Genomic DNA, 70,949 nt, shown 5'->3' on the forward strand with positions numbered 1-70,949 from the left:
AGTAACATCCACCCTTCATCAAAAGATCAAGATCCCACTAAATGGCAAAGTTGTGACAATCACTTCGTCACCCATTAAGGCCATAATCGAGAAGCAATCAAATAATCAAGTCCTTGCGGATCCCATATACGAACTTGGGGGCTTCCAAAGTGTAAATGTCATAGAAAGTGAGTTGGCACCCTTATACTATAATCCCTACTCTAACTTGGTGGTCAACCACATACTCAAAAACCAGGGATACTTCCCTGGAATGCCTTTGAACCCAGTTCGGAAGAACACCTTCGCACCATACAAGAAAGGCAACTCATCAAGAATACCACTTGGACTAGGGTACAAGCCCACAAATGAAGAAGTTCTCGAAATGCTCGCCCAAGTCCAAAATCGCAAGTATGTAGGAATCCAAATGAGACCATATCTCCCTACCTTGAATGGATACTTCGTTCAAGAAGGAAGTTCGGAACTCTTTCATGGATTTCCCGAACCTTGGCATTACCTCGAGAAGAAGTTAGCCGGAATCGAGATCTTTCACGATTGCTACTTCATCCCTCCAGAAACGGTTCCTACCGTCAAAACCCGTCAAGCACCTTGCTTAGACGAGCAAGCTGTTAGCCTCCTGTTTGGAGAGGACCGATTTGTTAGGGCGCGCGCAGATGAGATCATTACTACGATACTTCAAGACGATCGCTTCAACCCCACCGCCTTGATCACGGAAATCGACACAAAACAGCAGAAAGGGTGGAGAAAATCAATCAAATGGACCAACAAACAAGGAAGACTCTTCAAGCTCACCACTGGAGAAGGAGAGATGTTCAAAGAAGAACCAGAAGACGACGAGTTCGAATCAGAGTCGGAGTCGGAGTCAGAGTCAAAGTCTAGAGAAGTCATTAGAGAGTCTACTCCTGTCGTCATCCCCACTCCCCTCGTTCCTCCTAGCTTATTTTCAAGTAGTCACGTAGTTCGGAAATGCCCCACCATTCGTCCCTTTGCCGCCACTATCCATCGATCGGTTGGCTCATTTGTTTCAACTTTACTCAAATCTTAATATGAATAAATCGGGTTCTGCTTACTCTTTGCGTTATTTTGAGTGCATTCTGTTTATGATGATATCGAAGATGACCAAAACCCGGACTTGACCGAAATACCTCCTACGTAGCCAAAGAAATACTACAGGAAGGGGAAGGGGGACCTGTAATTGAGGACACCGAACCCATCAACGTGGGAACTGAACTAGAACCCAGAGAACTTAGGATAGGGACTACCTTGAGCTCTACCGAACGGGCCTACTTCATAGACCTCCTAAACGAATTCAAAGACGTTTTCGCTTGGTCCTACAAAGACATGCCGGGATCGACAGAGGATATCGCCGAACATAGGATTCCGATTAAGCCTGGTTTCAAACACGTGAAACGAAGCTTCGACGAATGAGAACAGAGTGGGCTCTAAAGATTAAGGAAGAAGTTGACAAGCAATTCAAAGCCGGGTTCATCAAAGTTTCCGAGTATTCTGACTGGGTAGCTAACATAGTACCCGTACCCAAAAAGGATGGGAGAATCCGAGTTTGTGTTGACTTTAGGGACTTGAACAAAGCAAGCCCAAAGGACGACTTCCCTCTACCTCACATTGACATATTGGTAGACAATACTGCAGACCACGCATTACTATCCTTCATGGATGGATATGCGGGTTACAACCAAATCAAAATGGCCATGGAAGACATGCATAAGACCGCGTTCGTCACCCAATGGGGAACCTATTGTTATATAGTAATGCCGTTCGGATTGATCAACGCCGGAGCTACATACCAACGCACCGCGACTACACTCCTACACGACATGATGCATAAAGAAGTCGAGGTATATGTGGATGACATGATCGTCAAATCCAAGGAAAGAGAGGGACATATTGCGAACCTTCACAAGTTCTTCGCAAGACTACGGAAGTACAACATGAGACTCAACCCTCAAAAATGCACATTTGGGGTAACATCTGGCAAACTCCTAGGATACGTCGTTAGCCAACGAGGCATAGAAATAGATCCGTCCAAAATCAAAGCTCTGATCGAAATGCCACAACCTCAAACGAGAAAAAGAAGTCGAGGATTCTGGGAAAAGTGCAATACATAAGTCGATTCATATCGAAACTTACGATGATTTGCGAGCCTATCTTCAAGAAGCTCAAGAAAAAAGACCACACCATGTGGGACGACGACCGCCAAAAGGCGTTCGACGAATCAAGGAGATATTGGCTAAACCACCAGTGCTCATGCCACCACAACGAGATCAACCTCTTGGTTTATATCTCACAGTAACTGAAACTGCCATGGGTGCTATGCTAGCTCAAACCGTAGGAAGTGAAGAAAGAGCTATTTACTATCTAAGTAAGAAGTTCTTGGAATACGAGTGCAAATACTCACAACTCGAAAAGACATGCCTCGCTCTTGTGTGGGCAACAAAGAAGCTACGTCACTACATGCTTAGCTACTCTGTCAAGATATTCTCCAAAATGGATCCAGTCAAATACCTCTTCGAGAAACCCGTTCTCAACGGACGTCTGGCAAGATGGACCATGATGCTCTCAGAATTTGACCTCAAATATGTGCCATTGAAAGTTATAAAGGGTCGCGCCGTCGCCGAACTCTTCGCAGAAAATCCCATCAACGACGCACAAACCATAGATACTTGGTCATTTCCCGACGAGGATATACTTCAAACTGATGTAGACTCTTGGGATCTATACTTTGATGGAGCATCAAACCTAAGAGGATTTGGGATAGGAGTGTTGCTCATTTCTCCTGAAGGTGAGCATACACCAATTCTTTGTCAAACTCGACTTTGAGGTGACAAACAACGCCGAGAATATGAGGCTTGTCTAATTGGACTACAAGCGGCAGTAAGCTTAGGCATCAAAAACCTCCGAGTGCACGGGGATTTGTCACTGATCATCAACCAAGTTACGGGATCCTGGAAAATCCGAAGTGAAAGTCTAGCACCCTATCAGGCTAGAATAGACCAAGTCGCTCAATTCTTTGATCACGTAACCTACTTACACCTACCTCGAGAAGAAAATCAATTTGCAGACGCTCTTGCGAAACTTGCATCTTTGATAAACATGCCAGATTACATGATGGAAATGCCTTTGTGTATCGAACGACGGTCGGAGCCGGCTTACGTCCATCAAATTACCAATGAAGAAGAAATCGCGCAGGAGCCCTGGTTCCAAGCAATCCTGAATTTCAAGCTCAATGGTACCTATCCGCCGGATATGGACAAAAGGGGGCAACGCGCTATACGCCTACTAGCTTCTCAATACATCCTGATGCAAGGAGAGTTGTACAAAAGAACACCTCTTGGTGTAGTCCTACGTTGCCTTGATCATTCACAGGCACGAAAAGTAATGGAAGAAGTCCACGACGGAGAATGCGGTCCTCACATGAGCGGGCCTATGATGGCAAAGAAAATCACACGTCTAGGGTACTATTGGACCACAATGGAATCCGATTGCATCAAATATGTGAGGCATTGCCACAACTGTCAAATCTTCGGGAACGTACAACATGTCCCTCCTTCGTTGTTTCTATACGATGACATCTCCTTGGCCATTCTCCGCATGGGGAATCGACATAATCGGGAAAATAACCCCGGTAGGAACAGGAGGTCACCTGTTTCATCCTAGTAGCGATTGACTACTTCACCAAGTGGGTAGAAGCGGCTTCCTACACCGCTCTTCTGACTAAAAACGTGGCAAAGTTCATACAAAACAACATCATCTGTCGATATGGTTGCCCGCATGAGATCATCAGCGATAATGGGTCACACTTCCAAGCCGAAACCGAACAATTGCTAGCCAAATACAAGATCAAGCATCACCACTCCTCGCCCTATAGACCACAGACTAACGGCGCGGTAGAGGTCGCTAACAAGAATGTCGTCACAATTCTCAAGAAAATGACCGACAATTACGAGAGATTGGCCAAGCAAAATACCCTTCGCTTTGTGGGGGTATCGTACATCGATTAGGACGCCCATCGGGGCTACTCCTTTCTATTTGACCTACGGCATGGAAGCCGTACAACCAATTGAGCTAGAAATACCATCTCGCGCATTCTCCGCTAGAAAGTCAAATCCCGGAAGCCGATTGGAAGAAAGATAGATACGAAGAACTCATCCTCCTGGATGAGCGTAGGCTACGTGCCTTACATAATGTCCAAACATATCAAGCACGTATCAAACGAGCTTTCAACAAAAGAGTTAGGCCAAGAAACATCAAAGAAGGAGATTTAGTTCTCAAATCGGTTAGAGCTCTTTTACCTGTCGACCCAAGGGGAAAATTCAAACCTAACTGGGTCGGACCATATCTAGTCAAATCAATACTCCCAGGGGGTGCGGTTAGAATCACGGACCTAGATGGGAATGAGTTCTCAAACCCCACAAATCTCGACCAATTGAAACGATACTATGCCTAGGATAGAACAAACGCGCCTCGCGTAAACCCACGTGTCGCTCTTGTGGCACTAAATAAACGGCCCCTGGCCTATTTGAATGTCACTATGCTCTTGCATCTTGGCAAACTTGTCATCCTCATATCATCAAACAAACTAAATTCGCACCTCCAGAGTAAGCAAAAGCTCATGCTTATTTTCTATATTCATTACAAGCTCTTGCTTCGAACAATTATTCTTTTACATTTACTCGAACTACGCGCAAGGGTTTGATTTCGCTTTTTAAGTGAATACGTAGGCAATCCTTCACGGGATTCAACCCACCGTTATATTTAAAATGTAAATAGAAGGACATTTGCATTGCATTTGAAATTCGACAAGGATAATTAAAGAAAATACCAACGGTTTCATAACCATTTAACCTTTTTTATTTCATTCATCCATTTTTTTCTAATAAAAATAGTACGACAAATAATAAAAATAGATAGGCTAGGATTCTAAAAATCCCTCCTTTTCATTACAACAATAATAATAATAATCAAATAATAATAATAAATGAGACTTGGGCTATTCCTCCATCTTTCCCTTGCCTTTGTCGTTCTTGTCATATTTCTTGTCACGACCTCGAGCCGGGCGCTCCTGCACCACTTCAGACCTAATCACCAACGGTCTTTCTCGAGGCCTGACTCTTCCGTTCTTGCCAACCACCATCTCCGCGACAGAGTAGTCTTCGATTTCTTTGAAGGATGAATGACTTGAAAGCCGGCTTCTTCTTCTCCTTGATCGGATGCTTCTCTTTCTCTTTCTCTCCTCGCGCACTTTGTAGTCAACGGGCTCGCGCTTCCTCGATCTCTCGCGCTCTTCCGAAGTTGCGGCCTTTCTCCACCTCGAGATAGGAATCCGACACCCACAAAGCATTGGCGGAGAAACTCGGGAACCACATGTTTCTTTGGGCCCATTTCATAGCCCACTCTCTCTTGGCTCTCGGTAGTCAGCGCCATAGCGATAGCAACGGGACAAAGTGTCAAGCCTAGGGATCATCTGCTTCAACCCGACTTGCCTCATCAACCTCTCAGGAAAGAGGCATACCATAAACTCCAATCCAGGAATGCGCAAGGACCTAGTGGGATCCAAAGAAGACACTCCAGTGACAGACTTGAGGTGCCACCACGGTACAACCCACCTGATCAAAGGGCCATCATCAGTCTGCAGCTTGTTCTTCCAATAGTCACAGACCCGAGTGAAATCCACCATGTACAACCTCGTCCTCATCGAAATCATACGGGCATGATAGGAAAGTGCATGAACAGGGGGCTCGAGCAATCGGAGCCGTTCCATAAGCCAAACCTACCAAAACAGGTATTAGACACCAAAAAAAAAAAAAAAAAAAAAAAAAAAAAAAAAAAAAAAAAAAAAAAAAAAAAAAAAAAAAAAAAAAAAAAAAAAAAAGAAGGTGTCTTTACCTGTAGGATGACGGGACTCCCCAAAAATGGAAGATCGCGGTTGGATTTCCTATTATCCAAGCCCAAGATAATCTCCCTTAAGCATAGGCAAGTGGGCTCTGCGTTGACTCCATTTGCTCAATAAGACCCAATAGACGGGGATCACCTCGCAATTCTTCGTCAACATGTCCCTGGAAGACATATACATGAAGCAAACAGAAGCCAAATGCTCTCCTTCTAGCAACATAAGAGACAGTAGGGTCGGCCTTGTTGATGAATCGATCTATAAAATCCAACATCCGCACGCCTTTCGCAGTAACAAGACGATCCACCTCGAGTCTGGTAAGTCCAAGCAAATCTCTAAACTTGCTCTTATACCCTTGAGCAGTAGAAGGGATGGCAGGTAAATGTTCAGGGTCCCACCCGCCACTAGCGACAATTTCCTCAGGAAAAGGACAAATATCACCTCCTGGGAACGCAAAAACATGATAATTTGGATCCCAATAATCAAGGCAAGCATCCAAGAACGGTTTTACAACCTTAATGAGTTTCAAACTCAACAAAGACCCAAGGTTATAAGCACCCATATCGTGCTTCTCCGTGTTCGAAAACTCATTGGTCCATTCCTTCAAGCGGACCTCCAAAGTATTCATGATGATAATTTTCTCTTGAGAATTTGTTTTGAGAATTTTATGTGAGGCGACGAAGAAGAGACGGAAGAATTATATAATTTAAAGCTTCGTCGACGCTTCTATTTATACCAATTGCTGTTTCCAAAAATCCGTCAGGAACCGACTGCTTGGGAACAAAGCGCGGCACCTTTGCGCCTCTTCAAAGGACGCAGCTCATGCTGCGCTCTTTGACCTCACTTCGTGATTTCCGTGTTTGGATCTTTCCTAATCCTATAACGAATAATTTCCTATTCCTACGGGATTTTATTTCGGTAAATCCGAGAAATTTACCATGCGCAGGTTTCCTAATTCGCGGGCACGCATTTCGAGGCGACATCGACACTTCCGCCATTTCAGCACACTTTAAATCATTTCTTTTTGACATATTTTTTATTTTCATTTTAATAAAATTCAATATTTATATTTCTCCATTTTCTAACTTATAGATTTCTCTTTTTTTTTTTTTTAGGGGGTAACCCTCCCTACCGTCCGGTCATTTCGACAAATTTTTTGCATTTTGGTCCTTTTGAGTCTCGTTTTGCACTAATTAAAGGCCTTATGTATATATAAAATGTATGTGTTGCGTGATTTTTTCTATGTAAATTCCTAAGCAAAGATGACGGCGTAGACCGTTGTCTACCAAACCTGTTCAAGAACTAACCTGCAGATACAAACAACACAACCCAAAGACAAAGGCACTCGGTAAAGTCGTATATACAACAAAAAGCAAATGTACGAGCAAGCGGGGCTTGCGCCCCGAACAAGGTACAAATGTACAAGCAATCGGGGCTTCGCCCCAAACAAGTCAAAAGACCAAGTAAACGGGGGCTCGCGCCCAAACCGAGTCCAAAAATGTTTCAAAATCGGTTGTACAAAACTACACAAGCTACGCATTGGCGCCCTCCGGCTCGGCAACCCTCGCCATAAGAGCGGCGATCTCGGCATCCCGAAACTCGAGCTCCCTCGACAGGCGAGCCGTCTCCTCCCGAGCCTGGGCCAACTCTCGTCCTGACTCGCGGTCACCCTGCAAACAGCAACGAATTGGCTCATGTCAATCAACTCAATTGGAAAACCAAAAATCAAAAAAAAGAAGATCGAAAAATGGGTATAAAGGTTCATACCTGACGACCTCGACCGCCGACGAGTGCCTCAATGGCCGTAGCTCGTAGCCGGTTGGCCACCCTCCATAGTGCCACGAACCGAGATGGCGCAACCTGCATTTCAAAAGGAGACTCTCAGCAAATTAAACAAATTCAGTCAAATGTGTTCTTACACGAAAACTATGCAAAATGGGAACTCACCCTCCGAATCAGATGCTGCCAGTCATCTAGGCCAGCATCCGTCACAGCTACGTCAAAGTCACGTAACTCGGAGATCGTCGTCCTCCCTGTAGCGTCTGTGTACTCGAGAGTCTCGGGGTACTCTGGGGGCTCGATGCCCGCTGCCTCAACCTCCTACAAAGACAAAACGACTCTCATTAATCGATGATCCTTCGTCGTAATTTTCAAAATCAAATCAACAAGAAAACAAAGGATACTCACCACTACCGGCCAATAGGCCAACCTCCCGTAAAGGAACGCCGAGTAATCCTCCTCAGGGAGAAGAAGGTCGTCGCCACCGACACCGGCCAAGTCCGCCTCCCTCTCAGCCTCGGAAGGCTCCCTGAACATCGTCCTCTGGGAGGAGGATCGACGGAACCGTCAACGCACCGAAAGCACCGACGAGCTAACCGCCGCCCGGATACCATCGGGACCCATCGACGTCCACAACAGCAGCCGACTCGAGCTCCTAGGACGAAGGGTCTCAGCAACGAAAGGAGGCGCTCTAGCGTACTCCGCCCAAGGTCGGGGCACCCACTGCGACAATATGAAGGCAGAGGTCATTCCTATGATCAAATTAAAGCAAAGGACAAAAATATGAATGAATACAAATGGGATACTCACGCTGCTCAGCTGAAGGGCGTTCACATCCCGCCGGTAGACGTTGTGAGAAGAACGCTTGCTCTTCGTCCGCACATGACCCAATCCTCACCACGGGATAGGCCCTCTCCAACGGCTCCGTCCTCTTGGGCGCGAGGCCAGGAAAGTAGGAGTACACCCACGCCTATAAAACAAAATAGTCAATGACGATCTTTGATAAAAGAAAGGAATTTACGTTGATCTGAAGGAAGGTTCATACCTCCAACAAGTAGTCCAGTCCGACAGCGGCGCCAGGAGAAGTCCCCTTCTCCATCAACTCCGGACGAACCATGGCCCTCATAAAGCGGATGAGGACCGCAAAACCAAGATGACCCGGGTCCAGCGCCCTAGGGAACTCAAGTCGAAAGAAAGGGAAGAAGCTTCGCCGACCCTCTCACCCTTGTCCCCGAGGTAGATCGAAGACAAGAACCACCAAAGCCACAGACGAGCCCTCGCCTTCGTCTGACAAGGAGGAGGAGCGTCTCCCTCCCATCGATCACCACCGATGTCGGGGTCTTCCCCGCAAAGTAATCTCGAACATAGGTACTGGGTACCAAACCCAGCACCGCAACAGCCTTCGGCGACGGGTTCCACCGATCAACCTCCTCGCCTCGGCCGAATCCGCCCTCATGCCACCCCTCCGCCACACCATCTCCTCGGTCCCGCACGGCAGACCAGAAATCATGCCGTAGTCCTCCAAGGTGACTCCCACCTCACCAAAAGGCAGGTGAAATGTGGAAGTCGTATCCCAAAATCGATCCAAGAAAGCGCGGACCAGGCTAAGGTTGGCCCGCAACTTCCTCTTCACGATATCCCTCCAAACTCGAACCGGAGGACCAACGCTCCGCGCTCGATCATGGCCCTCTCCTCCTCCGAACCGCTCGTAATGCTCCATCGCCGTCGTGTACCCCGAGAACGACCGGATGTTCCCGGCCTCCTATTATGATTTGAAACAAAGCTATCTTTAGTTTTAGAATAAATTTAGAAGAGATTTGAACAAAAATGGAAAAGGATAGGTAATGAGTTAGGGAATTCCTATTTACCAAGCTCTTCACCGTCCTGTAGGACAAGTGACCCTCTGCAGCCCACACAAGATGCCTACTCTCCCAGGTCTCAGCCCACGCGGGAGCACCTCTCAGCTGGCGACCTCCTCGTCCGAGATGAGCCCGTCTCGGAATCTCCTCTTCATCAGCGATCTCCTCCTCGGGAACCTCTTCTCGCAGCAGGCCATCACCGCGGCGGTGAAGGCCTGCTCTAAAGCCTCCTCAACAACAGCGGCGTCTATGTCCATAGGATCTCTCCCGGAAGTAGAAGCATCGTCACCTGCAACGATTAAAGCAAATCCAGGCCGCATCACATGATGACAAGCCTTTGTTAAGTAGTATTTCGAGCCTTCAAGGCCCAGAAATCGCCCCTTTCTGGCCATCCTCGGCCATATTCCCGCCGAATCAATCACTCACATGAGGGACAGGGTCAAGTCAAGTCCAAGTCAAAGCCTAGTTCCGAGTTCGAGTCGAAAATTCTAAAGCAAACATTTCGCTATAACGGCGATTATGCCCTAAAAAGGTGCCCTGCAAAAGTTGTCACCAACCAAAATTCCGAGATGACAGGAAGTTTACCCATCATCCAAGGGTCCCTAATATCAAATTTCATCACAAATGGGCAATCCTAAGGCCATTTTCGAAGCAATTTTCGATCTAGTCGTGAAACTGTCTCAAAATTCGCTCAAGGGCTCAAAACTTGATGAAAATTCGAAGTAAATACATGGTTATGTTCCTAACATTGCCTACTACTCATTTCTAGTATCAATTTGGCATGAAAAATCCATTTGGGGGAAAAGCCCCAAATTTTCGATCAAAAGGGTCGAAAACCCTAATGTTCGCGGCTCAAAATTCGACAAATATGGAAGATTAATGCAAGATTAAAACACATACCTCGATTAGTCATATTTTAAGCAAGCTTTTGAATCCAACCTTGATAGAAATGGTGAAGATTTGAGAGAGAAATTGAAGGATTTGTGTTTCGAAATAATGAAATAAAACCCTTCTGATTTCGCGTTTTTACGCAGAATTGCTGAATTGGGGAACAGACGCAGCGGGTGCTGCGCCTCTTCCAAGAGACGCAGCTCTTGCTGCGCCTCTTCCTTTGTTTCCCTCCTGGTGGATTTTCAAAAATCCGTTATGAGTTCGTTATTCGTGGGCCCATCTTTGGTGCGCCTCTTCCTCGATGACATTTTATCACTTTGGTCCGTTTCGACGATTTCCTTTCGTTCCGACCCGCATTTTATCCAAAGGCGACAAGTATTTTGTAGTATTGTCCGAATTCATTTTATCCGCAGCAGCAAAGATTTCGCAAAGATTGCTCAATCATTTTATCCGGCGCAGATAGTATTTTGCGATCGCTCATTCAAAGTTTCCCCTACGACGATCAAGATGTTCCTCGTCGTCGATATGTCCCCAACAAGAGTTCGCTTGAGACCAACGCAAGCGGATTCCCCCGGCAGTTTCTACTGACGTCCTGCTATTTTCAATATCTCTTATTCCCCGCGAAGTTCGATTAAGTCTCGGTATGATCTCTTCTTATGGTGGCGAGCCTCCTTACGTAGTCTAATGGACTTTAAACGACCCTCCCCGATAGTCGACAGACTCTAAAATGTTCCCGACGACAGGTCCTTGGCTCAGACCCCTTGAGCCGCCTCGCGTCGCCATAGTCGTCAGGTTGTAATCTTCGATTGACTGATGGCTATACTTTGACTTTCGCCTTGTCCAAGCCTCGGTCAAAGTGGGGGCTCAGAGACACCTCGTTTCGCACCCTCGCAAACCACCCGGTGATGATTGGGCCGCATGTTTGATTCGCGGAACGATTAGTGACATTTCGTAAGATTATCGTCAAGTGATTGCTCAAACATTTATGTCAACCTCTTAGTTGTCATCTACGTGCCGATACGGTCGTTTTGGCAATAATTAGAGTACATTGAGTCCGGTCAAAACCGTCTCCATTTTCGATGGCCGTTAAATCCCGAGTCGAATGTTCTCGGAATGTTCGGATATTTCTATTCCATATTCATCAAATTTTATCTTTTGGCAAACAATATCCCGTAATATTCAAAAGATAATCGAATTAAATCCGTCCTACCATAACTTAAACACGGAAATCTTTCTTAAGCAGGAGGAAACCTCCTGGGGAAAGACGCAAAGCCAGTCTTTGCGCCTCTTCCAAGAGACGCAATGGTCGCCGCGCTCTTCCCAGGCCCTTCTTTGCATGATTTACGTATCTTTTTTATATCTTTCCGAGATTCACTTCCAAAGAGTCTCCAAAACCCTATTCCTTCACGTGATTAGTATAAATAGGAGCTTTCGTTCCTCATATTTCTCACGCGAGTGTCCGCCCTTCTCTTCTCCCTTTGCATTCTAGACTTCGTTCTTACTAATTGGCGCCTACGTGCTTGGACTTCCGACCACGTAAGCTCGGATCTTTCCGGGTACCAGCCTCTCCGTTGCATGACCGACCAATTTGACCACTACACTCAATCAATCTAATTAATCAACTTGTTAAATCGTTTTCCTCTTAAGAGGGCACTCTTTCCTTGCATTCGCGTCGAGCATCACTAATCGATCTTCTTAGTTCTTCTCGTTCCGTCAACATGTAAGTCTGAGGGTGTATAATTCCTTTTATTTATTGTATTTTTAATTATTGCATAACAATTGTAAGGTTTATGTCGAAAGTACCTCATTAAAATCGATTTCTAAAACCCTTTGTTAAAATGCTTTTTGCGGATTTCCGATGAGAGACGTCGAGAAAAGACGCAAGAATCGCCGCGCCTCTTCGAAGGAGCGCAGTTCTGCCGCGCCTCTTCGTGAGGGCCGCATTCTCTCGCTTTTTTCTTCTTCTTCGTCCTCTGTAATTCGTTGTTCTTATTTGATTTCGTTTGTTTGTTCTTTAATTCGTTCACATGATAGCATAATTAATTCATGTATATAATTTCATCATTCATTCACATGTTTAATTCATCTAATCCGACTTAAATCCCAAGTAATTCATATTTGCGGGTTTTCGTCATTAATATTCAATTCGGGTTTTAGAAATTCAATTCGTTCATATTGAGTTTCTGGGATTCATCGTTGATATATTTTCATCTGTTTATTCATTAATTCGTCATCATTCATTATGTTTAGTCTAATTAATTTGTTTAGTTAGTTTGTTAATTCGTTCATTAATCGTTCATCCATGTAATTAATTCATCTTAATTCCGTCTCATCCATGTTTTACTGTTTTTATGACCCATTCATATGTTAAATAACCTGTTAATCACTTTCATCCGAGTAATTATTTTAATCCATCGATAAATTTACCAATTGACATTAACGGTGTGCATATACGGCTTCACAGCCAGAACTGAGCCAAGGAACAGACGCAGCGTCTGCTGCGCCTATTCCAAAAGACGCAGCTCTGCTGCGCCTGTTCCAGGATGAGTTCTGTCCCTGAACTCCGTTTCTGCCTTGACGTAGTATAATTAGTCTACGTATTATCTAACTATTATCCGTAATATCACGCTAATTCCTGTTCGTTAGTTTATTTAATTTATTCTTTTATTTCTTTTTCTCAAATCATCCGTTTTAAAGGTATTTTCGACATAAATCGCCTAATTCAATGTAATTAATGTAATTTTCATTATTGTAATTTATAATTATTGTATTTCTTTTATTGTTTGTATGTTTTCACATGTAAATGAGCATTAAATACTACTTCGACCCAATAGTATGCTAAATTGATTGTCAACCGACTTAGTCTAATTCTCACATGTTAGGATTAATCTATGGATGTTGCATTGCATGCATATAGCCGACGGTATATCAAGTATGAATAACTTCCCTAATCATTAGTAGAGGCCGCTATCGAGGCGGGCGGGATTAGGTGTTCGATCAAAAGAGCTTCCTAATACGTACCCTCACCCCTTACTCCAGATCTCCGTGAGCACCCGTGTTCATTGGCATCCACGAGAGTCATTCTAGACATAGAATGCTAAGGGTAACGATTGCTTAGTGTTCATGTCACTACTTTGTGTCTTGACATGACACGAGGTGTTCGAACGGTTCCAATTTCCCATAAAAATTGGTGGCGACTCCATACAAAATGCAAACGCTTGTTTTCGAGCCCCTTCACCAAGCGCCCCCGTGGGCGGCCCGCTGTCCACACCAAGAAATAATATATAAAATTAGTGAGTGGGGAACAAAAGGTACAAGGGCATTAAATGCCATCTTGCATGAATTCCTACACCAAATCACACTTTACGTCCCAAAATTTTTTTGATGGATTACCTACTGCCTCCTCCCATGCTTTCACTTTCCTCAACCCTAACCCCCTAAACTTTCAGTCAAATTTCCATTGTTTAATCATGGATTTCTAAAGAAGAATTCATACTTATTATCAAATATTCATGCAAATTATCACAATCATGTTCATTGCTTAAATTATTTCTCACAACACCATTGTTATGGAGGAGAACTCGGCAATGGAGGATGACAATAATCAACAAATTGTTGATTTTGAGACCGTTCAGCCTGCAGCAGATTCTAGTATTGTTGAGACCGCCGTTTTTGAAGTACTTGATGGTAAAGACGACGATGATAATAATCAACAAATTGTTGATTCAGAGACCGCACAGCCTGTAGCAGATTCTGGTAATGACGAGACTCCTGAGATTGAATTATTTGATGGTAAAGACGATGATTTTGCGACGATGTTGATGAGCAAAGGTTTGTTTTTTATTTTGTTTTGATTATGGTGATGTTTTGATTGGACGATTTGCTATAATCATAAAATTGTCACCATTATTTTTTCTAACTTCCTCGCTTAAATTTGCAAACTTTGTGTTCTTCATGATTTTGTTGGACGATTTTAGGTTTATTTTTCATATTTACTTGCATAAAGGGAAGTATTCATGAAGTTTGTTGTTCATCTTGTGTTCATGAGATTTTAGGTATATTTTTTACCATTTTTTCTTTTAAACTCATGTTTTACGATTTAGATCTGTGTGTTTATGAGTGTTAGGTAAACATCTACATTTCGCTGATTTGATCGTTCAATTTATTAAGTATTTGTTCATTAGATACAGAATGAGCTTTTTTTTATGTGAATGACAAGCTTCTGATGTTGTTGGAGTTGAAGATGAAGATTAAGCGTGCATAAGCTTACAGCTGCTAACCTGACAGACGCACAAATTTCGTTTTCAACAGACTATCATGTAACGATATAGTGTCACCATTTTAGGGTTCAGTGTTGCCATCTTAAGCAAAACGAATTATTTTGTCAAAACCCATTAATTTGTTTTAGCTATTACCCTTTAAATTAAACTGTGACCCTGATAGTGATGAAATGTAGATGTTTTAGTAAGAAATCTGACAGCAAGTAGTGTGTGTTTATAACTAATAATGGTGACATTTCGGTGAATATGGTTCCTTTCGATTAACTATTAAAATGTGACCCTTTGTAGTGATAAAATGTCACCCCGATAGTGATGAAATGTAGATGTTTTAGTAAGAAACCCGATGACAAGTAGTGTGTGTTTATAACTAATAATGGTGACATTCTGATTGAATATGGTTCCTTTCTGATCTACTATTACAATGTGACCATTGTAGTTCCGATTTGTAGTTGCATTAGTATGAAATATTAGAACATATTTAAACTTAAATTGGTGACACTATAACACAATTTGGTTACATTCTGATATTCTGTGATAATGTGACCATGATAGTTATCTTATGTACGCGTTTTAGCTAAAAATATTTAAACTTGAAATGATGACAGTATGACTAAAGTTGTTTACATTTTATGTACTGTTATAATGTGACCATGATACTCATGATATGTAGACGTTTTAGTAAGAAAACTGACAGCAAGTAGTTTGTGTTTACAACTAATAATGGTGACATTCTGACTGAATATGTTTCCCTTCTGATTTACTATTAAAATGTGACCATTGTAGTTCTAATTTGTAGTTGCATTAGTATGAAATGTTGGAACATATTTAAACTTAAAATGGCGACACTGTTACTAAATTTGGTTACATTCTGTTGTTCTGTTATAATGTCACCATGATGGTCTGATATGTAGACGTTTTTGCTAAAAATAATTAAACTTGAAATGGTGGTAGTATGACTGAAGTTGTTTACATTTTATATACTGTTATAATGTGACCACGATACTCATGATATGTAGACGTTTTAGGTAGAAATTTTTAAACTTGAAATGGTGACAGTATTACTAAAGTTGTTTACATTCTGATATTCTGTTATAATGTGACCATGATAGCCATGATATGTAGACGTTTTAGTAAGAAACGTGGCAGCAAATTGTATGTGTTAACAACTTATAATGGTTACATTCTGACTGAATATTGTTTCCTTCTGATGTATTATTAAATGTGACCATTATACTTTTGATTTGTAGTTGTTTTAGTATAAAATTTGAGAGAATTTTGTAACTTAAAATGGTGACCTTTGACTAACGCTGCATACATTCTGATTTACTTGTAAAATGTGACCATGATAGTTATAATATGTAGACGTTTTAGTAACAACCGGACAACATGAAGCGTGTATTTACAACTTAGAATGGTTACATTCTCACTGAAAATGGTTACGTACTGATGTTTGTATTAAAAAGGATATAATGGTGACATTATGACTAAAGTTGGTTACATTTTCATTAAATGTTACAATGTGACCAGGATAGCTATGATATGTAGACGTTTTAGTAAGAAAGGTGACAGGATGTTTTGTTTGTTTACAACTTAAAATAGTTACATTCTGACATAATATGATAACCTTATTATGTACGACGAAAATGTGACCATTATATGTGTGATATGTCGTTATTTTTGTCTGAAATGTGACTGCATGTTGTGTGTTAACAATGTTTAAATGGTGACATTCTTAGTAAAGTTGATTATCATTCAGTGTTCCCCTGTTAACCAATGCTTAATATATGTTGTCATAGGTACGGATTTATCAGGTTGTTTACTTGGAATAAAAGCTAGGAAATGGGAGCACATCTTCAGCTTGTATAAGAAACATTCGCAACTCAAGGGCTTTAGTATCAAGAAATCAACATCTCGTAGGGCTGACGTGAAAGACAGGCCGCTAATTGAGAGATACTTTAGATGCTCTTGTGAAGGTGTACATGGGAACGGGAATGAAGTCAGTAGTAGGAACGCAGCAATTTCTTTGTAAATGTGCACTGTGTTAGGACAAAAGTAAATGGTGATGGATTATGGGAGGTAGTGCAGCACGTGCTTGAGCATAATCATCCTTTCACACCCGTCCAGTGGCAGCATCATCATAGGTCGGAGCGCATAATTTCAGAAGCGGAGGGTGAGTTAATAAAGGCAATGACTGAAGCGCATGTTCCTCCTTCAGTCCAATTTAGGGTTGCTGCGGCCGGGGCTGGTGGTGATTCGTTTGTCGGTCACACAAAGCGAGACCATATTAATTACGTTAACAGATTGAAGATGAAATCAATTGAAGGTGGCGATGCAGCCACTTTGATCAACCTCATGACTAGTAGGCAAGCGGAGGAGCCGGGTTTCTTTTTCCGCGTTTGAGTTTGAAAAAGGCGATTAAGTAACCTGTTTTGGCGGGATGCGATGATGAGAGATGACTATTTGTTGTACGGAGATCTTAAAATCTTTGATACAACTTATCGAACCAATAGGTACAATCTCATTTGTGGAGCCTTTGTTGGTATTAACAACCATTGGTCCAATGTCATGTTTGGTTGTGCTTTTCTGTCGAACGAAAAGGAAGAATCATTCGAGTGGTTGTTCAAGGTTTTCAACGAATCCATGGGTGAGGATGTTCGTCCTGTCTCTATCTTCACTGACCAAGACCAAGCAATAGCAAATGCAATTGAAACAGTATGACGTTTATGTTTTACTAATATGGTTACACTGGGTCATATTGTATGTGTCGCCATGTTTCGCCACAAATGTTACCATCTTTCTTAACACTAACATTACTTAAGATAGTAACATTATGTCCTATTTCTCATGTCAGCAGAATATGCCATATATGTGACCATCTTTGTTGTAGAAACATATGCTAATATGGTTACATTTTTCAAGTAAATCTATAGACCACAAATGTTACCATCTTTCTTAACAATAACATTACTTAAGATAGTAACATTATGTCCTATTTTCTCATGTCAGCAGAATATGCGATATATGTGACCATCTTTGTTTGTAGAAACATATGCTAATATGGTTACATTTTTCCATATTGTCTATAGACCACAAATGTTACCATCTTTCTTAACAATAACATTACTTAAGATAGTAACATTTTGTCACATTTTGTCATGTCATCAGAATATGCCATATATGTGACCATCTTTGCTTGTAGAAATATATGCTAATATGGTTACAGTTTCTCATATTTTCTATAGACCACTTCAGTATTGATAACGTTACAATGGTGACAGGTTTATCCACAAACCAGACATCGTCTATGTCAGTGGCACATTCAACAAAACGCCATATCTCACTTCGGTAAACTAAAGGGTGATCGTCCGTTCCAAAATCTATTCAACAAATGCCTTCATGGTTGCTACAATGAGGCTGAATTTGAGCAGACTTGGCATAAAATGTTGTCAGATTATGGGTTAGTCAACCATAATTGGTTTAAGAGATTGTACAAACATAGAGCCAAATGGAGCACTGCTTTCAACAATCAATTCTTTTCAGCCGGGATTTTATCGTCCCAAAGGAGTGAGAGCACAAACCATGCAATGGGTTTTCAAGCTTCTAAGACTACATCTGTTACCGAATTCTTTGGGATATTTGAAAACACGGTCAAAAGATGGCGGGGTGAGGAAGAGCGTAAAGAATTCAACGGTATAAAATCCACTCCATCTTCTGTGTACCCTCTAGTGGATTTGTTACTACATGCATCTCAGGTTTACACATTGGAGCTGTTTCGAGTGTTTGAGAAAGAATTCGCGCTTGCCATGGGTACTCGTGCTGTCATCCTTCCGATTGATGACCCTCAGGTGTTGTTGTATCGTGTCTACCCTGCTGCCCAAGAGGAGAACAACCATCATGTGACGTACGATTGTAAGAACCAGCTAACAGAATGTACGTGCCGAAACTTCCAGGTTAAGGGTATGCTTTGCAGTCACATCATCCGTATCCTCCACATGCATTCTGTTGTCGAGATACCGGAAAGGTACATACTCCGTAGATGGACCAAATTTTCAAAGACTATAGTGTGGGAGAGGTTCCTGCCAAGCGACATACGCAGAAATGCCGCTCATGACGCCATCAATTGGCGTCGATCAATGTTGACGGCTATGAACTATCTCATCAGCAACTGTCAGAGTGTCTCTGATGCAAGAGGTGTCGTGGATAAGCTCTTTATTAAAGCGAATGAGGAGGTCGAATTGTTACTTTCTAAGCTTAATATGGAGGAAAAGGAACCAACTGTTGATGGGTCCGAGCCTCCTATTCTTGACCCTGTACGTTGTACTACTAAGGGTCGTAGTCAACGAAAAAAAAGGAACATGGGCACGAGGAAAAAGGCTAAGAAAGGGTCTGAAGTTGGGACAGGGGATAGTACTATGTACGTCGCTGTGCCGCGTCTTATATGACATACCATGTACATTGCAATCCTTAGGTGTTTTGTACTACTGCGGACCAAATATCACTAATGTCCCCAAACAAGTGGACTTATGTGCCCATGTTTGGTTGTATGGGTTTTGCTATCTAAATGCCTTTATTTTGGGTCAACTTGGAAACTTATCCTGACACGGTTTTTGTGCAAACATTCTGATATATACCAACGTTTGCTTATTTTGCCCCATATGTCACCATTGTTGCTCACAAATGTATCATTGTTTGATCCATATGTTACCCTTTTAACTAAATATATTTGAAATAACTCATCCTATGACTAGTCATTAATTTCTGCTCATAAAGGTAACAATTAACTCTAATATGGTCACCTTATAGCCTACACATTGACAATATATATGAAAGACAATGATTATCTATTGTATTTGTTTACACATTGTAAACTCTATAAAATGGTGACATTATAGACAATGTCAACAATCACAATGCCATGTGTTACCATTTGTTAACAATATAAATTTACAAAATTGTATATTGTAACCATTTTAAGGTTATGTGTTGCCCATTTAAGCAAAACGCATGTTGCTGTCAAATTGCTTAATAAAATTTGCACAATTTTAATTGTAATATGGTCACCTTATACACGACACATTGACAATATATATGAAAGACAATGATTCTCTATGGCATTTGTTTACATTACAGAAACTCTATAAAATGGTGACATTATACACAACCGCGTTAACATTTTTAAACACAATATGAATTTACCAAACTGTCACCATTTTAAGGTTCAGTGTTGCCCTTTTAAGCAAAACGCATGTTGTTGTTTAATTGCGTAATAAAATTTGCACAATTTAAAGACATGCTGAAATTGTAACTACATTACTGCTAATAATGTGACCACATTAGTGCACCCATGTCATAGCATGGGTAGTTCAAATGTTTACAAAACAAGGGCTATTTGTCAGTCCGTTCACAGCCCGAAGGACACAAAGTTTTGTCCCAAAACACTACATTACCAAAACGACCAACAACTACAAAGTCTTCATTATAAAAACCAACAATTAAACTAACGAGATACGGCAGGAACTGCCTTCTTCTTTCCGGCAGGCTTTGGGACTGGACGGTTCGGTGCACGGCTTACTTCCGGAGCGGCATTGTTAACGGGTCCTCCTGGTGCGCGGTCTCGAGCACGAGTGTACCTTAGCGCGTACGACCTGGCGGGTGTTTTTTCTCCAATGTCATCTAACCCCAGATCAAAGGATGGCGGGAGGACCACGTTCTCCATAGCTGCGTCCACTTGATCAAGCATTGCTATGAACTCAGCATAGAATGCAGGGTCGCTATCCAATCTCTGCGAGAAGGTCTGCTCCGCTTCACCCGCCGCTTCACCAATTCCTTCATGCTGTTGCTGCACCTGCTGAGATAGGGGAGGATCCGACATCATTTCTGCTGCCACGTCACGATGTAAGCGTGAAATCAACTTCTGGTTCCTCTTTGTCTGGTACCATTTAAGTACACGTGGCTGCACAGCAAAAAATCACACTTAGATGACTCACATTTTAACAATGAATCATAATGTAACCACCTGCAGTCAGAATGTCATCATTTAAAATTTGCAACAAACACCAACATATAACAGCTATGATGGTCACATGTCAAAACTCCATATGAATGTAAGAAATGGTTGAAAAAATGTAACCATTTTCAGATACAGTGGCACCATTTTAAATATTACACACAGACAACATTCTGTCCTATTTCATAATAAAACACCTTACATATCTAATATATAGTGGTCCCAAGTTCACATTCCATATGAATGTAACCATTCCTTATCAAAATGTCACCCTTTACTCTATTAATAAAAAAGAAGATATCAGAACTATCATTGTCATATTTTTAGTTTATTAATCGGAATGTAACTATCTTAACCAAGAATGTCACCATTTTAGATTAAAAAATGTACAACTACCACGGTAACATTTGGCCATACAATACCAACATTTCACACTAAAGGATAATGTTACCATATATAATCAGAATGTCAAGATTTTATCTCTACTACAAAGCAGCATATTTCGACTATAACGGTCACATTTCAGGACTGAATCAGAATGTAGCCACCTTAGTCCTAAAATGTGACCATATTAAACATTTCAACACATTACATTCTGTCACAATTCAGACAGCAGCAGTGTAAGTTTTGTTTGTACATATCATTCAGTATAAATTGTTTTTGAATTTATTAAAGTGCTAGTACTTACGTCGTTGTACAGAAAGCGAAGATCCTCATCAGAAGGGAGGTCGTCTGGAAGTGTGAAAGTCACAGTCCTACTTCCAGTATCCTGTGCAATTGTATCCTTCTCGGCTGCACGACCCGCCTCCTTCCTGATAGCCTCCACCCCAGCGTCGTCCTTCTCGGCCTGTCGAGCTGCCTCCTGCCGGATAGCGGTCACTTCAGCTTCAACCCTGTCAACCGCAACCTTGTAGAATGTCTTTTCCAGAAAAAGTGATATCGGATACGTGGTCAGATCCCACACCCCTATACCAAATCCCCTATGCACGGTGTAAGCTTTGCACTCCTCCTTAACTCGCTTCTTCATTGCGTCATAGGTCCAATGACGTATCAGGGGTAGTGTCCTCTTCTCAGGCAAACCCCTCCAAATCAGGCGATGAAAGTACACTATCTGGAAGAACATTAGGCACCCCCCCATGCTTTTGCCCTCGTTTTCTTTCCATGAGTCAACGGAATTGTCAAAACGATCCATAATGTATGAACACCAATCCATCTTTGGTATGGCATCAACATCCTCCACTGCCCCAATCAACCTAGTGTCGATTCGATTGTGCACAGTCGGGGCCAAAAACGATCCCATTGCAAATAACACAAACAACCTCTTAAAATCTGGTCCACCGTCCACCAATTTCAGCATCTCAACTCTAACAACTTGGTCCAGCTTTATATCCTTATTTGGTAAAGCACCAAATCTCTTTCTCCAACACTGTACTAGGTCTTTATCATCTGTAACAGTTGGCACATCCTCCCCTTCACACGGTAACATGAATACATCGTAAACATCATGCTTACTGATTGAGAAATGAACAAACCTATTAAACAAAAGCAGCCTAGTGTGCGTATCATATCGTTCCAACAGCCAATCAACCATGGTATGAATAAACTTAGATGCCTTGACTCGAGAAGACCTCCAAACCCTATATCCTCAACATCCTTCCTCTGAGCTGACGATAAATGCTCTATGACGTAGTGTAGGGAAGCTGGTGATCCATGTCCCTCGACCTCCTTCATCTTCCTATATTCGGAGTCAATGTATTAATATTTAAAAAAAAAAGCTTAACATGATAACATGATGTCGAACAATTCATCAGATACAATAAAATGGTAAACATACGTTCCTTCCTTTCTTATTCGTTTCTTTTTTGGGACCACTGCCCCTTCAGGTAACTTTCTCTTCGACCCTTGCCCAACCTCAAGCTCCTTCGACCTTTCCACAACATTCGCAGCTTTCACAGATTGCTCTTCTTGCACAGGTTTCACAGATGTCTCTACATGTAACACACAAAATGGTCACATTACATAATATTGTCATTATTGTGACCATCTTAAAATACTGTCATTCATGTAAACATAATTAATATGTGACCATTTTTGGTTAACAATGTAACCATTTTAGATTAGCTAAATTTCTGAAATATGGTCACATTTGAACACTAAAGTACATGTCACCATTTTGTTGATTTATTAGATGCCCTCACATATGGTCACATTTGAACACTTAAGTACATTTCTAAACTATTGTGGTCACTACTAAGACAACCACACATTGGTCACTGTTTTATCATATATATGTCACTATGTTAACAAATATGGAACTATATGTCGAAAGTTAATTTTTTAACAAAAGTGGTAACATATTACAAATATCAAAATATGTCACCATCTTAATTCATGTGTCGCCATCTTTTGTCTTTTATGATACCATTTTAAAATACTGTCATACATGTCAACATTATTACTATGTGACCATCTTAAGATAACAATGTAACCATTTAAGATTAGCAAAATATGGTGACATTTGAACACTAAAGTACTGAAATATGGTGACATTTGAACACTAAAGTACATGTCACCATTTTTACATTTATCAAATGCCCTCACATATGAATCAAATATATGTACATTTCTAAACTATTGTGGTCACAACTAAAACAACCACACATTGGTCACTGTTTAATCATATATATGTCACTATGTTAACATATATGGAACTATATGTCGGAAGTTCATTGTTTAACAAAAACGGTCACATACTACAAATATCTAAATATGTCACCATGTTAATTCATGTTTCCCCATCTTTTGTCTTTTATGTTACCATTTTAAGTTTTTAGCTCTACAGTAATGTGGTCACATTTCATCACATATGGTCACATTTTAATCATCGACAATATGTCACTATGTGATTAGTAAATCTGATACCATATTAAGTTTGGTGGTATCCGGTAAGGTGGTGAAATTTCAGCACATTTTTCAGCACATATGGTCCCACTTTAAAGAATAGATATATGTCACCATTTCATTGTCAATCTGTTACCATATTTTGATAATTGCTCTCCAGTAAGGTGGTTACATTTCACCATATACGGTCACATTTTAATTATCAGAAATATGCGACCATGTGATTACTAAATCTGATACCACATTAAGTATTCTGGTATTTGTAAAGTGGTCATATTTCACCACATATGGTCACATTTTAATGATCAGAATTATGTGACCATGTGTTTAGCATATCTGTTACCCTGTCATATGGTGCTCAAACCTATAAACAACAGAGAAAAGTTGATTTTGTTGATAATTTCTGGTCTACACTAATGTGGTAAGATGTTAGGCTTACCGTCTTCTGGCGTCTTATCTTCCTTCCTCTTCTTCTTTTCCCCAAGAGCAGCTGCCATTTTCACCACTTGATTAAGCACCTCTGCCAAACGACCATCGTCTGATTCCGACCCCTGCTTCTCGCCCTCAGCACTGCCACCCTCCTCAACACTGCCTTCCTCATCACCACTGCCTTCCCCGTCCCCATGACTACTCGCTTCTGTGTCCTCAGAAATCTCTTCTGACGCATCACTGTCTTCCCCTTTATCCGTCTCCACCGGTTCTCTGAAGGAAACCCCAGATTGGACCTTCTCTTTACCCTTCTGCATGCCAACCTTTCCTTTTCCTTTCTTCTCACCTGGTGACATTTTGAATACCAAAATATTATCAGAAACTACCCTAAAGCCTAAAAACCTAAAGCCTAAAAACCTTAAAACATAAACTGATCAACATGCGAAGCCATTTCAGTCAACATGCAAAACAATTTTTCTGGAAAAAAACCGAGAAATAACCATTTTTTTCTGGAAAAAACCATCAAAACGTAATCTGACTTCAAATAAAATGCATATTTCTCTTGTAAAAAACAATAAACCTAATCTGATTATTGTCTCATATTTACGCCCTCATTTGAAGATTTTTATGCCAATGTCATCATTACTTTGTTACCAAAATCTTACCAAAAAAACCCTAAAACCAAATGTGATTACTGAACAAAACTGTTACCAAAAAATGGCGATTCAAGTTGAAGAAATACCTTCCATTTGTTTCTTTGGTGTTGTCCTTCTCGCCATTTGCTTTTTCCCCATCCTCCTTGTCAAATGTTACCACTGTAATAGACGATCAAGATGAAGAAAAAAAGTTCTTGTGTTTTTTTATTGCTTAAAGAGAGGATTAAATGGAGAAAAGTTGCGGAGATGAAGATGAAGATGAGGAGTTGGAGTTTGAGAGATGAAGATGAGGAGTTTCAGAAGAGAGAGGGCAGGGATTTGAAAACTTTTGATGAGAGAAGAAAGTAATTGTGATTGTTAACCGTGCGCATTGGGAAGGGAAAGAACAAAACAATTAATTTTTTAACCCAAAATGTCAAATCCATGTCCCACTCAAATTTCTTTCTTTTTTTATGTGTCACGGGTCAAGCTGCTCCATTTACAACAATATGGTATCAAATATACCCGTCTCTCCCTTGTGACGGATAGGTGCCGTCACAAGGGAGACTAATTGATCTTAGCATTGGCATTCACAAAAGTTTGAGAGCAGCTCCACCACAAAAGGAAAAAAAAAAAAAAAAATGTAGAGCGTTTATCCAAAAGGCATCCTACTGATACTGCCCCTCATAACCACTTGATCCTTGTTCATGCTTAGCTTGCTACTACTGCTGCTGCTGCCATCTTAATTCTATTTCTATTCCAGGTAAAAATTACTTTTCAATTATTCTTCATTGTTTTTCAATGCTATTAGGTTGCTGCCTTTTGTCCTGCCCCATTGACATCCCTAGATCAAGCCTAATTTGTAATCTTTGTTACAGTCTTTACAGCAGCACGACTAATTAATTTGTAAGCGATGGCAACGGCCGCAAGCAATGTGCATCTCTACCAAACCATGAACACCCTCAGTCGTTGGTCCTTGATCAAACCTGTATCCTCTGCTAAACTTCACTTTCCAACATTGCCGTCGTCACCACATGTAAATGTAACCCTCATTTCCAATACCAACACCTCCTTCAGGTTTCTCCATCTCAAAGCGGCTGCTGCTGCCGCTTCTGATGGAGAAAATTCAGATGAAGAGACTTACGAAGAATATGAAGTCGAAATTGAGCAGCCTTACGGATTGAGGTTTGCCAAAGGCAGAGACGGAGGTACTTATATAGATGCCATCGCCCCTGGGTTATCCGCGGATAGGACCGGCAAATTTACGGTGGGTGACAAGGTTATTGCGACGAGCGCCGTGTTTGGAACTGAATTATGGCCTGCTGCTGAATACGGGAGAACTATGTACACCATTCGCCAGAGGATTGGTCCTCTTTATATGAAAATGCAGAAGCGATTTGGCAACCTTGATTATGGCTCTGGAGGCCAGCTTTCCGAAAAGGAAATCATCCGAGCCGAGAGGAATTCCGGTTTCATTTCTAATCGTGTCCGAGAGATTCAAGTCAGTTGTTTTCTTTCTTTTCTTTTCAAATTTTCATTATTAATAAATAAATCTATCTATAGAAATTACTAACAGTAGAGAGTTTGTTATAATAATATGTAGCTCCAAAATTACCAGAGGAAGATGGAACAGAAAAAAGGGAGGGAAAAAGACCTTGTGGAAGGCCTACAGCTATACAAGTCAGTAGTACCCAGTGCCAATCCAACTATATATAATATTAATTAATTAATTAATAAATAAATTAATTTGATTTGTTTTAATAAAAGGGCGGGGAAGTATGAGGAAGCACGGGAGAAGTTCGAGTCGGTACTGGGATCAATGCCTACCCCTGATGAAGCATCAGTGGCCAGTTACAATGTGGCTTGTTGTTATTCCAAGCTTAATCAGGTAGCTTGCTTTTATATTATTACATTTCTACTTTGGCTAGATAAGATTATTTATTACTATGACTGACTGACTGACTGACTCACTACTGGCAGATTCAAGCTAGCTTATCAGCTCTTGAAGATGCTTTGAAACAAGGATATGAAGACTTCAAGGTACTTACTTGCATTTCCATTTCCTATTTCCTACTACGGACGGATACTACTATTAATTACTACATACAATTGCTTACTGGAGTATATATTTGTAATGTCCATACAGAGAATCCGAAGTGACCCAGATCTCGCAAACCTTAGGACATCTCCTGACTTTGAGACACTCATGAAAAGATTTGATGAATCCTTCATCAACGAGAGTGCCGTCAATGCTATTAAATCTCTCTTTGGTCTTTTCAAAAACTAACCTCCGATATCATTCATCATTCATCAATCCTCACTTCTTTCTTCTATTCATTTTTTTGTATTCCTATGCTCCACTCATCACTATATTCTATGCTCAAAACACAGAGTATTTTTGTGTACAGATCAATTCACAACTTGTATTCAGGCTCTCAAACTTGTACTGTATGTAAACTCAGTGCATTATTCCAGCACATGTAAGAAGTGAAGGTTCCATCGTTCAGCTCAGAAATAATTAGAAATAATTTAAAAAACTGGGTATGTATGTATGTATGTATGTATGTGTATGTATGTATGTGTGTATGTAGGCAAGAAAAAGCATCCCAAAGGCTACAAAATAAAATGAATCTTCCTCGATCAGATTATCTATAATAATTTCTAAATGACATAATATGCCAGACGGCCACCTGACTCAACTCGTTTGCTCTTTCATTTCTCGGAATTCTCACTTTCTATCTTTATCCACATCTCTATTATTTACTCCGAATGTAGTTAGCAATTCTTAAGTTGATGCTTCTGTAACTTGTATTAGAGCATCCGCAAAGGTGGAAAAATGCCTCCCCATATGTCCTCTCTCTCCTCAAATGGGGAACCTCATTATTGCACACACTTCCCCTTAATTAGAGGCTCCACCATTTATAGAGGAGGTCCCCAAAAAAATAAGAAGGATAAAAAGTGTTATTTTGGGGAGGTTCCCATATATTTGGGTGTGTGTTGGGGAACCCCATTGTTATATAGATGTAGATATGAATTGGGGAGGGTAAATGTAAAAGTTAGTGAAAAATGAGGTGGACGAATAAAAAAATGAAAGAGAAAATATGGGGAGTCTCACCTTTGCGGATGCTCTTAACGCTCCATTCCAAATGATACATCTGACTATGCACATTACTATAAATTTTTTAGGAAGGGATATTGGGCCCCATTTACAGAATACTTGAAGCATGATAATGTGAGGGTGGTGCGAGGGTGGGCGTTAAAAGGGTTGAGACTTGGAGCAATTTGCGATGAAGTTGTGAAATAGAACAAAATAATAATTTTCCTAATACATTTGCAATGCAAAAACCCAAATGAATAGAAATTGAGTGGAATGGAGGGACAATATATAAGTTTTCATTTACAATTTACCCAAAAACGAATAATATAAATTGGATGGCGACTCTATCATAACATAGACAGTACGTAGAGCTCCTTGGTTCATCATATACACATCGATCATACTTCAGTTGGGAATGATTTTCTAGTTCGGTATGATTTTAAGAAGCTCAATATCAAATAACAGTGTCTTGTCTATCAATCCTTGGTTCCTCAACACAAAATCCAACGCCCTTTGTCCCTGCAGACAGAAATGCGTCAACAATTTCAAACAATGACGTGCAAAGGTAATCAAAGAACGGTAAATCTCAACAATACCGAAAACGTAGCTGGCCTAGGTCCCTTCTTGTTGTAATCATTTTCAGGGTATCCCAGTTCCGGGGGCACTACAATCCTGCACAATCGCAAAGTCGAACAAATACTAGCTAAGACACTAGACCAAGTCTACTGGCAGATCTTTGATTGTTTGTCTACTCACATAGTCACAGTGTGGCAAATTTAATGGGACATGACTCACGTCCCATTAAATTTGCCAATGAACATGAGACAACCGTTCCCTTTAGTTAATATTAATACTCCTCCTAAATTAAAACATTACTTGACACTGTGATATACTCGTATAAGGCCTATGGAAAGATAATCGTACAAAGAGTGGTGGAGGCAGTCTCAATTTCAAGAGGGTCAAAATAATTGAAAAAAAAAAACAAAGCGAAATGCATACCACAATCCTTGAACTTTGCCCATTACAGCGAAATACTAACACCTCACCATCGATGCCACAACATCATCTTTATTTCTTAAATTATTAGGGCTCGTTTGGGATAGGATAACTGTAAAGTAATAGAGAGCTTAAATAAACTAAAAAATGAAGGAAAGTGATGGTGGTTGGGAGATAGAAATGGGCGAAGATGTTTAGATATTAACAAAAAAGTCGATTAATAACAACATTTTTTGTTGATACGTAAACAATATAGTAATAGTCCTCCGAGTTCACCCGGTTCAACGTTCTTCAGCTTTTTTCTTCCAAGTTCCTACGGGTATTAATACCCCTTTGTAATTTTTGAGGATCTCTCTCACATTAGGAATAACCCTTGATCTAGTTTTGTCTTTAGCTTAGCTTTAATCATGTAATAGTTAGTCTATTTATGTTAAAGTTCATCTTTTGGTTAAGTTCAAGTTCCCTCCTCTTGCATTCAACTTCTTTTTATTGGTAAAGATCTCATCTTTCCCTTTTAGTTTCATTGTTCCTTGTTAATTATCTAAAAGTTTTAATCTTTATTGCTTTACTTTGCTTTTAATCATGTTTGAAATAGTTATTAAAGTATTTAGTGTTAATTTAATTATGTCTAGTGAGTTGTCTAATCTTGGGTCTCAGGGGGATTATGATGGTTAAAATGGATGGTCTTGATTGATTGCCTTTAGGTTTGATTATGAATTGATTACCCATAAGCGTAAACCACATGTAGTGTTTGAATTGCTTGACTCGTCTTGCTATTCGATTATCTCTTATATCATTGGTTTTGAGTGTATCAACACTTACCCTTGTTACAAATTCATGGTGCTTGGTAGATTAACTTTGTTAAGTTATGAGAGCCCTAGTCTAGGGAGTCACCATTCATCATTTGAACCTAGACCTGTCAAATGGGTCGGGTGGGTCCGGTCATACGGGCCGGGTCAAATATATGTCGGGTCACGGGTACGGTTAGGGTCAGAATACGGGTCAAGAAATAATTTTTAACAATTTTTTTAATCAAAGAAATATTTTTTTAAAAATGTGAAACATATTTAAAATTAATATTTTAACCATATTCAATGTTTACATTAATTATATTGACATAATTATTAAAATAAATTATTTTTACTAATTATTTTAGGGTATTGATTTTCGCAGTACACAATTTACTCGTCATAGTACAACTTTGACCATAGTACCCCTCTCATTTCCATCCTCTCCATGTGTACTACACATGAAAAAAAGAAAAAAATGCAAACAATCACTTCACGGGACATCAACATCCGAAGTCTCAACTTCTACCACCATCACCACCACCCCTCCCTCGGCCACACATAGCCCCACCACAAGACCACCGTCGTTCGCTTCACCGGCGACCAGAGGCGAATCAATATGTACCAGCCAACCGTCGCACCTTCTTCTCGCGCCTAGTCGGACCCCTTTCTCCCTCCGCTCTCGTCGGCGTCGTCCGCTTCTCCTGCCGGCGACACCGTTTCTTCGCCATGCAACCACCACCTGCCACCATAATCCTCCAATCATTCTATCCCTAATTATCACAACCCTTAATTCAATTTCAACCTAAACCCTAAATCAATTACAAAAGATATCAAAATGGTAAAAGAAACCTTTAATTTAATTAATTATACTGTATTAGCAAATTAAATACTCATTCAACACCAAAATTATCATATATAATTGAAGAATTTTTTTATTTTTGATAAGAGTTAGTGTTGACAATAGAGAGAATTGAGTTATTGATGTTTTTTTAGTCAAGGGTAAGTAAATGGAAAGTGCGGTGTAAAATGTACTGAAATGAGTAAAATGTGTACTGCGAAAATAAATTACGTTATTTTATTATTAAATATTATAAAAGTTAAAAAAAAAATAACTTTCTAATCGTTTTTGTAATTTTAAGTAATAAAAAAAATAATCTTTTAACTATTTTTTCAAATATAATATTTGACCCAACGGGTTGACCCGTTCGGGTCGGGTCTCGACCCTAAAATAAGGTCGTTTGGGTCAAACGGGTCGCCGGATCGAAATTTACGGATCTTGACCCTGAAAAACGGGTCGGGTTAGTACCCAAGTTTCCTGCCTTAACTTATCTTTTCTCTATCTTAGTTATTTTGCTTTATTTTATTTTCTTAGTTCAGTTCAAACTCACACCCAAAACAAGCAAGTTTAGACAACCTTACAATCATCTCCCTTCTCATCTCCTTTCCCCGGGGATCGATACCGTACTTCCCTAGCTACTAGCTTAGGTTGTTTGGTTATAAACGTTTTCTTAATGTGGCGATATGACTTAGCACTGTCAATGTTACATCAATCGTTAAGTTTTTTCATTTGTTTCGTTTTATCTCATCATGTAAAAATAGTGACATAACTCACACAAGCCTAGGCCGCACCCATGGGAGTTTGCTTCATGAGCCCAAATGAGATTTCATCCAAAATCAACGGCTACACGAGGATAAGCTCCAATGGCTTGTAAAGTAATTAATTCTCATTTTTCTTCGATCTGAGATACTCACATGTAACATTTATATGGGTTGAAGCTCTTCCTCACAAACCCCTTCACATGCGGACCACAAATAATTTTGGAATTTAAGGCTCGGAGGTTCTGGTGGTTTATTATAAAACCTATAAATTTACCTTGACTTTGTATTATGTTTCGCTCTCCCTTTTCTTTTTCATTTTTCCCTTTTTTTTTTCGCATTTTGAGGTGCGCGTCACCCATGGACGGCTCTAAAGGATGATTCATGTCAGCTGACCCCAAATCATTTTGGGATTAAGGCTCTGATGTTGATGTTGATGTTGATGTTGATGTATGTTCTGGTGGTTTATAATCACGGGCAGGTTCAATGTGCCTCTTTCCTCACAAACCCCTGGTAGCTGCAGTTATATATCCGCTTTTAATGTGTAGATTGCTCCTTCAATTTCCTTCTTAAGTCATCCATTTATTGCTCCATAAACTTCGTTTTATACTCCATGATATTTCAACGTCTAGTTGATGTGTTATAATGGTGGTTTCAAGCTTTCGTGGTTATTTAATAGCAGAAAGGTAGGCTATTCAAAGATCCAAGAAAGATGTATCAATGGCAAAAGGAAAGATACTAGGACCAAGCTTCTACTACCAATTGTCAGAATCGAGGGTAGAATCCGGAAGGGAAGTTATGAATTGGAACAATCACAAGAATCCCACAAAGAAAAAAGATTTGGGATGATTGCTTGTATTATTTGTGCTAAAGCTGAAATACTATAAAGGTAACCTAAGGCTCTACAGAGAAAATGAAAGGCGAGTTCTGTAATGTTGCTGCAACTGTATTTCTGCAACTACACCAAACAATCTGACAAATTCTGTAACAAACTAACACAGCTTACCAACTGCCCACTTCACTTGGCAGCTCCAGCTTCGGCCTATTTAATTCATCACGTATTATACTTTTTTCTACAAGTTTTTATATTAATTCAACCTTATACGATACTTGCAAAAAAAAATAAACATAAAATCACATCAAAAATATCAATGAGAAGAAATAATTAATTTTCATATAGCAACTCATATTGTCATCTATGAAACATTTATTATCACAGAACCGCACAGAAAATAAAGGATAATTCCATTCAAAACATAGTAGAACATAATTCAGAGGAGAATAGAACAGAGAAGAACGAGGAGAAAAATAATGGCCAGAGAAAAGGAGAGAAAATTTACCAATGGATAGTAGAAGCAGGTAAAAGGAAAAGTTTAGAGAAAAAATAAAACTGGAATAGATACGGTTCAGAATGTTTTTTTTGTCTAAATCAAGTTGAGTGGTGCCTTACAACAAGTAAGCACACCCCACAGTAACTTGTGTATAGGGGCCAAATGCACAGCCAGTGTTATATGGCTTGTAGTTTATAGTTGGATGAAATAGCTGCCCATAAATCATTAGGGCAATATGCACAGCCAGTGTAATAACTTATATGGTTCGTAGTTTATTATTGGATGAAATAGCCTTCTCTTCTAAACTAAGTTCGAATAACGTGTACTTCTGAATTAATTCATTTTCAGATGGAATAGAAACATCATCATCGAAACAACAACATCAGAGCCTTAGTCCCAAAATGATTTATGGTCGGCTAGATGAAATAGAAAGTAATAAAAACAATATATTCAAATTCAGATCAGGCCTACTCACCAGTCACCTACTGGTACCACCGTACCAAACTCCCACCTCTTTTAAAGAAAAATATTCACAAAGAAACAAGGTAAGTTTTTTTTTTGTAACACCTATCTGTACATTTTCTCTTCTATTAAAAGCAAGAAAAAAAATCAAATTTTCCTATTCCCCAAAAATTTAGCACTTTTTTTTAATAAAAATAAAATAACTACACACAACCTCATCTTCTTGTACTTCTTAACCCATGGCTCCCAAGCTTCCATTGTTTTCTTTCAAGTGCGTCCCCATTTCTAGGTACTTCTATTCTCTTCATCCGCTCCGTAACACAACATTACACCTGCTCAGGAGTTCGCTGACTACACCGTTTTGGGTAGCGAACTCCGGCTACCTAGGCAGCGAATGAATCCCATTCCGCTATGGATGAGCCAGATAGAAGTTTGCACTAACGAACTTTCAACCACGTCCCGATGCGAGCGACTCGTAGCGCCTCCAGCTACTTGTTGGCTGGGTGGGGTGGGGTGGGGAGAGCACAATAAACCTCAAATTCTCACTCAGCCTTACAATCTTCTCCAAGGTTTTTCCAATCTAACAAACCAGCCATGGGAATGGGAAGGAAGTTTACAATTCAAAATATGTCCCATGAAGCTGACTTTGCCAAAGCTTCCTTGCTAACTTAAATGCCAAAGCGACATAAGGTATATAATTCTTATCTTATCCACCATGCTACATTCTGCAAGTATACTTTAATGATTCCAAATTCTTATCTTTCCCCACATATTTTCATCTAATCCCACAAATCAATTTTCATCCTCCACTTTTCTGCACGGGTATTAGGAATAAACCAAACTTATTTATTAGATCAATGAGCCCACTAATACACCACCACCACTACCACTACACTTTCTGCCAGCGACAATAACATATTTAGACTAGAAATGGATAGACAAATGCTTTTCTGAATAGATGGAGTATACATTACATCAACGTATGCTAGACGTAATAACATCCAAACTGAGTGATACACGTTGTACCTTCTGATTGCAGTATGAAAAGCACAAAGTACCTTCTGATTCCACCCAGAGACATTCCTATGACAGCCTCCTCAAATGCTGGAATGACCTGCATAGAGACATCGATCACTTTACAATGTTTTAGCTTCAGACAAGATTTTTAGTACATCTAAGCATAGAAAACTTAAAAGGGAATGATGGCTGACCATTTTACGATATTTACTACTCTGTATCATACTCCCTCCATCTCATTTTCATTGTCCCATCTTCCCTCTTAGTTCACACCAAATTAATTAGGGTGATGTTCTTTCATGTACACAAATTACTCTTTCATATACAACTATGACTCTTTTACCCCTCTCATTTTTACATCTCATTCACTCCATCAATTTTTTTTCCTCGCCGTTCAACTTAAGAAAAAATAAACAACCAATTAGGACCCCCACCACCGCTAGCTGTGAGTTCCTCCACCACCACCGCACACGACCAAAACACAGCCGCGTCACCCACATCAGCCACCCACCACCCACATAAACCAAATCACGGTCACCAGAGTGAATTGTTTGTTTGATCTTTCAAAACCCCAATTAATGGTAAAACAATTTAAATGAGTAAATTTTTTCAAAGAATAATGTAATTGATGATAATTGTCCATATTTCCAATGGAGTCAAAGACTCATAACTCTTTGGTTATGGATTATGATGGAGTAAATCAAAATGACTCATTAAAGTACTGCGCTTGTTTCTCTTGTGAAGTAGCGGTCATTCAATGCAGTTGTCTACGCAATTTTCATCTTGGGTCATTCGGGAACTTTGTGCCGTTGGCACAAGGGTAAGGCTACGTACATCTGACTCCTCCTTCCCCCGCAATTTGCAAGTGAATAATGTTATTGTAATGTAATTGATGATAAAAACAAATTTGTATTTCCAAATAACATTTTGGGCAACAACGCCCTTTTTAGGAGTTTTCAAATCGGCTAACATGTAAAAGAGTACAAGTTAGGAATATTGAGGAAAAGAAATATCATATTTAAACATCTAGTAAAAGAAAAAGATATGGAAAGTGTGTACTACTTAGCCATGTTAGGTGAGCCTTGTCTACAAGGCACGCCTAAGACAGGCTTTCTTTCCAACATCCACCATATTGCCCATGAATATCCTATAGTTCCACCAATGCCTGCTTATTTTGATGTTATTATTCATAATAGGGTGTGCATTTTAATGTTTGAACATTTTTAGTGTCGTCTTTGTTGGAGTAAGTGTCCCCGACAATAATGCGATCACATTGTCAATCACATGTTTAAATCTCATATTAAGAATACATGAGGGAAAGTAATATTTTATTGTCAACTGATCCAACACATATCGGTAATGATTGGCTGACTAGAGTTTAACATTACTGTCGTACGACGGTGGTGATCAGTTGATCCCCTAAGGTCATGCCTCTATGGCAACGCTCTTAATTGATTATTTAATTAATCGTATTCCTTAAAATTGACAAACGATTTTGTGAGTAAAAATTACGCGTCTTATTGTAATTCGATTAAATAAGATTCGGTCTAAGTAATTAAATTGTTTTATTACTTAGATTTATTTATTGTTTATGAAACAATTGAAATAAGAATGAATGATTTATTATAAATACAAGTTGTTCTGATTTATAATTCCATGACCCATTTTAAGTATATGTAATTGTGAATTACTAGTTGATTTTGTATGTGACTTATTTTATTAATGTAATGATTTTTAAGAAGTTAAAAATGCATTATATTTCAACATGTCAAGTAACATGTCTTATATGTCACATGTGACAAATTGACAAAATAAAATGGTCACCCATTTTATAACAAATGGACCGAAAATTGGGAGCATTGGGGTTGTTGTGTTGTTTATATAATATGCTAAAAACACAATAATGACCTAGTGCTTTAGGCTTTCATGCCTACTAGTCTTGTGAAGACAAATTGTGGGATGTAAAGTGCCCACATTGGGCACTCTACCACATACCCCAACCGGCTCCCCATGCCCCCTTTTAGAAGAGTTTTCTCTTCTAAAAAATTCATTCTAATACACTACATTATTATGTAATATTTTTTTAGTTGTTCTACTTTTATTCTCTCTAAGTTTTGTGAAAACTAAAGAGCAAAAACTCACAAAATTCATCTCTCTTGGCCGAATAGTTATCATATGACCCGTAAACCCGACCCGGTTATTTAGGATCAAAGACCCAAAGACCTGTAAATATTGACCCGCAAGGCCGCGACCCAAAATGATACCCGATCTGACCCGATGGATCAAAGATAAATCAAGAATATTATTAAAATATTAATAGTTGTATATTAGATTTGAAATAATAAATATAAAAATAATTATTGTAATATTTTTAATTAAAAATTTAATTTAAAAATCAATTTTATATAACTTTTATATCATTAAATAATAAAATAATTATTAAAATAAATTTAGTTCTATTAATGTCTTAATATAAGTATGACAAATAATGAATATATATAATCATATTATTAATATTAAATATGATTTAATTTTAAAACGTATGTTTTTTCGGCTGAAAATGATAAAATAAAAGACGTCATAAACTTTTTCCCTGACCCGTATTCTCCTAACCTGATCCGAGGCCCGTATGACTCGACCCGCCCGACCTGACAGGTCGTCACAAGATACTCATCTCATTCAACATCTATTTCATTATCAAAGTTAAATGGGAGTAATCAGCGATTTTTTGAACAGCAAAATATGGTGAATCCAATGCCAAGTGCATTAGAAAGGAAGTTGAGCAAACAGAAAAAGTTAAAAGGCAAAAATGAGACTCTAGAATAAGTATAGAAAATAGAAATCCATATTCAATACAGAATATAAAGGCTCTCACCTCATTCGATCCTATTCTGAATTTGAAAAACTCCTTGTCATCTCCCTGCATTATAGAAAGCCACAAACACATTGCACACTGACCATTCATTGCATGTTTCAAGAAAAATGAGGGCAAGAGAGCTTTTAGCAAAAACAAAGTCATACCTCAAAAGAACCACCCTTTGTCTTATTTCGAGCTTCAAATATACGACCATAATACCCTATGGTGTAACCAGCCCAATCCACCTGAAAGTTGCCATGATATGTTATCGTTCTCCTTGAATAAAAGAGAACCGCAAAAAAAAAAAAAAGAAAAAAAAAAAGTAAAAACAGCTAATGAGAAATTCAGAATGGCCCTAGTTGAAATTGGGATGGAGGGAGTATTAAACTATTGGTGTAACGTAGAAAGCATTCAAGTGCAATTTCAAAGAAAATGTTGTTGAAACTTGAAACTTGAAAGAGCTATGGAATAACAGCCAGAAACGTCTTGAATTCTTGATGTCCCAAAGCACATAAAATTAAGCCACTGATTCCAGCAGAAAACAAAAACAGCAGCAGACTCGACGACTTATAAAATCAAGCGTATATCAGTTCATGGAAAGCTTGTAACAAATTAGGCAAAACATGATAAGAATGATTTCAGATGGCAGAAGAAATCTTACAAATGCATCAGGAATTAAAAAGTGAATGTGATGGATAGAGTCATAGGCATAAAGATTGTAAATGATGCAGAAGGTTGACCTACCACGACAATGTCCCCTATGTTTGGGTTAGGCCCGTTTCCCATTCTGAGATCCTGCATTAAGAAAGTAGAAAGGTTGATGAGAATGAGATAGAAGAAGGTACAAGGGTAATAAATACTCTGTAAAAGTTAAAAAGTGTAGGATAACCTTAAACTGAAGACCAGAAAGAGTTTGAGTGTAGTCAGGATATCGCATCTTGGTCTTGCCATAATCTTTTCCCCGAAGAGCTGGCACTGAAATTGAAATAAAGGACGTGAGAAAAATAGAAAAGATCATATGTGTGGGTGCATTAAGAAGAGACGAGAAGAGAAGAGAAGCTCACTATCAGCAAATTGAGAGGCAGCAGCAGCGAAATGAGGCGAGACGAGGGAAGGTCCAGCAGTTAGTGTAAGAAATGAGACAATGAGTTGCCTACGATCAGTGGTAGTGGTGGTACCTGCTACCGGCACTGAATCTGAATGTTGGCTAAAAGTGGAGAATGAATTAGGGATTGTAAAAAAAAAATAAAGGGAATGAGAAGAGGAAGTAAAGTGGTTGAGTCTCCTGTACAGTACCATCTCTGGAAGACAACAACAAAATAGAGTATTCCGTATCAGATTATAGCAGCAAGTAAAGCAAGGCAGAAGAACAACAGTAATTACTTATTTAAAGTGAAATACCATTGCTAAACTGGAATGACAACACTTGATGCTTGAACTCCACATTACTGAACCACCTGACATTGCTAAAATCTCTAATTATAAAATCTAATTCAAAACACTTATTAGAGTAATGTACTCCGTAATTGATTTCAATTGAATAAATTAATGATGATGATGATGATGATGAAAGAGAAAGAGATACCTGTAATTGTTAAGCCGCTTGCTTCCGCTCGGCGCAGTGTGCAGCACCTCATATAACTTGTAAGCCGTATTTCCCACAAACACAAATACGTGGCCCTATCCAACTACCTACAGGCTACACCCTTTGTCACTCTAAAAATCTTGTTCTTGGCAATTTCTTATTTGTGACGGATACTAAGAAGTTGTGGCTTTCTCACACAATTGTAAGGGGTCCTGCTATACGTCGTCGACAATTTACTAATTATCGTCGACAATTAATGTAAATTTTCAAGTTTGCCCTCCATAACATAACTCCATTTCCGTCTCACTAAAATGCAATTTCCGTCTCACTAAAACACAAGTCAATTTCCGTCTCACTAAAATCTTTCAAACAAAAAAAAAGACGGTTTTTCAAAAAAAAAAAAAAAAAAAAAAGCGGGATTTGTAATTAACAACATGAACGAGAACTTAGCGATTATCGATTACCGCACCAAAAATTAATCTAAGTCAGAAAATGATTTTTTTTTTCAAAAAAAAAAAAAAAAAAAATATTTCGGACGAAAAACATTTTCGTCCAGACCAAGGTCCGGACAAAGAAAATTTTCGTCCTGACCATGGTCCAGACAAAAATATTTTCGTCCGGAATTTTTTTTTTTTTTTTTAAAAAAATTTTTTTAAAAATTTTTTTTTTTTTCCGGACGAAAATATTTTTCGTCTGGACGAAAATATTTTCCGTCTGGACTTGGGTCTGGACGAAAAATATTTTTGTCCTGGAGACCATGAATGGTCCGGACGAAAAATTTCTTTGTCAGGACCTTGTCTGGACGAAAAATTTCTTCATCCAGGCCCTTATTCAACATTTTTTTTTAAAAAAAAATTATTAATTTCCGTCTTAAATTAGTTTTGGGTGCGTGGATCGATAATCGCTAACTAAAATAAGTTTCAATAAATTAAAAAATTAAAATAAAACAAACTATCCCCGAACGGGGTTTATTAGTAATTATTAATTATTTTTTTACGAAAACAAAACAAGACGGAAAAAAATATAAGGGGGAGTGTGAGGGAGGGGTAGTTTTGGAAGTTCATTAAAATTGTCGACGATAATTAGTAAATTGTCGACGACCTTTAGCAGGCAGGATTGCAAGTGGGACAAAAATGGAGCGCCCCACTTGCATATTGTGAGTGAGTCATTATCCGTCATAAGCAACACGCTTTGCTTGTTCTGTTAGAATGTTTTTGAACTATTTAAATCCACAAAATCTCATTATAGACGGCAACTATCCGTCTATAACTAAAGACGGGCCAAGTAACATACCACATTACGCATAAGACAAACAACAACTTGCGTAGTGGACCCAAAAATGTCACCACTTTAAGGATATTTGACCCGTCTCTTGCTATAGACGGATATATCCGTCTATAGCAAGACTTGCTGATTTAAATCTACTTATTGTAAAAATGGTTATTTTAATACTAGTACCTGTTTGTTGTACATATTCATAAAATATTTTTTTTGTGAAGTAACTTTGATTAGTTTTACATTTCGGTTTTTTTTTATTTCATATCAAAATACAACTGAGTGAAATATTAAATATTATTGAGGTGTCGATTTAAAATATATAAATAATATCCTAAAAAATAAAAACTCTATCAATACCGCGGGATCTGTACTTGTTCTTAGAATATGTTAATTAACCAAATTTGAAATTTTGCTTTGTGAGGCAAACAAATCATGGTATGAAGATTTATTTTGTGAAAAAATCGCGACCATAACTCAAATATACATGGATTTGTAGGACTTGAAACATTTTGCTAAGAGCTTTGTCTCGGGATATTTTGAAAACTCAAATTTCAAGGTTTTATTTTGGGTCTTAATCACGATAAGATGAATATTTGTTCTGTGAATAGATATCATGACCATTTCTCACACTCGAACACACAATGATATAAATATAAGTCCGAATATTTTTTCTGTGAATAGGAATCACAGGAGAAGTTCGGGTTGGTAGGGAATAGCCGAATAGGGATCAATGCCCACACCTGATGAAGCATGGGAAGGATTACAATGTGGCTTGCTGTACTATTTTTATCACTTTTGGTAGATACAAGTTGGCTAATCTGCCCCTGAAGATGCTCTGAAGCAAGGATATGTTTACATTGTCTACCACTAATACCTTCCTTGCGTTTCCCCAAATGCTTAGCACTACTACCATTATGTATGCACAGAGAATCCGGACAGATCCAGATCTGGCAAACCTCTACTGACTCCCAAGAGTCCAAGACCCTCCTGAAAAGATTTGATGAATCATTCATCGTTCATCATTCATCAAAGAGAATATCATTAATGCTACTAAATGTCTCTTAGTCTCCTCAACAACGAGGTTGATCCTACCTTTGAGGATCAATCTGACAATCTAGTTTTCTTACTTTATCAAAAGCAGCAAAAAAAAAAAAACAAAAAAAACATGAGAGCTCCATCAATCATCACCTTGTTCTTTTCTCCTTTCAAAGCCCTGCGTTTGTCTTCTTCTATTCTCTGTCCGACATTTTTGTTTAAATGATTCACTCATCACAATATTAATGCTCAAACAATGCACACACTCTGTACTTGAATAGTACCGTCATATACTCGTGTGAGTCAATGTGAGCTTACTGATAGCAGCATTTACACACACTCTTGAGAATTCAGGGTGTATCTCTGAAAACTGATAAACACAGTTGCTGCCTTAGTCTTATTGCTGAACCTTCAAAACAGGGAAGGCAATAACATCCCGGATACTTGCAGAGTTTGTCAATAGCATTACTAGTCTGTCAATTCCCAGCCCCTGTGAGAACAAACTTCTGGTGATTAGTTTATCCGAACTATATTTAAAGAAGATAGACCATAGCTTTAACATTCATTTGGAGTAACCGACATCCACATAAACATAATAGCACACTTTACTACAGTTTGCCTCTCGAAACATATATAGATCACTATACTGTGAATCTGTGATCTACTTCTCTACTCTACTGTTTTTTTCCTTTTTATTTCCTATGTGAGTGAAACCAGACCTGCTTAGGCGCACAGCAAAATACTTTACAACCGTTACCCTGGCGACCACAAACTAATTTGGTCTTGAATACGCCATTCACATTCAAGTATGAAAAAACTGCTTCATTTGGTTTCCTCTTTAAATATTACTCCCTCTGAGGAGTGTTCTTCCATTTTCTTTTTGGTACATCGATTAAGAAAAGAGTATTCAATGACCATATTTCTCCAAACCCAAACAGCAGTCCCACCGTACACTCCAACTGCAGCCTAACCTAACCTCCATTCCCCCAACTCCACAATCACTTGTTTGACACTTTGACCACAACCATGCATCGTTAAGGAAGGCTGGTGGTGGTACATCGCAGAGGGAAAGGGCGTAACCTCGTGGAGAAGATCTAGGTCGCGGGTACGGAAGATGGAACTGGGGAGGTCTGAGCTCGGGACGATTGACGCTGAGAAGTCGGAGCGAGAGATCAGAAAGGAGAGGTCAAGAATCATACTATCATAGGAGGTAGGATAGGAGATTGAAGGGGGCCGTATTAGGGGAGGTAGGTGGTGGTGTAGGCCAGAGTTGGAGATGACCAGTGGTGGGTCAGGTTGGCAGTGAAGGAGGTTGGTAGTAAGGGAGGCTGAGGGTGGGCAAATTGACGGTGATGAAGGTTAGATGGCCAGAGAAGGGAGAGGGAGAGGTGGTGTCGCTGGTGGTAAGGGAGGACGGGGAAAGGGGGAAGGATAGGGTCATGTGGCTGGTAGGTGGAGAAATAAGGGCAAGGTTTACAAGGTAGGTTAATCATATTATGGGGCTTAATTTATGGGTTAGTAGGTTAGTACTGGCATCTTCTGTAAATAAAATACTTGTGAGGATATTCGGGTAAAATTGATAGAAAAAATTTGCTGAGGATATTACGTCCTGAAAGAGAATACAAGAACACTTCATTATAGAGGGAGTATGTTTTCAGAAACTGAAACTCCTAACCCCGCACTCAAGAAGAATTCGCGCAAAAAAATAATACCGATTGTGTTTCCCTCAGTCCATAAATTTATGAAAAAGAAAATATCAACCAATGCAAATTTTCATTTCCAAAAGGAGCCAAAGACTCATTATTCTTTGGCGCAAAATGGCAAACTAATCTTGGCTTTTATTGTGGAGTAGCGTCATTGGATGCAATACTTTAGTGAATTTTTCAGTTTGCGTCATCTGGAATTAGTCTCTCTGAATTATCACAGGGGTAAGGTGACTTATATCCAACCTTCTTTTAGCCCGTAAATTGCGGGGCTCTTTAGGGTAATGTTGTTATATCAACAACCACAAATATCAAACCCATAACGACATACGGTTTTAAAAATACTGATTAAGAAAGCTAGAACTGTGATTATTGCAAGTCAACAAACCATTCCAGAAGCCGGAGGCATCCCGTACTCCAATGCGGTCAGAAAGTCCTCATCAAGAGTCACCTCATACATATCATTTTCACTTTCATCGTCCTTAAGATCAGGCGTAGTTTGCTTCTTCTGGTTATGCTGCCTTACTTGCTCTTCCAGACGTGACCTCTGGAGACGGAACAAATAACTTTTCAAATCATCTAATTAGTTGATAGCGCAAATGAAGGGAAAAGAGTGAGAGATTCAAGGTATCTGATGCAAAACAGGCGGATATTTGAAATAAGAAGTCAGGCCAGAGGATTTCGAGTGTCAGTCTCTACTTTTTTAAATGTAAGAATCCAAAGTCCACAATTTTTTTGGGTAAGGGAAGTGATTACAAAGTCCACGTTGAAGCATGAGTCAAAAATAACATAAAGATTGGTAATTAACGGAGTATGTTGTAGAGGAAGGTAGTTGGTCCAAGAATTACCTGATCCATAGGATCGGTTAACTCAGAGAACGCGTTTGCTAGTTCCCGGCCACATATGAACAGTTCAAACCTCTCAGTCAAACCCGAAGAGCTGCAATAGTAGTACCAAGCAAACGACAAATTACCCAAAGACCAACGACAAATGGCAACACAAGCTGAACGGATGAAACTTTAGTTAAGATAAACATTGCAACATAAACCATGGAATGAAATATTCACTTTATTTGCCTAAGGTTAAATTATACGGAGTAATCTTTTCAGGAAAAAAGGAGCATAAGTTCAAGTGGTCCATCACTATATCACCTATTCTAACAAATTCTTAATGAGCACACAACCGAGAAAATTTTCAGCAGGTGTCTTCTACGTGATTTGAGAATTTGATGACGGGGCTTCGTATTCGGCCCCTCCTTAGCATGCCAGTTGTTTGAGTTAACTTGCAAAGAGTTTCTAGTTCATTATGTCAGATATTTGTAGCAAATAATATCAAAGAGTTTCTAAATCATCATATGTCAGATACTCCCTCCATCCACTATTATTGTCCCCATTTCTATTTTGGGAAAGATTTAAGGAAGTGGTAAAATAACAACCCTACCCCTTGAATTAAAGATAATGGGGACAATGTCATGTTGATGGAAAGATTGGTAGTTATTAATAAATTAGGGGTAATGTTGCTAGTTCATTCATTAACCATACTAATTTACGAAGTAGACAATTAATTTGGAATAAATTTTAAGGGGAAAGGGACAGTAAAAGTGGAAAGGAGGGAGTAAATAAACAAAAGCTACTCTGGAGTCTGGGACCATCAGCAGGGAATAAACGAGGTAAACTGGGGTTCATAGAATGAAAAAAACTAGATAAAAATTAGGCATTCAAATTTCATATGAAACTTGATATATCCTCGTCATTTTCAAATAAACGAGACAAGTTCACAATTTTGTTACCTTCTGTGAGGTTTCGCTAGAGGAGATATCTCAATGGGGTAATCCAAAACAAATGTAGGTTGGATAAGTGTTGGCTCAACCACTATTTCAAATACCTGTATAAATCATATTAAAAAGCTTCAGCGCATATCAGTGCTAGTTAATTCAAGTCAACGATATAGAAAGACCTTAAACAAAGAAACAGTCAGCTCGTAAGAGATTATTAACAGAGCATTCAAGACTATTCCAAATAAGATTGGTATTTTGGTGTTATGTGCTACAAATACATAACAATGATGCATATCTAGAGTAAAGTTATGAGGCCTACCTCATTAAGTACATGCCCAACTGACGAGCAATTACTAACGGCAGATATCTCCTTATCCCCAAAAATGTTTCCCAGTTTTGTCAAAGTAACTTCCTTTGCAGCTTTGACATTATCTCCAAACTCACTGAAATTGATTCCTGAGGCTTCTTTTACAAGATTATGCATAGTCTCTCTTTTCCAAGGCCTTTGTAAGGATATATCTGTTCCCTGGGAGAAAATGATGGCTTTAATTTCAAGACAAATGCCTCCTCCATCAGAAATATATTGTCCTCATTCCTAGGCCTTTGATCTCAACATATCTTTGCAGAAAATAATGGTAAAAGGTAACATGAATTGACCAACAAAGTCAACAACAACAACAACAACAACAGTGCCTCAAGTGCGGGATAAGGAGGGGTTGGATGGACACAACCTTACCCTTGTGCTAGCAACACAGAGGCTGTTTCCGAATGACCCAAGATGGGAAACGCGTCAAGAGCTTCATTGAATGACTTTTACTTCACAATAAAAAGAAGCACAACCGGTTTAGTGAGTCATTTTGCTTTATTTCATCATAGTCCAAAACCAAATAATAACGAGTTTTTTATTCCATTGGAATTTGGAATTGACTAACAAAGATGGGGACTATCTATTCGGGATGGTTTTATACCTCTAAGACTAATTACTTGAAAACAATCTTGTCACTCAAAATCAAACTGAGTGCAGACAACACTGATTCCAGAATAACATTGTGGATCAGTCTGCTTCTCACATCAGTAACCTTGATAGCAAACTGTCAGCATTTTGGTATATTTTCAGCTAAGCCTCAGATGTCAAAAGTAAGACGGCAAACTTATTCATGAATTAGCATGGGCGCTTAATTTCACTAAACTATTTTGGAGTGGTCAAGATGTATTAATTCCTTAATTATTTTAAACAAGAAAAAATATACTAAGAGGAAAGAAAAAGAGATGACAAACAAGTCATGCCACACACCATAATGAATGTCTCACTTCTAAACAAGACATTGAGCATGTAATCATCGGTAGGGGAAAAGTCAGAGGCCAGAACAGCTAGAAAGTTTACAGTTAATTTTGGACGTTGGGAAAAGGTAAGGAAAAGGCATAAATATTTCAGATGGGGTGGCTTTATATGCAAACCCCACATAAATGACGCATTTGTACATACGCATCAACAAATATTCATCGGATTTCTAAATGGAAGTAAGTTACCAGATAATCTATTGTAAGTTTTCCTTGAACTGAAAGAGCACACTGAGTGACAATTTCTTCCGCCATGGTCATCATGCTCTCATAATCAGAATATGCTTCGTACATCTACAAAGCAGAATGAATAAATGAATATCAGGAGAGGGAGACCAGGAACTGATAGGGAAGTGAAAGTCAAGGAAAGAAGATGTTAATGGCATTGAGACAGTTTATCACCTCTATGGTGGTAAACTCGGGATTGTGCCGAGTTGAAATGCCTTCATTTCTGAATATTCGTCCGATTTCATAAACCTTTTCAAATCCCCCAACCTATTTTAGCAAATTCAGAGGTTACACCAGCCACATTCTCAGTGAAGAAAGAAAAATAAAGACAACAATTAAGACACCTTTATGAGAGGAGTTGTAGAAAACAAGGACACATACTAGAATGAACTATTTCAGTCTTAGAAATCTTTTGTTGACATTTCAAATTCTAGATGGATTTGATTTATTAGAGGGAAGGAGAACGGATATATCTCAACAATGGAAATAGATTTCCTCTCTCTCCCTTGTCTCTCTTATTTTGTAAATCCCATATCCAGCAGAAGTGTTAAAGACAGACAGTTTACACAGTGATAGGTGATTTTGCTGAAATTTTGTAAAGGACAGGAGAAGACTCACCAGCATCCTCTTCAAGTGGAGCTCGGTAGCTATTCTCAAATAGAGATCCCGTCCTAACGAGTTATGATATGTAACAAACGGCCTTGCTTCTGCTCCGCCCACTTCTCCCTAATGGATAAAAGTAGTTAACTAACAAGTAGATTATGCGAAATGTAATCTGATTTACATACAAAAGCTGGCACCGGTTGCGTTAACCTCTAGTTGAAGACAATGTTAGTATGCAGGGGTAGCACTAATGGCACAAGTATATAGAGAGTAATGAACAAGTAGAAACCTGCAGAACGGGAGTTTCGACTTCGACAAAGTCATAGGATTCCACTGTCTTTCGTATTACTGACATAATCTACTGAAACAGAATAAAATCAGCACAGAATTGAATTGACTATATTAAATAAAAAAAAAAAAGACGTACTTTAGCTCGATTGCGAAAAACGGCGGCAACTTGAGGGTTAGCAATCATGTCGACATAGCGTTGGCGGTAGCGCTTATCAAGGTCAGTGAGGCCATGGTATTTATCAGGGAGGGGAAGTAGGGATTTAGTGAGGATGGCAAAAGAAGAGACTCGAACGGAGAGCTCGCCTTTATCGGTCCTTTTCAAAGAACCGGAAGCGCCAAGGAAATCACCAACGTCAACGAGTGATTTAAGGAGATCAAAGGAAGGAGATTGGAGGAAATCCTTTTCAAAGTAAAGCTGGATAGTGCCGGAGTGATCTCGGAGGGTCATAAATGCTAGTTTTCCAAAAGCACGGCGAGCGAGGATACGACCGGAGACGGAGACGGAGACGTGTTCGGGAGACTCGTGGCCGGGCAGCAACTCTTGGTAAAGAGACTGGAGCTCCGTGGCAGTGTGAGTCCTATCCCATTTGTAGGCATAAGGCTCGATACCCTGACTTCTTAATTCTTCTACCTTCTCAATACGGATAGACCGAACGGCCTCTCTGTCGGATGTGGATGTCGAGGTAGATGACTGTCGACGGCGGCGGTCTAATTGCTTCACATCAGAAGAAGAAGAAGAACATGCGACTGTGAAGCTGCTGCGTCGGGGTTTCAATTTGTTGGATTGGAACAGGTCAAGGTGCTTCCATTGCAGACACGACGAGTAGGAATGCCTCCATAACCATACCTTCACTCCTTCCATTTCTACCCCTCTCTCTCTCTCTCTCTCTCTCTCCCTCTCTCTTAGCTCACTGCATTATCCAATCCCTTCAAACTTCAAAGGCTTCAAAGGGCTTTTAATTAATTAACTAGATTTGTCACCCGTGAATCATTCACGGGTTTATCTGTTTTAGTTTTGATATTTTTATCGTATTGTTAATTTTTGTTCGAGCAATTAGTTGTTAATCCATTTAAAAATATACAGTCTTGAAATACATAGAAATTAGTTAGTTAATACCTTATTTCTTTAACAACTTTGGTTTATTTTTTTAAATCAAATCCTGCAAGTTACAATGTGGTAGCTACTAATTTTGAGAAACTTGAGAATGGAGCAATGACAAAGACGACTCATTATATATACAATATACGTGTGTTTTACTCTGCAATATAACAAAGTGAGTTTTTTAAATATTAAAAGTTGAAAGCATCCGTATATAATAAATTCCGTTTGGAAAAATCTTCAATGACGCCTTATTAGGTTGTAAACTCAATACCTCAGTATACTCATCTCCAAATTATTTTCAGACCTTTCCATCAACTTTCCCATAAAAATATCTTTGAAATCTTATCACCACGTGCATGCTTCAAATATTATTTACATCCGAAAAACATTTATTATATCGAGAGAAAAATATTAGATATGATTCAACGGTATGGTTGGTATCTACTCCATGTATTACGAATTAAATTTTCATTTCAATTGCTCAATAATCTAAAAAACCATATTCCCTAAATTCGAATTCCAAAAGGTTCATAATTTTTTTTTAAGTTCCTTATTATTATTTCAAGAATTTGATCCATCTCTTGTTATACTTATGTCCACGATCCTATATAAAAATAAAAATAGTATTAAAGACTATAAAATAATCAATTCTGATTTTGAAAAAAAAAACATAAACTTAAAAATATACGGATTAGAATTTAGAAACCATACTATTTAATATTTATCTGGAGTTTTACTTTCGCTTCCTTTTAGTATGCTTTCTTTTAGTACATGCCTTGATAATAGTTCATATGAAATGAAAAAAAAAATATATATGTTAGAGTCTTAGTTCATAGTTTGATCGGGAAAGCATAATAGTAAAATTACACAACAATATACGCTTAATAACAAAATTAAAGAAATATTAAAAGATCTCCATTTTGAGATCAACGATCATCTTATAATGGATAAAAAAGTATAAACCACTTAAAAAGTACAGTAAATTTTATAGAAAAACAATCAAAATGTGGGAGTTATAGAAAACTAAAATTGGAAGAGGAAATGACATAATTAAAATGATTAATTATTGTCATGATGGTTCAAAATATAAATTGTGAAATTTTAAAGATTTTTCATTCAATTATTTGTACTTATTTATTTACTATTAAATATGAGAGTAGGTTTTTTTCCAGGAAATTATGAGAGCAAGTTTTATATATTATTCATGTTTTGACAAAAAAACACATAAACTTAGAAACATACAATATGAAGTAGAATTTAGAAATCATACTATTTAATACTTCTTTATATTCTAAGTCATTTTTAATTCTAAAAAAAAGTAATGTTGTCTAAAATTAACAAAATACACGAGTTTCCATTAATAGGTGCGCCTCGGGTTTGAAAACGGGTCAACAGGTCGGGTTCGGGTCGGGTCAGATCGAGTTTCTCATTGATTTCGGGTAAACTCGGGTCGGGATGGGTCATTTCGGGTTTCGGGTCTGTTTCGGGTTTGTTGGTCGGGTTAGTTCGGGTCAAACGGGTCGGGTCATTTTTGGGTCAATAAATAATAGAGAAATAGCCATTTCAAGTCTTTTCGGTTCAATTAGAGTTATATTTTTAGGGTCATTTTTGGTCGGACGAAGAGGTTAAGAAAGCTCGGGTCATGTTCGGGTCGGGTCGGGTCCATTCGGGTTTTCAAGTCCATTCGGGTTTTCGGGTCATATTCGGGTGATGTAGTTCGGGTCACTTTGGGTCTCGGGTCAGCTTTTTCGGGTCGGGTTACTTTTGCCAGGTCTAGCCTCAAATAACGAGCATTAATACATTTTTCACGATTATCCGAGGTTCGACGAATGCTGGTTTGTGGGACACCGGCACCCATAAATGTCTTCCGTTGGTACTCAGATTTTGCGTGGCCGCTTTATCTGACCCGAGAAACTTTTTATGTGATTTCCGGAGATATTTGTTCCGGAATCCCGAAAAATCGTGTATTATACACTTCAATTTGAGCCGTTAGGAAGGACGTACCAGACCTTGTTTCTTTTTCTCCCTATTTTTCAATCACGCGTCCGAGCTCATTTCAGGAATTAACTTGTTCGATTTCAGCCTCAAATAACGAGCATTAATACATTTTTCACGTTTATCCGAGGTTCGACGAATGCTGTTTTGTGGCACACCGGCACCCCTAAATGTCTTTCGTTTGTACTCAGATTTTGCGTGGCCACTTTATCTGACCTGAGAAACTTTCTACGTGATTTGCGGAGAATTTTGTTTCGGAACCCCGGAATCCCGAAAAACCGTGTATTATACACTTCAATTTGAGCCGTTCGGAAGGTCGTACCGGACCCTGTTTCTTTTTCTCCCTGTTTTTCAATCACGCGTCCGAGCTCATTTTAGGAATTAACCTGTTCGATTTCAGCCTCAAGTAACGAGCATTAATACATTTTTCACGATTATCCGAGGTTCGACGAATACTGGTTTGTGGCACACCGGCACCCCCAAATGTCTTCTGTTGTTACTCAGATTTTGCGTGGCCGCTTTATCTGACCCGAGAAACTTTCCATGTGATTTCCGGAGAATTTTGTTCCGTAACCCCGGAATCCCGAAAAACCGTGTATTACACTTCAATTGAGCCGTTCGGAAGGTCGTACCGGACCCTGTTTCTTTTTCTCCTTGTTTTTCAATCACGCATCCGAGCTCATTTCAGAATTAACCCGTTCGATTTCACCTCAAATAACGAGCATTAATACATTTTTCACGATTATTCGGTTCGACGAATGTCGGTTTTGCACACCGCACCCCAAATGTCTTCCGTTGGTACTCATTTTGCGTGGCCGCTTTATCCGACCCGAGAAACTTTCTATGTGATTTCCGGAGAATTTTGTTCCGGAACCGGAATCCCAAAAACCGTGTATTATATAATACACTTCAATTTGAGCCGTTCGGAAGATCCTACAGGACCATTTGTTTCTTTTTCTCCTGTTTTTCAATCACGCGTCCGAGCTCATTTCAGGAATCAACTGTTCGATTTCAGCCTCAAATAACGAGCTTTAACACATTTTTCACGATTATCCGAGGTTCGACGAATCTTTGGTTTGGGCAGACCAAGCACCCCCAAATGTCTTCCGTTGGTACTCAGATTTTGCGTGGCCGCTTTATCTCGACTCCGAGGAACTTTCCATGTGATTTCGGAGAATTTTGTTCGGAACCCTAATCCCAAAAACCGTGTATTACACTTCAATTTGAGCCGTTCGGAAGGTCGTACCGGACCCTGTTTCTTTTCTCCTTGTTTTTCAATCACGCATCCGAGCTCATTTCAGGAATTAACCTGTTCGATTTCAGCCTCAAATAACGAGCATTAATACATTTTTCACGACTATCCGAGGTTCGACGAATGCTGGTTTGTGGCACACCGGCACCCCTAAATGTCTTCCGTTTGTACTCAGATTTTGCGTGGCCGCTTTATCTGACCCGAGAAACTTTCTACGTGATTTTCGGAGAATTTTGTTTCGGAACCCCGGAATCCCTACACAGTGATAGGTGATTTTGCTGAAATTTTGTAAAGGACAGGAGAAGACTCACCAGCATCCTCTTCAAGTGGAGCTCGGTAGCTATTCTCAAATAGAGATCCCGTCCTAACGAGTTATGATATGTAACAAACGGCCTTGCTTCTGCTCCGCCCACTTCTCCCTAATGGATAAAAGTAGTTAACTAACAAGTAGAGGTATGCGGAATGTAATCTGATTTACAAAAGCTGGCACCGGTTGCGTTTACCTCTAGTTGAAGACAATGTTAGCACTAAGGGCACAAGTATATAGAGAGTAATGAACAAGTAGAAACTCGCTTAACGGGAGTTTCAACTTCAACAAAGTCATAGGATTCCACTGTCTTTCGAATTATCGACATAATCTATCAAAATAATAAAATCAAAGACAATTGAATTGACTGTATTAAATAAATAAATAAATAAATAAAGACGTACTTGAGCTCGATTGCGAAAAACGGCGGCAACTTGAGGGTTAGCAATCATGTCGACATAGCGTTGGCGGTAGCGCTTATCAAGGTCAGTGAGGCCATTGTATTTATCAGGGAGGGGACGTAGGGATTTAGTGAGGATGGCAAAAGAAGAGACTCGAACGGAGAGCTCGCCTTTATCGGTCCTTTTCAAAGAACCGGAAGCGCCAAGGAAATCACCAACGTCAACGAGTGATTTAAGGAGATCAAAGGAAGGAGATTGGAGGAAATCCTTTTCAAAGTAAAGCTGGATAGTGCCGGAGTGATCTCGGAGGGTCATAAATGCTAGTTTTCCAAAAGCACGGCGAGCGAGGATACGACCGGAGACGGATACGGAGACGTGTTCGGGAGACTCGTGGCCGGGCAGCAACTCTTGGTAAAGAGACTGGAGCTCCGTGGGAGTGTGAGTCCTATCCCATTTGTAGGCATAAGGCTCGATACCCTGACTTCTTAATTCTTCTACCTTCTCAATACGGATAAACCGAACGGCCTCTCTGTCGGATGTCGAGGTAGATGACTGTCGACGGCGGCGGTCTAATTGCTTCACATCAGAAGAAGAAGAACATGCGACTGTCAAGCTGCGTCGGGGTTTCAATTTGTTGGATTGGAACAGGTAAAGGTGCTTCCATTGTAGACACGATGAGTAGGAATGCCTCCATAACCATACCTTCACTCCTTCCATTTCTACCCCTCTCTCTCTCTCCCTCTCTCTTAGCTCACTGCATTATCCAATCCCTTCAAAGTTCAAAGGCTTCAAAGGGCTTTTAATTAATTAACTAGATTTGTCACCCGTGAAATTCACGGGTTTATCTGTTTTAGTTTTGATATTTTTATCGTATTGTTAATATTTGTTCGAGCAATTAGTTGTTAATCCATTTAAAAATATACAGTCTTGAAATACATAGAAATTAGTTAGTTAATACCTTATTTCTTTAACAACTTTGGTTTATTTTTTTAAATCAAATCCTGCAAGTTACAATGTGGTAGCTACTAATTTTGAGAAACTTGAGAATTGAGCAATGACAAAGACGACTCATTATATATAAAATATACGTGTGTTTTACTCTGCAATATAACAAAGTGAGTTTTTTAAATATTAAAAGTTGAAACCATCCGTATATAATAAATTCCGTTTGGAAAAATCTTCAATGACGCCTTATTAGGTTGTAAACTCAATACCTCAGTATACTCATCTCCAAATTATTTTCAGACCTTTCCATCAACTTTCCCATAGAAATATCTTTGAAATCTTATCACCACGTGCATACTTCAAATATTATTTACATCCGAAAAACATTTATTATATCGAGAGAAAAATATTAGATATGATTCAACGGTATGGTTGGTATCTACTCCATGTATTACGAATTAAATTTTCATTTCAATTGCTCAATAATCTAAAAAACCATATTCCCTAAATTCGAATTCCAAAAGGTTCATAATTTTTTTTAAGTTCCTTATTATTATTTCAAGAATTTGATCCATCTCTTGTTATACTTATGTCCACGATCCTATATAAAAATAAAAATAGTATTAAAGACTATAAAATAATCAATTCTGATTTGAAAAAAAAAAAACATAAACTTAAAAATATACGGATTAGAATTTAGAAACCATACTATTTAATATTTATCTGGAGTTTTACTTTCGCTTCCTTTTAGTATGCTTTCTTTTAGTACATGCCTTGATAATAGTTCATATGAAATGAAAAAAAAAATATATGTTAGAGTCTTAGTTCATAGTTTGATCGGGAAAGCATAATAGTAAAATTACACAACAATATACGCTTAATAACAAATTTAAAGAAATATTAAAAGATCTCCATTTTGAGATCAACGATCATCTTATAATGGATAAAAAAGTATAAACCACTTAAAAAGTACAGTAAATTTTATAGAAAAACAATCAAAATGTGGGAGTTGTAGAAAACTAAAATTGGAAGAGGAAAAGACATAATTAAAATGATTAATTATTGTTATGATGGTTCAAAATATAAATTGTGAAATTTTAAAGATTTTTCATTCAATTATTTGTACTTATTTATTTACTATTAATTATGAGAGTAGGTTTTTTTCCAGGAAATTATGAGAGCAAGTTTTATATATTATTCCTGTTTTGACAAAAAACCACATAAACTTAGAAACATACAATATGAAGTAGAATTTAGAAATCATACTATTTAATACTTCTTTATATTCTAAGTCATTTTTAATTCTAAAAAAAAGTATTGTTGTCTAAAATTAACAAAATACACGAGTTTCCATTAATAGGTGCGCCTCGGGTTTAAAAACGGGTCAACGGGTCGGGTTCGGGTCGGGTCAGATCGAGTTTCTCATTGATTTCGGGTAAACTCGGGTCGGGACGGGTCATTTCTGGTTTCGGGTCTGTTTCGGGTTTGTTGGTCGGGTTAGTTCGGGTCAAACGGGTCGGGTCATTTTCGGGTCAATGAATAATAGAGAAATAGTCATTTCAAGTCTTTTCGGTTCAATTAGAGTTATATTTTGCCGGGTCATTTTCGGGTCGGACCAGTACGGGTTAAGAAAGCTCGGGTCATGTTCGGGTCGGGTCGGGTCCATTCGGGATTTCAAGTCCATTCGGGTTTTCGGGTCATATTCGGGTGATGTAGTTCGGGTCACTTTGGGTCTCGGGTCAGCTTTTTCGGGTCGGGTTACTTTTGCCAGGTCTAGCCTCAAATAACGAGCATTAATACATTTTTCACGATTATCCGAGGTTCGACGAATGCTGGTTTGTGGAACACCGGCACCCCCAAATGTCTTCCGTTGGTACTCAGATTTTGCGTGGCAGCTTTATCTGACCCGAGAAACTTTTTATGTGATTTCCGGAGATATTTGTTCCGGAACCCCGGAATCCCGAAAAATCGTGTATTATACACTTCAATTTGAGCCGTTAGGAAGGACGTACCAGACCTTGTTTCTTTTTCTCCCTATTTTTCAATCACGCGTCCGAGCTCATTTCAGGAATTAACCTGTTCGATTTCAGCCTCAAATAACGAGCATTAATACATTTTTCACGATTATCCGAGGTTCGACGAATCTTTGGTTTGGCGTGACCCAAGCACTCCCAAATGTCTTCCGTTGGTACTCAGATTTTGCGTGGCCACTTTATCTAACCCGAGGAACTTTCTATGTGATTTCCGGAGAATTATGTTCCGGAACCCCGCAATCCCGAAAAACCGTGTATTATATACATTTCAATTTGAGCCGTTCGGAAGATCGTACCTGACCCTGTTTTTTTTCTCCCTGTTTTTTAATCACGCGTCCGAGCTCATTTCAGGAATTAACCTGTACGATTTCAGCCTCAAATAACGAGCATTAATACATTTTTCACTATTATTCGGGGTTCGACGAATACAGGTTTGTGGCACACCGGCACCCCCAAATGCCTTCCGTTGGTACTCAGATTTTGCGTGGCCGCTTTATCTGACCCGAGGAACTTTCTATTTGATTTCCGGAGAATTTTGTTCCGGAACACCGGAATCCCCAAATGTCTTCCGTTGGTACTCAGATTTTGCATGGCCGCTTTATCTGACCCGAGGAAATTTCTATGTGATTTCCGGAAAATTTTGTTCCGGAGCTCCGGAATACCGAAAAACCGTGTATTATACACTTCAATCTGTTTCTTTTTCTCCCTGTTTTTCAATCACGCGTCCGAGCTCATTTCAGGAAATAACCTGTTCGATTTCAGCCTCAAATAACGAGCATTAATACATTTTTCACGATTATCCGAGGTTCGACGAATGCTGGTTTGTGGCAAACCGGCACCCCCAAATGTTTTTCGTTGGTACTCGGATTTTGCGTGGCCGCTTTATCCGACCCGAGGAACTTTCTATGTGATTTCCGAAGAATTTTGTTCCGGAACTCCGGAATACCGAAAAACCGTGTATTATACACTTTAATTTGAGCCGTTCGGAAGGTCGTACCGGACCCTATTTCTTTTTCTCTCTGTTTTTCAATCACGCGTCCGATCTCATTTCAGGAATTAACCTGTTCGGTTTCAGCCTCAAATAACGAGTTTTAATACATTTTTCACGATTATCCGAGGTTCGACGAATCTTTGGTTTGTGGCACCAGCACCCCAAATGTCTTCCGTTGGTACTCAGTTTTGCGTGGCCACTTTATCTGACCCGAGGAACTTTATACCTAATTTCCGGAGAATTTTGTTCCGGAACCTCGGAATCCCGAAAAACCGTGTATTATACTCTTCAATTTGAGCTGTTCGGAAGGTCGTACCGGACCCTGTTTCTTTTTCTCCCTCTTTTTCAATCACGCGTCCGAGCTCATTTCAGCCTCAAATAACGAGCATTAATACATTTTTCACGATTATCCGAGGTTCGACTAATGCTGGTTTGTGGGACACCGGCACCCCTAAATGTCTTCCGTTGGTACTCAGATTTTGCGTGGCCGCTTTATCTGACCCGAGGAACTTTCTATGTGATTTCCGGAGAATTTTGTTCCGGAACCCCGGAATCCCGAAAAACCGTGTATTATACACTTCAATTTGAGCCGTTCAGAAGGTCGTACTGGACCCTGTTTTTTTTTCTCCCGGTTTTTCAATCACGTGTCTGAGCTCATTTCAGGAATTAACCTGTTCGATTTCAGCCTCAAATAACGAGCACCAATACATTTTTCACGATTATCCGAGGTTCGACGAATGCTCGTTTGTGGGACACCGGCACCCCTAAATGTCTTCCGTTGGTACTCATATTTTGCGTGGCCGCTTTATCTGACCCGAGGAACTTTCTATGTGATTTCCGGAGAATTTTGTTCCGGAATCCCGAAAAACCATGTATTATACACTTTAATTTGAGCCGTTCGGAAGGTCGTACCGGACCTTGTTTCTTTTTCTCTCTGATTTTCAATCACGCGTCCGATCTCATTTCAGGAATTAAACTGTTTGGTTTCAGCCTCAAATAACGAGCTTTAATACATTTTTCACGATTATCCGAGGTTCGACGAATGCTGGTTTGTGGCACACCGGCATCCCCAAATGTCTTCCGTTGGTACTCATATTTTGCGTGGCCGCTTTATCTGACTCGAGAAACTTTATATGTGATTTCCGGAGAATTTTGTTCCGGAACCCCGGAATCCCAAAAACCTCGTATTATACACTTCAATTTGAGCCGTTAGGAAGGTCGTACCGGACCCTGTTTCTTTTTCTCCCTGTTTTTCAATCACGCGTCCGAGCTCATTTCAGGAATTAACCTGTTCGATTTCAGCCTCAAATAACGAGCATTAATACATTTTTCACGATTATCCGAGGTTCGACGAATGCTGGTTTGTGGCACTCCGGCACCCCCAAATGTCTTCCGTTGGTACTCAGATTTTGCGTGGCCACTTAATCTAACCCGAGGAACTTTCTATGTGATTTCCGGAGAATTATGTTCCGGAACCCCGCAATCCCGAAAAACCGTGTATTATATACACTTCAATTTGAGTCGTTCGGAAGATCGTACCGGACCCTGTTTCTTTTTCTCCCTGTTTTTCAATCACGCGTCCGAGCTCATTTCAGGAATTAACCTGTTCGATTTCAGCCTCAAATAACGAGCATTAATACATTTTTCACGATTATCCGAGGTTCGACGAATGCTGGTTTGTGGCACTCCGGCACCCCCAAATGTCTTCCGTTGGTACTTTTATTTTACGTGGCCGGTTTATCTGACCCGAGGAACTTTCTATGTGATTTACGGAGAATTTTGTTCCGGAACCCCGGAATCCCGAAAAACCGTTTATTATATAATACACTTCAATTTGAGGCGTTCGGAAGGTCGTACCGGACCCTGTTTCTTTTTCTCCTTGTTTTTCAATCACGCGTCCGAGCTCATTTCAGGAATTAACCTGTTCGATTTCAGCCTCAAATAACGAGCATTAATACATTTTTCACGATCATACGGGGTTCGACGAATGCTGGTTTGTGGCACACCGACACCCCCAAATGTCTTCCGTTGGTACTCAGATTTTGCGTGGCCGCTTTATCTGACCCGAGAAACTTTCTATGTGATTTCCGGAGAATTTTGTTCCGGAACCCAGGAATCCCGAAAAACCGTGTATTACACTTCAATTTGAGCCGTTCGGAAAGTCGTACCGGACCCTGTTTCTTTTTCTCCCTGTTTTTCAATCACGCATCCGAGCTCCTTTCAGGAATTAACCTGTTCGATTTCAGCCTCAAATAACGAGAATTAATACATTTTTCACGATTATCCGAGTTTCGACGAATGCTGGTTTGTGGCACACCGGCATCCCCAAATGTCTTCCATTGGTACTCAGATTTTGCGTGGCCGCTTTATCTGACTCGAGAAACTTTCAATGTGATTTCCGGAGAATTTTGTTCCGGAATCCCGGAATCCCGAAAAACCGTGTATTATACACTTCAATTAAAGCCGTTCGGAAGGTCGTACCGGACCCTGTTTCTTTTTCTCCCTTTTTTTCAATCACGCGTCCGAGCTCATTCAGGAATTACCCCGTTCGATTTCAGCCTCAAATAACGAGCATTAATATATTTTTCACGATTATCCGAGGTTCGACGAATGCTGGTTTGTGGCACACCGGCACCCCCAAATGTCTTCCGTTGGTACTCAGATTTTGCGTGGCCGCTTTATCTGACCCGAGGAACTTTCTATGTGATTTCTGGAGAATTTTGTTCCGGAACCCCGGAATCCCGAAAAACCGTGTATTATACACTTCATTTTGAGCCGTTCGGAAAGTCGTACCGGACCCAGTTTGTTTTTCTCCCTGTTTTTCAATCACGCGTCCGAGCTCATTTCAGGAATTAACCTGTTCGATTTCAGCCTCAAATAACGAGCATTAATATATTTTTCATGATTATCCGAGGTTCGACGAATGCTGGTTTGTGGCTGACCGGCACCCCCAAATTTCTTCCGTTGGTACTCAGATATTGCGTGGCCGCTTTATCTGACCCGATGAACTTTCTATGTGATTACCGGAGAATTTTGTTCTGGAACCCCGGAATCCCGAAAAACCATGTATTATACACTTCAATTTGAGCCGTTTGGAAGGTCGTACCGGACCCTGTTTCTTTTTCTCCCTCTTTTTCAATCACGCGTCCGAGCTCATTTCAGGAATTAACCTGTTCGATTTCATCCTCAAATAACGAGCATTAATATATTTTTCACGATTATCCGAGGTTCGACGAATGCTGGTTTTGGCACACCGGCACCCCCAAATGTCTTCCGTTGGTACTCAGATTTTGCGTGGCCGCTTTATCTGACCCCAGGAACTTTCTATGTGATTTTCGGAGAACTTTGTTCCTGAACACCGTAATCCCCAAATGTCTTCCGTTGGTACTCAGATTTTGCATGGCCGCTTTATCTAACCCGAGAAACTTTCTATGTGATTTCCGGAAAATTTTTTTCTGGAACTCCGGAATACCGAAAAACCGTGTATTATACACTTCAATCTGTTTCTTTTTCTCCCTGTTTTTCAATCACGCTTCCGAGCTCATTTCAGGAAATAACCTGTTCGATTTCAGCCTCAAATAACGAGCATTAATACATTTTTCACGATTATCCGAGGTTCGACGAATGCTGGTTTGTGGCACACCGGCACCCCCAAATGTCTTTCGTTGGTACTCAGATTTTGCGTGGCCGCTTTATCCGACCCGAGGAACTTTCTATGTGATTTCCGGAGAATTATGTTCCGGAACCCCGGAATCCCGAAAAACCATGTATTATACACTTTAATTTGAGCTGTTCGAAAGGTCGTACCGGACCATGTTTCTTTTTCTCTCTGTTTTTCAATCACGCGTCCGATATCATTTCAGGAATTAACCTGTTCGGTTTCAGCCTCAAATAACGAGTTTTAATACATTTTTCACGATTATCCTGAAGGAAAAGTAGATCTATATACTAACATATTCATATATGTTTTATGTTAATTTAATCATAAAATTAATTGGTGATCTTATGCATGCAAACTATAATCAATATAAAGAAGAAATCTTTATCTTACATTGGTATTTTCGGATCTTAAGGGCACAAGAGAGTTCTCCTACTCTCTTGTTCTTGAGCTCTCCTTAAATGGATGAACAAAGGACTCAAATATAGAATCCCTCCCAAGGAATGATACCCAAGATATACTCTTAATAAAATTAATATTATCAATACTAGAATAACATTAATTTAAATAAAAAGACCCAAAATATTTTTGGTCCTCTTGGATTTCGGTCAAGAGGAGGATGAAGAAGAAAGAAAATATTTTTATCTCTCTAAAAATATTATTTTGATGTTAGAATGAATTGATACTACACTAGATTTTGCATGTAGTGTATATTGGAGAAAATAAGAGAAAACCCTTGGCTCCTCTTTTGTCCAAAACCGGGTGGGGTGGGGAAGAGTGGCCAATGCATGCACAATGTGTTCTTTACAAGATTGTGTAGGTATGCATGGCTAGTATTAGGCTAACATCATTATGCTTTCCATTAACTTTAATCAACATAATATATATGTTAATTTCTCCCAATATTTCGGTCCAAATTGGGATAAAATGGATTCCATTTTATCTTTGTCAATTTGTCACATGTTACATGTCATGTAAAAATGTTATGTATTTTTAACATATTAAAAATCAACGTATTAATAAAAATACGTCATATACAAAATTGACTTAGTAATTCACAATTACTTGTACCAAAATAATTTACCAATTTATAAATCACAACATCTTGTATTTATAATAATTCATTCAATTTCAATTGTTTCCTTAAACAATAATTTCATCCAAGTAATAAAACAATTCGATCACTTAGACCGTATCTTATTTAATCAGATTATAATGAGATACATAAATTTTACTTCCAAAATCGTCCGTCAATTTTCAAGTAATTTAATTAACTCGTAACGTTATACGATCAATTAAATGATCAATTAAGAGTAATATCCTTTAGGTATGACCTAGGGGATCAATTGATCACCACCGTCGCACGACAGTAATGTCAAACTCTAGTCAGCCAATCATTACCGATATGTGTGGACCAGTTGACAGTAAAAATACTTCCCAATTGTATTCTTTAAAATAAGACTTAAACATGTGATCATCATGATCAACAGTTGTGATCGCATTATTGTCGGAGGACACATATTCCGACAATCTCCCACTTGTCCTCGACAAGTGTGCGTCACCAATTCTCTTGTCCTATTACTATCTCCCACTCAATGCAAGGTGTCTTTCAGGTCGTACTTGCAAGTGATCATATCGAGAGTGGTTTCCTTGATCTGGAGAATAACTGATTGACCGGATTAATCCACCCTGGATACAATCCGAGCGTGGCCACGCATTTCCAGTTCATTGCTCCTCAAGTGGTCCTGAGATATTTTTATAACCCTGACTAGGGGTGGACAATTCCTATCGCACTCATTCCCTTTGACTAGCCACAGCCATCATAACCCAAAATATGCCCATTTGACCCCATTTACGAAGGTCGTAGTAACATAAGTCAAAGTTAATCTGAAACTGTGCCATCTTAGGCGAATGGTCTTTAGTCAAAAGAATCGACTCATTTGAATACTATAGCAGCTCTCGCCACGACCAGGCTATATAAATTTGCCAGAACTCTATAAGCGGTCATTAGGCCCGACAAAATGTTCCTAACAGTCTGCCTATGTGATCGACTAGTCATCTCACATGACTCTATGGCACTTGAACTTGCCATCAATCGCATCACACTCTAGTCACTTTGAGACGTCACCTCATACAAGTGACTATGGGAAAATACTATGTTAATCCGTGTTCACTTTAACGGGGTTCAATTGTCACTACAACCCGTTTTGATGTAACAATGTATAAATTAAGGATAAAAGACAAATGTGATTATGAACATGAACAAAAACAACACTTTTATTTCATTTCAAAATCTAACATAGACTTGGTACACGTTTAAGTCCCATGGACGTCATATGTCCATCATGTTTAGCCTGCGATAAAGGCTTGGTGAGCGGATCGGCTATGTTGTCATCCGTCCCAACCTTACAAATCGCAATTTCCTTTCTTTCAATGAAATCTCTTATTACATGATATTTTCTAAGTACATGTCTAGATCTATTACTAGACTTCGGCTCCTTAGCTTGGAATATCGTCCCACTATTATCATAATAGAGAGTGATGAGATCATTGGCGGTAGGTACTACTCTTAGACCTTCTGTGAATTGTCTGATCCAAACAGCTTCCTTAGCGACTTCGATCTTTGCAATGTACTCGACCTCCATTGTAGAATCGCATGATTCTGACTTCCTTGAAGCTTCTCCAGCTTACGGCACCACCATTGAGCATGAAAACGAAACCAGCTTGTGATTTCATGTCATCTCTATCTGTTTGAAAACTTGAGTCCGTGTAACCATTAACACGGAGTTCGGTGTCTCCTCCAAAAACTAAGATAGAATCCTTAGTCCTTCTCAAGTACTAAGGATGTTCTTGATGGCAATCCAGTGACTCTCACCTGGATTTCCTTGATATCTACTCGTCATGCTTAAAGCATACGAGACATCAGGACGTGTGCATATCATGGCGTACATGATCGATCCAACAGCGGAAGCATAAGGGATCGTCTTCATGCGTTCAACATCATGGGGTTTGGAGGGAGATTGAGTCTTGCTCAATATCGTCCCGGTTACCATAGGTACCAATCCCCTTTTGGATTTCATCCTCAAATAACGAGCTTTAATATATTTAATCAGATTATAATGAGATACGTAAATTTTAATTCCAAAATCGTCCGTCAATTTTCAAGTAATTTAATTAACTCGTAACGTTATACGATCAATTAAATGATCAATTAAGAGTAATATCCTTTAGGTATGACCTAGGGGATAACCTGATCACCAACGTCGCACAACAGTAATGTCAAACTCTAGTCAGCCAATCATTACCGATATGTGTGGACCAGTTGACAGTAAAAATACTTCCCAATTGTATGCTTTAAAATGAGACTTAAACATGTGATCATCATGATCAACAGTTGTGATCGCATTATTGTCGGAGGACACATATTCCAACATATCCGAGGTTCGACGAATGCTGGTTTGTGGCACACCGGCACTCCCAAATGTCTTCCGTTGGTACTCAGATTTTGCGTGGCCACTTTATCTCACCCGAGGAACTTTCTACCTGATTTCCGGAGAATTTTGTTCCGGAACCCCGGAATCCCGAAAAACCGTGTATTATACACTTCAATTTGAGTCGTTCGGAAGGTCGTACCGGACCCTGTTTCTTTTTCTCCCTGTTTTTCAATCACGCGTCCGACCTCATTTCAGCCTCAAATAACGAGCATTAATACATTTTTCACGATTACCCGAGGTTCGAGGAATGCTGGTTTGTGGGACACCGGCACCCCTAAATGTCTTCCGTTGGTACTCAGATTTTGCGTGGCCGCTTTATCTGACCCGAGGAACTTTCTATGTGATTTCCAGAGAATTTTGTTCCGGAACCCCGGAATACCGAAAAACCGTGTATTATACACTTCAATTTGAGCCGTTCGGAAGGTCGTACCGGAACATGTTTCTTTTTCTCCCTGTTTTTCAATCACGCATCCAATCTCATTTCAGGAATTAACATGTTTGGTTTCAGCCTCAAATAACGAGTTTTAATACATTTTTCACGATTATCCGAGGTTCGACGAATGTTGGTTTATGGCAAACCGGCACCCCCAAATGTCTTCCGTTGGTACTCAAATTTTGCGTGGCCGCTTTATCTGACCCGAGGAACTTTCAATGTGATTTCCAGAGAATTTTGTTCCGGAACCCCAGAATCCCGAAAAAACCGTGTATTATACACTTTAATTTGAGCCGTTCGAAAGGTCGTACTGGACCCTGTTTCTTTTTCTCTCTGTTTTTCAATCACACGTCCGATCTTATTTCAGGAATTAACCTGTTCGGTTTCAGCCTCAAATAACGAGTTTTAATACATTTTTCACGATTATCCGAGGTTCGACGAATGCTGGTTTGTGGCACACCGGCACCCCCAAATGTCTTCCGTTGGTACTCAGATTTTGCATGGCAACTTTATTTGACCCGAGGAACTTTCTACCTAATTTCCGGAGAATTTTGTTCCGGAACCCCGGAATCCCGAAAAACCTTGTATTATACACAACAATTTGAGCCGTTCGGAAGGTCGTACCAGACCCTGTTTCTTTTTCTCCCTGTTTTTAAATCACGCGTCCGACCTCATTTCAGGAATTAACCTGTTCGATTTCAGCCTCAAATAACGAGCATTAATACATTTTTCACGATTATCCGAGGTTCGACGAATGTTGGTTTGTGGGACACCGACACCCCTAAATGTCTTCCGTTGGTACTCAGATTTTGCATGGCCGCTTTATCTGACCCGAGGAACTTTCTATGTGATTTCCGGAGAATTTTGTTCCGGAATTCCGGAATCCCGAAAAACCATGTATTATACACTTTAATTTGAGCCGTTCGAAGGTCGTACCAGACCCTGTTTCTTTTTCTCCCTGTATTTCAATCACGCGTCCGATCTCATTTCGGGAATTAACCTGTTTGGTTTCAGCCTCAAATAACGAGCTTTAGTACATTTTTCACGATTATCCGAGGTTCGACGAATGCTGGTTTGTGGCACACCGGCACCCCCAAATGTCTTCCGTTGGTACTGAGATTTTGCGTGGCCACTTTATCTGACCCGAGGAACTTTATACCTAATTTCCGGAGAATTTTGATCCGGAACCCCGGAATCCCGAAAAACCGTGTATTATACACTTCAATTTGAGCCGTTCGGAAGGTCGTACCGGACCCTGTTTCTTTTTCTCCCTCTTTTTCAATCACGCGTCCGAGCTCATTTCAGAAATTAACCTGTTCGATTTCATCCTCAAATAACGAGCATTAATATATTTTTTACGATTATCCGAGGTTCGACGATTGCTGGTTTGTGGCACACCGGCACTCCCAAATTTCTTCCGTTGGTACTCAGTTTTTGAGTGGCCGCTTTATCTGACCCGAGGAACTTTCTATTTGATTTCCGGAGAATTTTGTTCCGGAACACCGGAATCCCGAAAAACCGTGTATTATACACTTTAATTGGAGCCGTTCGGAAGGTCGTACCGGACCCTGTTTCTTTTTCTCTCTGTTTTTCAATCACGTGTCCGATCTCATTTCACGAATTAACCTGTTCGGTTTATGCGTCAAATAACGAGTTTTAATACATTTTTCACGATTATCCGAGATTCGACGAATGCTGGTTTGTGGCACACCGGCACCCCCAAATGTCTTCCGTTGGTACTCAGATTTTGCGTGGCCACTTTATCTGACCCGAGGAACTTTATACCTAATTTCCGGAGAATTTTGTTCCGGAACCTCGGAATCCCGAAAAACCGTGTATTATACACTTCAATTTGAGCTGTTCGGAAGGTCGTACCGGACCCTGTTTCTTTTTCTCCCTCTTTTTCAATCACGCGTCCGAGCTCATTTCAGGAATTAACCTGTTCGATTTCATCCTCAAATAACGAGCTTTAATATATTTTTCACGATTATCCGAGATTCGACGAATGCTGGTTTGTGGCACACCGGCACTCCCAAATGTCTTCCGTTGGTACTCAGATTTTGCGTGGCCACTTTATCTGACCCGAGGAACTTTATACCTAATTTCCGGAGAATTTTGATCCGGAACCCCGGAATCCCGAAAAACCGTGTATTATACACTTCAATTTGAGCCGTTCGGAAGGTCGTACCGGACCCTGTTTCTTTTTCTCCCTCTTTATCAATCACGCGTCCGAGCTCATTTCAGGAATTAACCTGTTCGATTTCATCCTCAAATAACGAGCATTAATATATTTTTTACGATTATCCGAGGTTCGACGAATGCTGGTTTGTGGCACACCGGCACTCCCAAATGTCTTCCGTTGGTACTCAGTTTTTGCGTGGCCGCTTTATCTGACCCGAGGAACTTTCTATGTGATTTCCGGAGAATTTTGTTCCGGAACACCGGAATTCCGAAAAACTGTGTATTATACACTTTAATTTGAGCCGTTCGGATGGTCGTCAGGACCCTGTTTCTTTTTCTCTCTCGTTTTTCAATCACGCGTCCGATCTCATTTCAGGAATTAACTTTGTTCGATTTCATCCTCAAATAACGAGCATTAATATATTTTTTACGATTATCCGAGGTTCGACGAATCTTTGGTTTTGTGGCACACCGGTACCCCAAAAGTCTTCCGTTGGTACTCGGATTTTGCATGGCCGCTTTATCTGACCCGAGGAACTTTCTATGTGATTTCCGGAGAATTTTGTTCCGGAATCCCGGAATCCCGAAAAACCATGTATTATACACTTTAATTTGAGCCGTTCGAAGGTCGTACCGGACCCTGTTTCTTTTTCTCTCTGTTTTTCAATCACGCGTCCGATCTCATTTCGGGAATTAACCTGTTTGGTTTCAGCCTCAAATAACGAGCTTTAGTACATTTTTCACGATTATCCGAGGTTCGACGAATTTGGTTTTGGCACACCGCAGTACCCCCAAAAGTCTTCCGTTGGTACTCGGATTTTGCATGGCCGCTTTATCTGACCCGAGGAACTTTCTATGTGATTTCAGAGAATTTTGTTAGGAATCCCGAAAAACCGTGTATTATACACTTTAATTTGAGCCGTTCGGAAGGTCGAACCGGACCCTGTTTCTTTTTCTCCCTGTTTTTCAATCACGCGTCCGATCTCATTTTAGGAATTAACCTGTTCGGTTTCTGCCTCAAATAACGAGTTTTAATACATTTTTCACGATTATCCGAGGTTCGACGAATGCTGGTTTGTGGTACACCGGCACCCCCAAATGTCTTTCGTTGGTACTTAGATTTTGCGTGGCCACTTTATCTGACCCGAGGAACTTTATACCTAATTTCCGGAGAATTTTGTTCTGGAACCCCAGAATCCCGAAAAACCGTGTATTATATAATACACTTCAATTTGAGCCGTTCGGAAGATCGTACCGGACCCTGTTTCTTTTTCTCCCTCTTTTTCAATCACGCGCCCGAGCTCATTTCAGGAATTAACCTGTTCGATTTCATCCTCAAATAACGAGCATTAATATATTTTTTACGATTATCCGAGGTTCGACGAATGCTGGTTTGTGGCACACCGGCACTCCCAAATGTCTTCCGTTGGTACTCAGTTTTTGCGTGGCCGCTTTATCTGACCCGAGGAACTTTCTATGTGATTTCCGGAGAATTTTGTTCCGGAACACCGGAATTCCGAAAAACTGTGTATTATACACTTTAATTTGAGCCGTTCGGATGGTAAATTCAGGACTGTTTCTTTTTCTCTCTGTTTTTCAATCACGCGTCCGATCTCATTTCAGGAATTAACATGTTCGATTTCATCCTCAAATAACGAGCATTAATATATTTTTTACGATTATCCGAGGTTCGACGAATCTTTGTTTTTGTGGCACAAGCACTCCCAAATGTCTTCCGTTGGTACTCAGTTTTTGCGTGGCCGCTTTATCTGACCCGAGGAACTTTCTATGTGATTTCCGGAGAATTTTGTTCCGGAACACCGGAATTCCGAAAAACTGTGTATTATACACTTTAATTTGAGCCGTTCGGATGGTCGTACCGGACCCTGTTTCTTTTTCTCTCTGTTTTTCAATCACGCGTCCGATCTCATTTCAGGAATTAACCTGTTCGATTTCATCCTCAAATAACGAGCATTAATATATTTTTTACGATTATCCGAGGTTCGACGAATGCTGGTTTGTGGCACACCGGTACCCCCAAAAGTCTTCCGTTGGTACTCGGATTTTGCATGGCCGCTTTATCTGACCCGAGGAACTTTCTATGTGATTTCCGGAGAATTTTGTTCCGGAATCCCGGAATCCCGAAAAACCATGTATTATACACTTTAATTTGAGCCGTTCGAAGGTCGTACCGGACCCTGTTTCTTTTTCTCTCTGTTTTTCAATCACGCGTCCGATCTCATTTCGGGAATTAACCTGTTTGGTTTCAGCCTTAAATAACGAGCTTTAGTACATTTTTCACGATTATCCGAGGTTCGACGAATCTTTGGTTTGTGGCACACCGGTACCCCAAAAGTCTTCCGTTGGTACTCGGATTTTGCATGGCCGCTTTATCTGACCCGAGGAACTTTCTATGTGATTTCCAGAGAATTTTGTTCCGGAATCCCGAAAAACCGTGTATTATACACTTTAATTTGAGCCGTTCGGAAGGTCGAACCGGACCCTGTTTCTTTTTCTCTGTGTTTTTCAATCACGCGTCCGATCTCATTTTAGGAATTAACCTGTTCGATTTCAGCCTCAAATAACGAGCATTAATACATTTTTCACTATTATCCGAGTTTCGACGAATGTTGGTTTGTGGGACACCGACACCCCTAAATGTCTTCCGTTGGTACTCAGATTTTGCATGGCCGCTTTATCTGACCCGAGGAACTTTCTATGTGATTTCCGGAGAATTTTGTTCCGGAATCCCGGAATCCCGAAAAACCATGTATTATACACTTTAATTTGAGCCGTTCGAAGGTCGTACCGGACCCTGTTTCTTTTTCTCTCTGTTTTTCAATCACGCGTCCGATCTCATTTCGGGAATTAACCTGTTTGGTTTCAGCCTCAAATAACGAGCTTTAGTACATTTTTCACGATTATCCGAGGTTCGACGAATGCTGGTTTGTGGCACACCGGTACCCCCAAAAGTCTTCCGTTGGTACTCGGATTTTGCATGGCCGCTTTATCTGACCCGAGGAACTTTCTATGTGATTTCCAGAGAATTTTGTTCCGGAATCCCGAAAAACCGTGTATTATACACTTTAATTTGAGCCGTTCGGAAGGTCGAACCGGACCCTGTTTCTTTTTCTCCCTGTTTTTCAATCACGCGTCCGATCTCATTTTAGGAATTAACTGTTTCGGTTTCGCCTCAAATAACGAGTTTTAATACATTTTTCACGATTATCCGAGGTTCGACGAATGCTGGTTTGTGGTACACCGGCACCCCCAAATGTCTTTCGTTGGTACTTAGATTTTGCGTGGCCACTTTATCTGACCCGAGGAACTTTATACCTAATTTCCGGAGAATTTTGTTCTGGAACCCCAGAATCCCGAAAAACCGTGTATTATATAATACACTTCAATTTGAGCCGTTCGGAAGATCGTACCGGACCCTGTTTCTTTTTCTCCCTCTTTTTCAATCACGCGCCCGAGCTCATTTCAGGAATTAACCTGTTCGATTTCATCCTCAAATAACGAGCATTAATATATTTTTTACGATTATCCGAGGTTCGACGAATCTTTGGTTTGTGGCACACCGGCACTCCCAAATGTCTTCCGTTGGTACTCAGTTTTTGCGTGGCCGCTTTATCTGACCCGAGGAACTTTCTATGTGATTTCCGGAGAATTTTGTTCCGGAACACCGGAATTCCGAAAAACTGTGTATTATACACTTTAATTTGAGCCGTTCGGATGGTCGTACCGGACCCTGTTTCTTTTTCTCTCTGTTTTTCAATCACGCGTCCGATCTCATTTCAGGAATTAACCTGTTCGATTTCATCCTCAAATAACGAGCATTAATATATTTTTTACGATTATCCGAGGTTCGACGAATGCTGGTTTGTGGCACACCGGCACTCCCAAATGTCTTCCGTTGGTACTCGGTTTTGCGTGGCCGCTTTATCGACCCGAGGAACTTTCTATGTGATTTTCGGAGAATTTTGTTCGAACAACGAATTCCGAAAAAGCGTGTATTATACACTTTAATTTGAGCCGTTCGGATGGTCGACGGACCTGTTTCTTTTTCTCTCTTGTTTTTCAATCACGCGTCCGATCTCATTTCGGAATTAACCTGTTCGATTTCATCCTCAAATAACGAGCATTAATATAGTTTTTACGATTATCCGAGGTTCGACGAATGCTGGTTTGTGGCACACCGGTACCCCCAAAAGTCTTCCGTTGGTACTCGGATTTTGCATGGCCGCTTTATCTGACCCGAGGAACTTTCTATGTGATTTCCGGAGAATTTTGTTAGGAATCCGGAATCGAAAAACCATGTATTATACACTTTAATTTGAGCCGTTCGAAGGTCGTACCGGACCCTGTTTCTTTTTCTCTCTGTTTTTCAATCACGCGTCCGATCTCATTTCGGGAATTAACCTGTTTGGTTTCAGCCTTAAATAACGAGCTTTAGTACATTTTTCACGATTATCCGAGGTTCGACGAATGCTGGTTTGTGGCACACCGGTACCCCCAAAAGTCTTCCGTTGGTACTCGGATTTTGCATGGCCGCTTTATCTGACCCGAGGAACTTTCTATGTGATTTCCAGAGAATTTTGTTCCGGAATCCCGAAAAACCGTGTATTATACACTTTAATTTGAGCCGTTCGGAAGGTCGAACCGGACCCTGTTTCTTTTTCTCTGTGTTTTTCAATCACGCGTCCGATCTCATTTTAGGAATTAACCTGTTCGATTTCAGCCTCAAATAACGAGCATTAATACATTTTTCACGATTATCCGAGTTTCGACGAATGTTGGTTTGTGGGACACCGACACCCCTAAATGTCTTCCGTTGGTACTCAGATTTTGCATGGCCGCTTTATCTGACCCGAGGAACTTTCTATGTGATTTCAGGAGAATTTTGTTAGGAATCCCTAATCGAAAAACCATGTATTATACACTTTAATTTGAGCCGTTCGAAGGTCGTACTAGGACCTGTTTCTTTTTCTCTCTGTTTTTCAATCACGCGTCCGATCTCATTTCGGAATTAACTCGTTTGGTTTCGGCCTCAAATAACGAGCTTTAGTACATTTTTCACGATTATCCGAGGTTCGACGAATGCTGGTTTGTGGCACACCGGTACCCCCAAAAGTCTTCCGTTGGTACTCGGATTTTGCATGGCCGCTTTATCTGACCCGAGGAACTTTCTATGTGATTTCCAGAGAATTTTGTTCCGGAATCCCGAAAAACCGTGTATTATACACTTTAATTTGAGCCGTTCGGAAGGTCGAACCGGACCCTGTTTCTTTTTCTCCCTGTTTTTCAATCACGCGTCCGATCTCATTTTAGGAATTAACTTTGTTCGGTTTTTGCCTCAAATAACGAGTTTTAATACATTTTCACGATTATCCGAGGTTCGACGAATCTTTGGTTTGTGGTACACGGCACCCCCCAAATGTCTTTCGTTGGTACTTAGATTTTGCGTGGCCACTTTATCTGAC

General features: G+C 39.7%; 7 protein-coding genes across 15 annotated transcripts; 3 read left to right on the top strand and 4 right to left on the bottom strand.

Moving 5' to 3' along the window:
- Positions 1-13,811: 13,811 nt before the first annotated feature.
- Positions 13,812-16,743, top strand: LOC141638662 (uncharacterized). The gene is made up of 2 exons (XM_074448005.1): positions 13,812-14,265; positions 16,511-16,743. Exons 1-2 carry the CDS (start codon positions 14,004-14,006, stop codon positions 16,741-16,743), a joined length of 495 nt encoding a protein of 164 aa, XP_074304106.1. The 5' UTR covers positions 13,812-14,003.
- Positions 16,744-17,146: 403 nt separating this feature from the next.
- On the top strand, positions 17,147-19,368 carry LOC141638661 (protein FAR1-RELATED SEQUENCE 5-like). The gene is made up of 2 exons (XM_074448004.1): positions 17,147-17,426; positions 17,993-19,368. The coding sequence occupies exons 1-2, from the start codon at positions 17,157-17,159 to the stop codon at positions 19,154-19,156; spliced, it is 1,434 nt and encodes a 477-aa protein (XP_074304105.1). The 5' UTR covers positions 17,147-17,156; the 3' UTR covers positions 19,157-19,368.
- Positions 19,369-20,014: 646 nt separating this feature from the next.
- LOC141638666 (uncharacterized) lies at positions 20,015-22,392 on the bottom strand. The gene is made up of 2 exons (XM_074448009.1): positions 21,410-22,392; positions 20,015-20,667 (listed from the first exon to the last, which is right to left on the bottom strand). Exons 1-2 carry the CDS (start codon positions 22,310-22,312, stop codon positions 20,212-20,214), a joined length of 1,359 nt encoding a protein of 452 aa, XP_074304110.1. The 5' UTR covers positions 22,313-22,392; the 3' UTR covers positions 20,015-20,211.
- A 2,866-nt stretch (positions 22,393-25,258) lies between these two features.
- On the top strand, positions 25,259-27,129 carry LOC141638667 (protein MET1, chloroplastic-like). The gene is made up of 6 exons (XM_074448010.1): positions 25,259-25,449; positions 25,565-26,187; positions 26,290-26,366; positions 26,454-26,574; positions 26,667-26,726; positions 26,833-27,129. The coding sequence occupies exons 2-6, from the start codon at positions 25,600-25,602 to the stop codon at positions 26,971-26,973; spliced, it is 987 nt and encodes a 328-aa protein (XP_074304111.1). The 5' UTR covers positions 25,259-25,449; positions 25,565-25,599; the 3' UTR covers positions 26,974-27,129.
- Positions 27,130-28,023: 894 nt separating this feature from the next.
- Positions 28,024-38,566, bottom strand: LOC141638668 (peptidyl-prolyl cis-trans isomerase FKBP19, chloroplastic). Of its 8 annotated transcripts, none has more exons than XR_012542178.1 (10): positions 38,419-38,566; positions 38,235-38,290; positions 37,898-38,040; positions 37,723-37,808; positions 37,578-37,628; positions 36,998-37,078; positions 36,852-36,896; positions 33,986-34,073; positions 28,380-28,455; positions 28,024-28,302 (listed from the first exon to the last, which is right to left on the bottom strand). XR_012542178.1 is itself a non-coding variant. In XM_074448011.1 (10 exons), coding segments are annotated over exons 3-10 (492 nt in total). In that variant the 5' UTR covers positions 37,899-38,040; positions 38,235-38,290; positions 38,419-38,566; the 3' UTR covers positions 28,024-28,206. The 8 variants fall into 8 exon arrangements, 6 of the variants coding, with proteins under 6 accessions (XP_074304112.1, XP_074304117.1, XP_074304114.1 ...); XR_012542177.1 differs by having other exon boundaries at positions 38,235-38,299; positions 38,419-38,546; XM_074448011.1 differs by having other exon boundaries at positions 34,018-34,073.
- A 2,118-nt stretch (positions 38,567-40,684) lies between these two features.
- On the bottom strand, positions 40,685-47,610 carry LOC141638664 (lysine--tRNA ligase, chloroplastic/mitochondrial-like). Of its 2 annotated transcripts, XM_074448007.1 has the most exons (10): positions 46,811-47,610; positions 46,673-46,741; positions 46,399-46,506; positions 45,955-46,047; positions 45,742-45,846; positions 44,531-44,737; positions 44,224-44,318; positions 43,283-43,373; positions 42,823-42,981; positions 40,685-41,221 (listed from the first exon to the last, which is right to left on the bottom strand). In XM_074448007.1, the coding sequence occupies exons 1-10, from the start codon at positions 47,534-47,536 to the stop codon at positions 41,129-41,131; spliced, it is 1,746 nt and encodes a 581-aa protein (XP_074304108.1). In that variant the 5' UTR covers positions 47,537-47,610; the 3' UTR covers positions 40,685-41,128. The 2 variants fall into 2 exon arrangements, with proteins under 2 accessions (XP_074304108.1, XP_074304109.1); XM_074448008.1 differs by lacking the exon at positions 46,673-46,741.
- Positions 47,611-51,550: 3,940 nt separating this feature from the next.
- Positions 51,551-52,448, bottom strand: LOC141638663 (lysine--tRNA ligase, chloroplastic/mitochondrial-like). The gene is made up of 2 exons (XM_074448006.1): positions 51,735-52,448; positions 51,551-51,661 (listed from the first exon to the last, which is right to left on the bottom strand). Exons 1-2 carry the CDS (start codon positions 52,446-52,448, stop codon positions 51,551-51,553), a joined length of 825 nt encoding a protein of 274 aa, XP_074304107.1.
- Between the last annotated feature and the right edge of the window lie 18,501 nt (positions 52,449-70,949).

The sequence above is a fragment of the Silene latifolia genome, unplaced genomic scaffold (assembly GCF_048544455.1).
Source record: "Silene latifolia isolate original U9 population unplaced genomic scaffold, ASM4854445v1 scaffold_212, whole genome shotgun sequence".
In the NCBI taxonomy this organism is placed as follows: Eukaryota; Viridiplantae; Streptophyta; class Magnoliopsida; order Caryophyllales; family Caryophyllaceae; genus Silene; species Silene latifolia.

Excerpts from the sequence above, each read along its gene's own strand:
- LOC141638663 (XM_074448006.1), bottom strand. The coding sequence starts at position 52,448 with ATGGAAGGAGTGAAGGTATGGTTATGGAGGCATTCCTACTCATCGTGT. Across the intron at positions 51,662-51,734 it reads TTTTTCGCAATCGAGCTCAA|ATTATGTCGATAATTCGAAA; the intron begins GTACGTCTTTAT and ends TTATTTTGATAG.
- LOC141638666 (XM_074448009.1), bottom strand. The coding sequence starts at position 22,312 with ATGGTTGATTGGCTGTTGGAACGATATGATACGCACACTAGGCTGCTT. Across the intron at positions 20,668-21,409 it reads TTCGCTTTCTGTACAACGAC|CCACGTGTACTTAAATGGTA; the intron begins GTAAGTACTAGC and ends TTTGCTGTGCAG.
- LOC141638664 (XM_074448007.1), bottom strand. The coding sequence starts at position 47,536 with ATGGAAGGAGTGAAGGTATGGTTATGGAGGCATTCCTACTCGTCGTGT. Across the intron at positions 46,507-46,672 it reads TCGAAACTCCCGTTCTGCAG|GGAGAAGTGGGCGGAGCAGA; the intron begins GTTTCTACTTGT and ends TTTATCCATTAG. Across the intron at positions 44,738-45,741 it reads AACTTACAATAGATTATCTG|GGAACAGATATATCCTTACA; the intron begins GTAACTTACTTC and ends ATTTTCTCCCAG.
- LOC141638668 (XM_074448011.1), bottom strand. Across the intron at positions 37,629-37,722 it reads TTTCTGGTCTTCAGTTTAAG|GATCTCAGAATGGGAAACGG; the intron begins GTTATCCTACAC and ends TTCTTAATGCAG. Across the intron at positions 28,456-34,017 it reads TCTCTGGGTGGAATCAGAAG|GATTGTAGTGCCCCCGGAAC; the intron begins GTACTTTGTGCT and ends GCGATTGTGCAG.
- LOC141638662 (XM_074448005.1), top strand. The coding sequence starts at position 14,004 with ATGGAGGAGAACTCGGCAATGGAGGATGACAATAATCAACAAATTGTT. Across the intron at positions 14,266-16,510 it reads GACGATGTTGATGAGCAAAG|GTACGGATTTATCAGGTTGT; the intron begins GTTTGTTTTTTA and ends ATGTTGTCATAG.
- LOC141638661 (XM_074448004.1), top strand. The coding sequence starts at position 17,157 with ATGATGAGAGATGACTATTTGTTGTACGGAGATCTTAAAATCTTTGAT. Across the intron at positions 17,427-17,992 it reads TAGCAAATGCAATTGAAACA|GTTTATCCACAAACCAGACA; the intron begins GTATGACGTTTA and ends CAATGGTGACAG.
- LOC141638667 (XM_074448010.1), top strand. The coding sequence starts at position 25,600 with ATGGCAACGGCCGCAAGCAATGTGCATCTCTACCAAACCATGAACACC. Across the intron at positions 26,188-26,289 it reads ATCGTGTCCGAGAGATTCAA|CTCCAAAATTACCAGAGGAA; the intron begins GTCAGTTGTTTT and ends AATAATATGTAG. Across the intron at positions 26,367-26,453 it reads GAAGGCCTACAGCTATACAA|GGCGGGGAAGTATGAGGAAG; the intron begins GTCAGTAGTACC and ends TTTTAATAAAAG.